Source organism: Mixophyes fleayi, chromosome 1 (assembly GCF_038048845.1).
Source record: "Mixophyes fleayi isolate aMixFle1 chromosome 1, aMixFle1.hap1, whole genome shotgun sequence".
In the NCBI taxonomy this organism is placed as follows: domain Eukaryota; kingdom Metazoa; phylum Chordata; class Amphibia; order Anura; family Limnodynastidae; genus Mixophyes; species Mixophyes fleayi.
This window is the reverse complement of record NC_134402.1, coordinates 399,235,484-399,307,572: the sequence shown is the minus strand read 5'-3', so window position 1 is coordinate 399,307,572 and position 72,089 is coordinate 399,235,484.

Genomic DNA, 72,089 nt, shown 5'->3' with positions numbered 1-72,089 from the left:
ATCTAAGGGGAGGGGTGGACAGACAGAGAGACGCAGGGGAGAGAGGGAGAGTAGGGGGACAGAGGCAGAAGATAAGGTAGGAAGTTAAGTGGGAGACAGAAAGGCTTTAAGAAAAAGGTGGGTTTTTAGGGCCCGTTTGAAGCTGGACAGATTAGGGGAAGTTCTGATGGAGGGAGGGAGCTTGTTCCAGTGGAGGGGGGCAGCGCGGGCGAAGTTTTGGATACGCGCGTGGGAGGAGGTTATAAGGGGGGAAGAGAGGCGATGGTCAGAGGCAGAACGGAGAGGGCGGGATGGAGCATGAATAGAGAGGAGGGTGGAGATGTAGGGCGCAGTGGAGTTGGTGAGGGCCTTGTAGGTGAGTGTGAGGAGCTTAAAGAGGATTCTGAAGGGGAATGGGAGCCAGTGAAGGGCTAGGTAAAGGGGGGAGACAAAAGAGGAGCGGCGAGAGAGGAAAATAAGCCTAGCTGCAGCGTTAAGGACGGATCGAAGGGGATCGAGATGAGAGTGGGGGAGGCCAGTGAGGAGGAGGTTGCAGTAGTCCAGGCGGGAGATGATCAGAGAGTGGATAAGGCATTTGGTGGCATCTTGGGAGAGGAAGGGCCGGATGCGAGCGATGTTGCGCAGCTGGAAGCAGCAGGATTTAGCAAGAGAGAGGATGTGGGGGCCAAAGGAGAGAGAGGAGTCGAGGATGACACCAAGGCAGTGAAGTTGGGGGACAGGGGAGATAGAGGTGTTGTCGACAGTGATGGAGAGGTCAGAAGGGGATGGGGTATGAGAGGGAGGAAAAACTATGAGCTCAGTTTTGGCAAGGTTAAGTTTGAGGAATTGAGAGGACATCCAGGAGGAGATGGCAGAGAGGCAGGCGGACACCCTAGAGAGGAGGGAGGGAGAGAGATCAGGAGAGGAGAGGTATAGTTGAGTGTCGTCAGCGTAAAGGTGGTAGCTGAAGCCGAAGGAGCTGATGAGTTCACCCAGGGAGGAGGTGCATAGAGAGAAGAGTAAGGGTCCCAGAACAGAGCCCTGAGGGACCCCGACTGGAAGGGTGGATGGGGGGGAGAGAGACCCAGAGGTGGTGACAGAGAAGGAACGGTGAGTAAGGTAAGAGGTGAACCAGGACAGGACTGGGCCGGAGAGGCCGAAAGACTGGAGGGTGTGAAGGAGGAGGGGGTGGTCAACGGTGTCAAAGGCTGCAGAGAGGTCAAGGAGGATGAGAAGGGAGAAGTGGCCCCTGGCTTTTGCAGAGAGGAGGTCATTGGTGACTTTAGCCAGGGCAGTTTCAGTGGAGTGGAGGGGGCGGAAACCAGACTGGAGAGGATCAAGGAGGGAGTATTCAGAAAGGTAGGAGGTGAGACGGCTGCAGACGAGCCTCTCGAGAATTTTGGAGGCAAAAGGGAGAAGAGATATGGGGCGATAGTTCGAGAGAGAAGTGGGGTCGAGATTAGGTTTCTTAAGAATGGGGGATACGAGAGCATGTTTGAAGGAGGAGGGGAAGATGCCAGTGGAGAGGGAGAGATTAAAGAGGTGAGCGAGGTGGGAGCAGGTGGTAGGGGAAAGGGAGCGAAGAAGGTGGGAGGGGATGGGATCCAGGGGGCAGGTAGTGGGGGGGAGGATAAAATGAGAGAGTGGACTTCCTCGCCGATGGTGGGACGGAAGGAGTGGAGGGGAAGGTGGTTGGGGGGGAGGACAGAAGAGTGGGAGGGGTGGAAGAGAGAGTGGAGGAGGAGATTTCAAGTCGGATGGCCTCGATTTTAGAGGAGAAGAAGGAGGCGAAATCAGAGGCAGTCAGGGAGGAGGGGGTGGGGGAGGGGAGAAGGGCCAAGAGAGTGCTAAAGGTGGCAAAGAGGCGGCGGGGGTTAGAGGACTGGGAAGAGATGAGGGATTTAAAGAAAGATTGTTTAGCGAGTGAGAGGGCAGAGCTGTAGGATGAAAGGATGAATTTAAAGTGGAGGAAGTCAGCCAGGGAGCGGGATTTTCTCCAGTGACGTTCGGCAGAACGGGAGCATTTTTGGAGGAAGCGGGTAAATTTGGAGTGCCAGGGTTGGGGTTTGGAGCAGCGGGGGTGGACGGAGTGGGCAGGGGCGACCGCGTCCAGAGCGGAGGTGAGGGTGTGATTGTAGAGGGAGACCGCCTGGTTGGGGCAGGCCTGGGAGGAAAGGGGAGAAAGGAGGGTATCGAGAGAGGAGGACAGAGAGGCAGGGTCAAGAGCATCGAGGTTGCGTATGGACAGAGTAGGTTTGGGCAGGGGGAGGGGAGCAGGAGAAGAGGAGAGAGAGAAGGAGAGAAGATGGTGGTCAGATAGAGGAAAGGGAGAGATGGAGAAGTCGGAGAGATTACATAGGTAGGAGAAGACAAGATCAAGGGAGTGACCAAGGCAGTGGGTAGAGGAGGAGGTCCATTGGGTGAGACCAAGGGAGGAAGAGAGGGTGAGCAGTTTGCTGGAAGCAGGGTAGGTGGGGTTGTCGATGGGGATATTAAAGTCACCGAGAATGATCGAGGGGAGATCGGAGGAGAGGTAGTGAGGAAGCCAGCTAGCAAAGTTGTCAAGGAAGAGGGAGGTGGGGCCAGGGGGGCGGTAGATGACAGTGACGCGGAGATGGATGGGGTAGAAGAGGCGGATGGAGTGAGCTTCAAAAGAGGAGAAGGAGAGGGAGGGTTCAGGGGGAATGACACGAAAAGTACAGGTGGAGGAGAGGAGGAGGCCAACTCCACCGCCAGGGCGGGCACCAGGCCTGGCGGAGTGGGTGAAGGAGAGGCCACCATAGGAGAGGGCAGCGGGGGAAGTAGTATCAGAATCAGAGAGCCAGGTTTCAGTAACGGCAAGAAGGTTAAAGGAGTTGGATAGAAAGAGGTCGTGGATAGCAGTCAGCTTGTTGCGGACGGATCTGGCATTCCAGAGGGCACAGAAGAAAGGGGGAGAGGAGAGGGGGGAAATGGGGATGAGGTTAGCAAGATGAGCAGCGTGCGGGGGATGGCGGGGAGGAACGGGAGAGGTAGGGCGGGGGGAGAGTATGGGTATGGAGTGAGAGCGGGGAGGCATAGTAGGGAGAGAGAGTAACAGAACAGTGAGATAGTGGGGACAGTGAAAAACAGGTAAGAACAAAGGCAGGAAGACAATGAAAAGGTGGAAGATAATAACGAATTAGGGCGTGGAGGGCATGGAACAACAGTACAGTGAGATAATAAGGACAATGAAGACAGGTAAGAATGATAGCAGAACAGTAAGATAGTAAGGACAGCGGATAACAGGTAAGAATAAGCAGGGAGACAATAGCAAGATGGAGGACAATAACCAATTAGGGCATGGAAGGCAAAGAATAATACAAGGAGAGGTAATAAGGACAATGGAAATAGGCAAGAATAATAACAGGTAAAACTAGTTGCTGGTAAATATAAAATCAGGAAAAACAAGATAAAGGCATATAAATAGTAGAATAGTAACAGGTAAAAAGTAGAAACTTGTAAATGTACAATCAGGAAAAACAAAATAATGGCATATAAAATAATGTTTTATATGCAGTTGATGATGTTAAGCTAGGGATTCAGCAGGAGAAGGGTTAACTGACAAGTCGGGTCGATACACAGTAGATCAGTTGATGCAGGTAAGCCAGGGATTCAGCGGGAGAAGGGTTAATTGACAAGCCGGGTCGGTACACAGTAGATCAGTTGATGCAGATAAGCCAGAGATTCAGCAGAAGAAGGGTTAATTGACAAGCCAGGTCGGTACACAGTAGATCAGTTGATGCAGATAAGCCAGGGATTCAGCAGGAGAAGGGTTAATTGACAAGCCGGGTCGGTACACAGTAGATCAGTTGGTACAGATAAGCCAGGGATTCAGCAGGAGAAGGGTTAATTGACAAGCCGGGTCGGTAAACAGTAGACCAGTTGATACAGATAAGCCAGGGACTCAGTAGGAGAAGGGTTAATTGACAAGCCGGGTCGTACACAGTAGATCAGTTGATGTAGATAAGCCAGGGATTCAGCAGGAGAAGGGTTAACTGACAAGCCGGGTCGGTACACAATAGATCAGTTGGTGCAGATAAGCCAGGGATTCAGCAGGAGAAGGGTTAATTGACAAGCCGGGTCGGTAAACAGTAGACCAGTTGATACAGATAAGCCAGGGACTCAGTAGGAGAAGGGTTAATTGACAAGCCGGGTCGGTACACAGTAGATCAGTTGATGTAGATAAGCCAGGGATTCAGCAGGAGAAGGGTTAACTGACAAGCCGGGTCGGTACACAATAGATCAGTTGGTGCAGATAAGCCAGGGATTCAGCAGGAGAAGGGTTAATTGACAAGCCGGGTCGGTACACAGTAGATCAGTTGATACAGACAAGACAGGGACCCAGCAGGAGAAGGGCTAACTGACAAGCCGGGTCGGTACACAGTAGATCAGTTGATGTAGATAAGCCAGGGATTCAGCAGGAGAAGGGTTAATTGACAAGCCGGGTCGGTACACAGTAGATCAGTTGGTGCAGATAAGCCAGGGATTCAGCAGGAGAAGGGTTAATTGATAAGCCGGGTCGGTAAACAGTAGACCAGTTGATACAGATAAGCCAGGGACTCAGTAGGAGAAGGGTTAATTGACAAGCCGGGTCGGTACACAGTAGATCAGTTGATGCAGATAAGCCAGAGATTCAGCAGAAGAAGGGTTAATTGACAAGCCGGGTCGGTACACAGTAGATCAGTTGATGCAGATAAGCCAGGGATTCAGCAGGAGAAGGGTTAATTGACAAGCCGGGTCGGTACACAGTAGATCAGTTGGTGCAGATAAGCCAGGGATTCAGCAGGAGAAGGGTTAATTGACAAGCCGGGTCGGTACACAGTAGACCAGTTGATACAGATAAGCCAGGGACTCAGTAGGAGAAGGGTTAATTGACAAGCCGGGTCGGTACACAGTAGATCAGTTGATGTAGATAAGCCAGGGATTCAGCAGGAGAAGGGTTAACTGACAAGCCGGGTCGGTACACAATAGATCAGTTGGTGCAGATAAGCCAGGGATTCAGCAGGAGAAGGGTTAATTGACAAGCCGGGTCGGTACACAGTAGATCAGTTGATACAGATAAGCCAGGGACTCAGCAGGAAAAGGGTTAATTGACAAGCCGGGTCGGTACACAGTAGATCAGTTGATGTAGATAAGCCAGGGATTCAGCAGGAAAAGGGTTAACTGAAAAGCCGGGTCGGTACACAGTAGATCATTTGATGCAGATAAGCCAGGGATTCAGCAGGAGAAGGGTTAACTGACAAGCCGGGTCGGTACACAGTAGATCAGTTGATGCAGATAAGCCAGAGATTCAGCAGAAGAAGGGTTAATTGACAAGCCGGGTCGGTACACAGTAGATCAGTTGATGCAGATAAGCCAGGGATTCAGCAGGAGAAGGGTTAATTGACAAGCCGGGTCGGTACACAGTAGATCAGTTGGTGCAGATAAGCCAGGGATTCAGCAGGAGAAGGGTTAATTGACAAGCCGGGTCGGTACACAGTAGACCAGTTGATACAGATAAGCCAGGGACTCAGTAGGAGAAGGGTTAATTGACAAGCCGGGTCGGTACACAGTAGATCAGTTGATGTAGATAAGCCAGGGATTCAGCAGGAGAAGGGTTAACTGACAAGCCGGGTCGGTACACAATAGATCAGTTGGTGCAGATAAGCCAGGGATTCAGCAGGAGAAGGGTTAATTGACAAGCCGGGTCGGTACACAGTAGATCAGTTGATACAGATAAGCCAGGGACTCAGCAGGAAAAGGGTTAATTGACAAGCCGGGTCGGTACACAGTAGATCAGTTGATGTAGATAAGCCAGGGATTCAGCAGGAAAAGGGTTAACTGAAAAGCCGGGTCGGTACACAGTAGATCATTTGATGCAGATAAGCCAGGGATTCAGCAGGAGAAGGGTTAACTGACAAGCCGGGTCGGTATACAGTAGATCAGTTGGTGCAGATAAGCCAGGTATTCAGCAGGAGAAGGGTTAATTGACAAGCCGGGTCGGTACACAGTAGACCAGTTGATACAGATAAGCCAGGGACTCAGCAGGAGAAGGGTTAATTGACAAGCCGGGTCGGTACACAGTAGATCAGTTGATGTAGATAAGCCAGGGATTCAGCAGGAGAAGGGTTAACTGACAAGCCGGGTCGGTACACAATAGATCAGTTGGTGCAGATAAGCCAGGGATTCAGCAGGAGAAGGGTTAATTGACAAGCCGGGTCGGTACACAGTAGATCAGTTGATACAGACAAGCCAGGGACCCAGCAGGAGAAGGGCTAACTGACAAGCCGGGTCGGTACACAGTAGATCAGTTGATGTAGATAAGCCAGGGATTCAGCAGGAGAAGGGTTAATTGACAAGCCGGGTCGGTACACAGTAGATCAGTTGGTGCAGATAAGCCAGGGATTCAGCAGGAGAAGGGTTAATTGACAAGCCGGGTCGGTAAACAGTAGACCAGTTGATACAGATAAGCCAGGGACTCAGTAGGAGAAGGGTTAATTGACAAGCCGGGTCGGTACACAGTAGATCAGTTGATGTAGATAAGCCAGGGATTCAGCAGGAGAAGGGTTAACTGACAAGCCGGGTCGGTACACAGTAGATCAGTTGATGTAGATAAGCCAGGGATTCAGCAGGAGAAGGGTTAACTGAAAAGCCGGGTCGGTACACAGTAGATCAGTTGATGCAGATAAGCCAGGGATTCAGCAGGAGAAGGGTTAACTAACAAGCCGGGTCGGTATACAGTAGATCAGTTGGTGCAGATAAGCCAGGGATTCAGCAGGAGAAGGGTTCATTGACAAGCCGGGTCGGTACACAGTAGACCAGTTGATACAGATAAGCCAGGGACTCAGCAGGAGAAGGGTTAATTGACAAGCCGGGTCGGTACACAGTAGATCAGTTGATGTAGATAAGCCAGGGACTCAGCAGGAGAAGGGTTAATTGACAAGCCGGGTCGGTACACAGTAGACCAGTTGATACAGATAAGCCAGGGACTCAGTAGGAGAAGGGTTAATTGACAAGCCGGGTCGGTACACAGTAGATCAGTTGATGTAGATAAGCCAGGGATTCAGCAGGAGAAGGGTTAACTGACAAGCCGGGTCGGTACACAATAGATCAGTTGGTGCAGATAAGCCAGGGATTCAGCAGGAGAAGGGTTAATTGACAAGCCGGGTCGGTACACAGTAGATCAGTTGATACAGATAAGCCAGGGACTCAGCAGGAAAAGGGTTAATTGACAAGCCGGGTCGGTACACAGTAGATCAGTTGATGTAGATAAGCCAGGGATTCAGCAGGAAAAGGGTTAACTGAAAAGCCGGGTCGGTACACAGTAGATCATTTGATGCAGATAAGCCAGGGATTCAGCAGGAGAAGGGTTAACTGACAAGCCGGGTCGGTATACAGTAGATCAGTTGGTGCAGATAAGCCAGGTATTCAGCAGGAGAAGGGTTAATTGACAAGCCGGGTCGGTACACAGTAGACCAGTTGATACAGATAAGCCAGGGACTCAGCAGGAGAAGGGTTAATTGACAAGCCGGGTCGGTACACAGTAGATCAGTTGATGTAGATAAGCCAGGGATTCAGCAGGAGAAGGGTTAACTGACAAGCCGGGTCGGTACACAATAGATCAGTTGGTGCAGATAAGCCAGGGATTCAGCAGGAGAAGGGTTAATTGACAAGCCGGGTCGGTACACAGTAGATCAGTTGATACAGACAAGCCAGGGACCCAGCAGGAGAAGGGCTAACTGACAAGCCGGGTCGGTACACAGTAGATCAGTTGATGTAGATAAGCCAGGGATTCAGCAGGAGAAGGGTTAATTGACAAGCCGGGTCGGTACACAGTAGATCAGTTGGTGCAGATAAGCCAGGGATTCAGCAGGAGAAGGGTTAATTGACAAGCCGGGTCGGTAAACAGTAGACCAGTTGATACAGATAAGCCAGGGACTCAGTAGGAGAAGGGTTAATTGACAAGCCGGGTCGGTACACAGTAGATCAGTTGATGTAGATAAGCCAGGGATTCAGCAGGAGAAGGGTTAACTGACAAGCCGGGTCGGTACACAGTAGATCAGTTGATGTAGATAAGCCAGGGATTCAGCAGGAGAAGGGTTAACTGAAAAGCCGGGTCGGTACACAGTAGATCAGTTGATGCAGATAAGCCAGGGATTCAGCAGGAGAAGGGTTAACTAACAAGCCGGGTCGGTATACAGTAGATCAGTTGGTGCAGATAAGCCAGGGATTCAGCAGGAGAAGGGTTCATTGACAAGCCGGGTCGGTACACAGTAGACCAGTTGATACAGATAAGCCAGGGACTCAGCAGGAGAAGGGTTAATTGACAAGCCGGGTCGGTACACAGTAGATCAGTTGATGTAGATAAGCCAGGGACTCAGCAGGAGAAGGGTTAACTGACAAGCCGGGTCGGTACACAATAGATCAGTTGGTGCAGATAAGCCAGGGATTCAGCAGGAGAAGGGTTAATTGACAAGCCGGGTCGGTACACAGTAGATCAGTTGATACAGACAAGCCAGGGACCCAGCAGGAGAAGGGCTAACTGACAAGCCGGGTCGGTACACAGTAGATCAGTTGATGCAGACAAGCCAGGGATTCAGCAGGAGAAGGGTTAACTGACAAGCCGGGTCGGCACACAGTAGATCAGTTGATGCAGACAAGCCAGGGATTCAGCAGGAGAAGGGTTAACTGACAAGCCGGGTCGGCACACAGTAGATCAGTTGATGCAGATAAGCCAGTGATTCAGCAGGAGAAGGGTTAACTGACAAGCCGGGTCGGTACACAATAGATCAGCCGATGCAGACAAGCCAGGGATTCAGCAGGAGAAGGGTTAATTGACAAGCCGGGTCGGTACACAGTAGATCAGTTGATGCAGATAAACCAGTGATTCAGCAGGAGAAGGGCCAACTGACAAACCGGGGTTCGGTACACAGTAGGTCAGTTGATGCAGATAAGCCAGGGATAGATGGTATGGCCTTGTCTTTGGAGTGATGATGACACTCCTTTGTACCCCCACAATAATTTCCCACTGTCTTCACAAGTTTTTAGATGTTTTATAATTGTGGACAGATAATTATGTGGGAGGAAAGACACAGAGCTGATCTAACGTGCAGCCTTCTCCAACTGCCGCCCGCATGCCAATGTACTTTTCTTAATGTATAAATCAAACTTTTGGATATTCTTTTACACAATGTACTAGAGGAAAGGGTCTGTTTTTAAAACACAACCCCTACCCTTGTTTTAATGGTTGGTTAAATATAATGTTGGAGCATGTACCTAACAGGTACCTTTTGATATAAGGTCTCTTGCTCCAGGGGATTAGGCATATGCAATACACCACAGCTGTCTTATATACCTTTGATCACCCGTTTGAAACTACTAGTGAAAACAGCTAATAATGGTCAGTTGTTGAGAAGGTGGGGGCTGACAGTATGCAAAAACTGTACAGGTCTGACTGGCTGTGGTTTGAGACCACTCCCATGGTAAGCCATAAATGATGCTGTACTGAGTGGGTTTTAAAAAGAAAGCAGAAGTTATTGAAAGAGGCGCTTCTAAAGTATGTCTTTTCACATTTCCTGCCTCTGTGCACACCAAGCTTAGTAGGCATCTCCATGGAGCTGGGGGCATCTCCAAGGAGGCACCTTGATGTGCAATAGACACACCATCAATATGCACTGCTAAAAAAGCAAGATGTTTTGCATTGCTCATCATATATTGTGACATAGGGTAACTAGAAAACATTAAAGAGGAGGAGATTTAGTCCAGTAAATATGAAAAGTTAGCAATATGGATCAACAAGACAGGCAGATGAAACCTTCACATTCTTCTTCTTTTTTTTTTTTTAGTTTCTCTTTACGTCTCTCTGACACGGGTCCTGCAGATATAGAACATTTTAGCGCATTAATCTCAGTAGAGCTGCAGCTTCTCAATATTTAGAGGCATATTCAATTAGGTTTCCGGTCCACTGTAACGGGCCGTGAAGGCAATCCATGGTACAGCAATAACGTGAATTTTCGTGCACACCCCATAGAGTTGCGATGGAAAATCTGCGTTATTGCGGTACCGCATTACCGTCAATACTGCGCGCTTTTCTGTTACCGCGGACCGGAAACCTAATTGAATATGCCCCTTGGAGCCTTAAAACTAAAACATTAAACTTTTGTTAATTTAGGATTCACAGTTTTATTTGGATTTCATGCCTTCATTGTTTTCAATAGTGTTTATTTTGTATGTTGCGGTGGGTGAAAGTAAGATTATGAATTTAAAAAAAATTGATACATCGTAAAGATTGTTTTTCCTGGTTTATGCAAGATATTTCTTTGTATATTTGGCTACAACTGTTTAGTAGGTAACATTTCCCTTCCCCTTAGATCATTCATTTGTAACTTCAGAAGTAATGCAATTTATTGCCCCTGTGCTGACAAAAGATCAATGAAAGAAAACAGATCAGCTATAATCCTTGGCTGAACAACATATACATGTTTTGAGAAATTATGATCAAACTGGCTTGAAATTATAACTCATTATATCACATTACTCTAAAGTGAACAGTGGGAAGAGAATTGTTGTCAATTCAGCATTTTGCATTATAACTTTACTTTTTCTTTTTAACACATGAATTAAAGTTGTCTGTGACTAAGGCTAACCGGTTGTTAATGCAGAATGTGCATATTTTATATTCTACACAATGGTTAGGTATGAAGAGCTGCAACAAAGGCCAAGTCATAATTATTTATGTACATGTTCCAATGGGCCCTGGCAGCCAATAATGGGGCTTGTAGTTCCTCTAGCACCAGCAATCCCAAGCAGACAATGGATGCCAAGGCTTGATGTGACCTATAGTTCCACAATAGTATGCATTTGTAATCTATTTTTGACATATCACTATTACCCTTGCCACCACAGCCCCATTCATAAAAATATACCTGTTCACAGGCATTTTTGCATGTACTTTCATATAATATTTTTTCTTGCCACTAAATCAGATGTCAGTATGAAATGTCTAAAAATTCTGAAACATATCGCTTACAATGTGAGAGTTCTGAGGATTTACATTCTGGTTTTATGTTTTATGTTGGTTTTTGTTTTACTCTAGGTAAAACAAAATCACTCTATATAAGTAAACCAGAGTGAGAGCAGAAACCTCTTTCATCTAGAGTTTATAAGGATGCTGGCCTTTTTGCTCATAGCATTTGCTTGCTTGCCTAAATATATTACTGTTTAACAAAAGAATAGCAGATTTCATGGTCCTATCAAAATTTTTCTAAAACAATAGCTTCTATCCTTTTATTCCCTCTACCTATGTCAGAAAATAAGTTTTCTTTATACATAAGCAGAAAATAAGCTTTCAGTACACTATTTCAATAAAGGGTAAATTAAAAGGCACTGTTGAAATATATTATTGGTATGATTTAAATAACAGTTGCTTGCAATATATTTGAAAACAGAAATTGCATATGCTTCCTGAAGGAGTTCAGAAGTATCAATGTAAGGACTGGCAACTATCTATTCAAATTCCCCATGGCTCAATTAATCTGAATGTTAAATGTTTAGAAAATTAAATAACCAGCTCCTTCTGTTATCTCTTAGTTTGTGCCACATTCATTAAATCTGGCAGCTTCAGAGGGCAAACGTGTTGGAGCAGGCATGAATTAAGTCCAAGTGCAATTCTAAATAAATAGTTTTAGGGCCATTTAATCTTAAAATTTTATGACACATTGCAGACCACCCCTAACTATACTGCACAGACCCTTCAAGCACATCCCACAGGACCCTCAGACACACTGTGCAGACTCATTGGTTACATTGTAATACTTGGTCTAATTAGCACTGTAGTCTGTTCTCTCACACTAACTTCTCAAGTGAATTCACCCAGACTGGATTATATTAAATTAAATTAAATTAAAAAGTTTAGCAGTTAAACAAAAGCAGCCTTCTACCTGTTAGACTGACGGTCTGTTCACAAACTTACAGAACTAGCTGGCGGAGGTCTTCACCTTTAGAAGCCGCCTTTTCCATAAAGCTTTATATGCTCACCAGTACTCAGATACCCCCAAGACTTAACTCCAGACGTAGAGCTAGTTTGTAATACAGAACCGTAGCGGCAGGCCAGAAGACAAAGTAGATGGCAACGGATCGTCAGACGTAAGCGGAGGTCAAAGGTCACTAGCAAGCAGAATGGTCACATAACACACCAAAGGTCAGGGTCACAGGCAACAGAACGGGGTCCAATGTACAGGCCAAAGGGTCAGGGTCACAGGCAAGCAGGCAGAGTCCGAGTTACAGGCAGGGGTCATACACAGAAGTCAATCCAAAAAGCTATCACCAGACACAGCACAGGAGCAGGTTAGCTAACAGGAAAACTGGACGCTATAACCGGCAGTGAGGCTAAGCCCTCCCTGCCTTAAATAGTGGCATTGACCAATCAGGGCTTTGCCCTGTAATAGACCACAGGAGCAGGTAATTGAACACTTAGTTAATTAATCAGCCCACAGGCTGTACCTGTTTCAGCGCATGCACCCAGCTGCTCTGTAATGCCGGGGCGCGCTGATTAGAACACTCGGCGTCCGGCCGTTGCCTTGGCAACGGTTGGGGCCGAGAAACAGGAAGTGATGTCCCGGTCGTCATGGAGACAGCCGGGATGCCAGCACTGGGAGGAAGGGAGTCGCAGCGGTGTCCGCGGCCATGGCGGCTTTTGACACTACCTTGCTTTTATGGATCACCTAGTGAGCGGGAAAGATGTCTTTTGCTGCCAGGCTACACCCAAAAACTACTGCAATATGAGATGCTTAGTAAACATTTCTAAAATTGTGAGGATTTACTAGCATCATCATCATCATTGTTTATTAATAGGACACCACAAAACTCTGCAGCACCAGACAGTCAGGATGATAAATCTTACAAAATATAAATACGCATGAAAAAATATCATGAGAGCATGCAATCTTGACAAAAGAGGTGCATATCTGAGGCAAAGGGTAGAGAGGGAGGGACCTGCTTGTGGGACCTTACAATCTAGAGAAAGAGGCCAATAGCAGCTAGTAGGACTAAGAGTGGAGAGGAAACTACAGCTATTAGGACACCAACACATTACAGGGGTAGGATTGGCCATAGTGCAGAGGTGGGTTTTGAAAGAGTGCGTGCAAGATTGAAGTTTTAAGGTTAGTCTGGTCAGGAGGACATGGTGTTCCATGACTGGGAAGCAGCAGGGGAGAAGTCATGGAGGTGGGATTGAGAAGTTGGTAGGAATCGCTGGTTATTATAGGAAATTTGTTCCCCAATATAGTACTCTGGCCAAACCTTAGACCGAACTGACCAAAAAGAAATATGCTTCTTAGGTTGCATGGTCCCCTGAGTGTGAGAGTGCATTTGTGTCCCTGATGAGAGTAGAGGCATTAGAGGTAGCTGAATCAGGCAGTAAAAGGCAGTGGAGGGAGGCAGTGTGAGTTGGGAGATCACTAAGCAGGAGTAACATAGGAGTATATGGTTACACAGAACATTCACAAAACAGGAAAGGTTATTAGTGAACCATGGCGAATAACAGAAAATGTGCACCTGGGAGAGGGGGTGTGAGTAAGGAGTTATAATGGGCTGAAGGTGATGTCACAAAGAGCATCAAAAATAAATGTAAGGCATTAATGTTAGTGCATTGCAAACAGTTCAGTAGTGAGGTTCGAGGCAGTACACAAAGCAGGTGCATGGGGTGGAGGTGAACAGGAACTCACAGGAGAAGGTTACATTTTGTCCTTTTGTAGCAGTCTTTCCAGGTGGAATATAGCACTATGACAGAAAGTACATACATACTATAACAAGATCATACCTTCCAACTGTCCTGATTTATGAGGTCTGGCCATGCTGACAGTCAGAAACTTTGCCCCAACTGCTATGAATGTGGGGAGGCATTCCTGCCACTACTGCGTGTGTCAATGCAAGGGTCTTTTTATGGAAGGGTAGGTGGGGGCAGCTTAGTGCTTTGTGGAGGTGTGACCATGCCTCTAATGGGGTGTGACCATGTCCATTTTTGATGTGCCAGCCTAATGTGTGCACAGCATCATGCACAAGTTGTCACAATTTGTATCTGGACAATATTGGGAGACATAAGATTATTTTTATAGACTCACCCCTTAACAGTCATAAAAGAGTAATAGAAAGTAAAAAAAGTAAATATATATAGTTAGAGACAATGGCATAATAATAGAAGTATCAGGGTAATGATTAAACAGGCTGCGCTTGTGCTTTCTCATGTCTGGGGGCTCTGGTTAGTGCTGTTAATGCAAAAGGATATAGAACACAACACAATTCTTTATTTAACATTTAGATATCCATTTTATATCATCATTCATTTTGAAAAATGTTATTTTAATGTTTACTAATCTGTGATTATTACAGTTAGAATATAAATACAAAATTACATTTTGCTGAAGTGTTTGGGCAAATCATATAAAGAAATTGAATTTTCTGCAGGCAAGGAAACAAATCATTAAAGTTTCTGCTGGGTTAATGAAAGTTTTGAAATGCAGGACTGTTGATTTCAGCAGATTATCAAACTGATTTACAGACAATTCTAATTAAAAATGTAAACTAAGATGTCAGCACAGCGGTGTTCTGCAAGGAATGGCACAATTCTCCAAGGGCAATATTCCTACAACCAATGGAAGTGTAAGCCGGGGAAAACTCACAGGGAGTTCTTTTTACAGAAAATCATTACAAGGCAGAGATTGTTATTTATAGTTTATTAAAATGAAACTGCAGAGAAAAAATAAAGTTAATCAAACATGCAGAGACACCTTGTTGCATTCACCGATATAAATGAAATACTAACTGAGCAGAGCCATATTTCTAACAAAAAAGTGCATCAAGGAGAAAACAAATTACTGCCTCTGCTGTTTTAAGGTACAAGTCGACTTTAATAATTAGCAGTGACTGAAAGAAGCATGACATGTAACCAGGGGCAGGATGGGCTGGGGGGCAGGGGGGGCATCCCATAGTGGGCTACCTTGGGCTGGGCCACCTGCATCTCTTTTACTTTGTTGAGCCACGGGCTAAAATTTGCCAGCCTTCCCCTGCATGTAACAATGTTTCAAGCTGTGCAACAACATGCTGGATTCCCCAGGTATACAAGTAATTGGGTTTCACCTTGGCTCTCTGTGCCCTGATTACACCGCTGTAGAAGAGTGGAAAACGCTATAACAAGCCAATAATCCTATCAAAGCAGCTAAAGTGGGGAACTGCTTGTGATTGGCTGAGAGTGTAGTGATCTCTCCTGTAATTTAAGTTCAGGTTCAATCAGTAGTGGAGCTTTGTAAACAGCAGTTACATTATTTCCACTTTAATTAAATTTTAGATTAAAATGGCTATTGGACAATTAGAGGAAAGAAGATTATGAAGTAATCATTTGTAAAAATCAAGGGTTTTGGAGTGTGTTTATTTCGTTAAACATGTTTTTTTAACCCTTAAGTAAAGAAGTATTAAGAAGAAACATTTATAAACTATGGTGGAATTCAATGAATCACAATAGCCACTGGCAGCCATGGACATGCTGGTGCTTATAATTCCACCAGCATAAAGTGAATGGTTGTCAGGGAGTGCTGGGACATGTAGTTTATAATAGCTGGGGCCAGTGGGGTTCCTATTTTTTAATAACTTTAATATAATTAAACTCACAAATCATAACCCATTTAATTATTCAGTAATTAAATTAATTTACTAACCCTTTTAATCAAATAAACAATAATAAAAAAAATCACCTCTACTATACTTTACCAGGATTCCTTAATTGTAACCATTCCTGCCCATTTCCCCTGGCATGCATGCATCATATTATAAGTATAATTGGTATATAATACTAATATAATAAACACAATTCACTGCCACATCATCTATCTGGGCGTTATTAACTTGTTTTTCAACGTGTACATTTGTATTTACAATTTTATAAACACTGCTCCCCTTCTTTACTTCTTTTGTATAGTTGAGCATTCTTTATTGATGTTTCATAATATATAATCACTGTGGGGTAGTCCATTATGGTATATCTTCTATTCCTGTACTTCTTTTTTCTTTGTCATTTTTTCTTTTCTTTGACATTTATTCTACAATTGTTTATTATTTTGTAATTAAACATATTCTAGTTGATTGTCCACAATTAATTGACTACTTAATTAAATTCATGTTTATTACATTTAAACCAGCATAAATCAATTGCTTATTTACTCAATGTGGTATTATGAGTGTGTTTAACCTCTCCAATATTCTTACATTGCTTTGTATTCTGCATAACAAACATATAAATCTTCAATCCACTATGACGTGATGATTGTGCTCCAACGAGTGGTTTATTGTAGGATAAATAGGACAGAAGCAGTCCTTTTTTTATTGCATTTACCAACATGCCTAACAATGATCCTAATAATATAAGACTGATAGGAACAATATAAGGTATCACTGCAATTATCAGGCCACATACATTGTAATAGCAGTCAAATTGTCAATTTCACTACTGATATATCAGCATCTACAATAAAGCGGAAGTAACCAGTGTCTCATGTATATCAGTTCATGAAGAGCCTCAGTGATGGATCCTTTTCCTAGTAAATTAAAAAAATGGAAAGTGAAAGTTTAAATACAGTCATTAGAGGACCAAAGCATTTAAATTATAAGTTTCTTTGTACATAAGTGCTGTTGATAACATTCACAAAACTGTAGATGTGACTGAGAAAATATATTTACTTGTGTGCAAAAAGCTTCTTGGGATGGATTAATTCAGGTTACGCATTCTGAATGCAAATGTATTCTGCGCACGTATTTATGAGTTGCACATTCCCGAATTGATCAACGAAGGGATCTCAAGATACATAGCAAGATGAATTTGTTCCGTTTACGTCACATAAAAGTGATGCGGCGCAGTCCTGCATCCGATCACGAATTTGAACCATTTAGCAGAGTTGAGTTGAGTTTATTTTTCAATAAGTAGCTTTAAGGTTACTTTGCAGTAGAGTTCTTAGGTAAATACAACATTATTTACCTTATTTAAGGTTTTGGTTTTACAGTATATATACAGAATGTTGTATTTACTGAAGAACGCTCTTGCAAAGTAAACTGATGGCTATTTATTATTAAATAAACACAACACACTCAACTCAATGCAACACAACTCAACTATTTATTTATTTCAATATAGACTAATGTAAAGTAATATACATTTTAAATAATATAAATAATGCATATACAAAGAGCTTAATTTGCAGGGGAACTTATTTTGCATCATCTACCAGGGTTTTGGTTTTATTTGAATCACACAATGTATTACAGATTACAGAACCTTCATGTAGGTGACCAATAATGTGTGTGTAATTTATGGCATTAAAAATGATGCTTACACTTGTGCCTGTGTTTTATTTACATGTTTCTTTGGGGCACTATAGATCCCAGCATGGCCTTGCACCCATGGAGTATGCTTGCTCTTGTAGCACTAGTGCTACTTAATGGCAGCCTGGCCACCGTGTGACCTGTAGTGCACCAGGGCTAAGATACTTTTATTTTATATTATTAGTATTAATATTATTATTATTATTATTATTAATAATAATATTATTATTATTATTATTATTTCAAATATCATTATTATTTTATTTTATTTTTAAAAAAATTCACACTCACACCAATGTTTGGAAAAATTCTTTTTTTTAATAAATAAACAAACAAGTCTTTTATAATGGTTTATAATGAGAGAGTTATATGCAGGTGTATGGTCTGCTGTGGCATTAGGTGTTGAAAGTGTCCAGCTGTGTTTATCCAGTGCTGTCAACATCGGCGGGGTCTTAGACTAAACCCTGAGCTGGTGCAAGCTTTATGTGTGCATTGCTGCTTGTGGCAGACTATGAATCTGTTGTATTCGCAGGTTAATTCCCACTTCTTTAGGGTTGTGCGCTCATCACATGCCCCTTTTCCCTTCAAAAGTAGTAATCTGTCTTAAGTGCCACTAGCGATTGCTTTCGGATGGGCTGGACGCTGTTTTGCGCCTTAGTTCTCTTAAAGGTCAGGCTGGGACTTAAACAAAATATTTCATATGTTTTACATTAAATCAGTTTGTAATTTAGGCTAAATAGCACTCTGAGGGGGGCATTCAATTGTTGGCGGGATTGCCGAAAATCCCGCGGCCCGCGCAGGATTACCGTAATAACAGGAAAAACCGTTAATACGGTAATTTACTCGCTGAAATTTAGCGAGAGATTACCGTATTAACGGTAATAATTTTTGAGCACGGGATTTTCGGCGGTCCCGCCGTCAATTGAATATGCCCCTGTGAATGACAAATAATATTAAATAGTCTAGTTAGGTATTCCACTGCAGAACAAATTATCAATCTGAGAAACTTACATAAGCAGAGACAAGAAGATCAGGAGGTAAATGTATCTAGCTGAGAGTTTTTCGGCGAGTTTGAAAAGTGGAGATGTTGCCTATAGCAACCAATCCTATACTAGCTATCATTTTGTAGAATGTACTAAATAAATGATAGCTAGAATCGAATTGGTATTTGAAACCCGCTGAAATACTCTCAACTTGATACATTTACCCCCAGATGAGAGCAGTTCAACAGATGGATCTTGCCTTTGGCAGAACCAGTAGTGGGCTTGGCAGCTGGACAGGGTTGCATATGCTCCCTCCCTTTGCCACTCCTATATTGGAGCCCAAGCATTTTAAAGGGAATTATACTAGTGAAGAAGTGTTTATTTATATTGTGGAGCTATCCTACTCAATGGAGAATATATGGTATGTTCTTCTCAGTTACAGCTGACATTGATGAATGAAAACTGAACAGTTTTTTTGTCAGTATTCTCTAGGGGTGTGCACCGGCCACTTTCAGTGTTTTGGGTTTTGGGTTTTGGGTTCTGATTAGCTTAAGGTTTTGGGTTCTGATTTGTTTTGCCAAAACACCTGACGAAAGGTTTTGGTTCTGATTTAGGGTTTTGGATTCTGATTTATTTTTAAAAAAGCATAAAAAGCACTAAAATCCTGTTTTTTTGTTTTTTTACACCCCTACGCTATTATTAACCTCAATAACATTCAATAACAATCATTTCCACTAATTTCCAGTCTATTCTGAACACCTCACACCTCACAATATTGTTTTTAGTCCAAAACGTTGCACCGAGGTAGCTTTCTGGACTGCGTAGTGGAGTATTTCTCCCCTGCAGGAACAGTGAACGTAGTTTAATATCTGATACTAAGATTTCTGGATTGCGTAGTGGAGTGGCCCCGGTACCCAATTTGGTACCGGGGCCACAATACCTCCTCCAACTGGTCTCAATTCCACTGCACATATGGCTGCTCCTCCATCCTCTGCAGCATATAGAGGGTGGAGTTCTAGCGTGTCAATACCTCTTGTTTTCGATCATGACAATGCATTTTAATTATTTTTGGATTTGGCCCCAACACTGAATGTAGTTTAATATCTGATACGCAGCTATCTGGACTGCGTAGTGGAGTGGCCCCGGTACTCAATTTGGTACCGGGGCCACAATACCTCCTCTAACTGGTCTGAATTCCACTGCACAGATGTCTGCTCCTACCTCCTCCAACTGGTCTAAATTCCACTGCACAGATGGCGGACACCGGATGGACGTCTAACACCAACATAGCTGTTAAGGCCGCAGTTCCTCTTTTTTGGGACTGCACAAACAATTAACGTAGTAGTAGAAATGGCAGTTCCTCTTTTTTGGAACTATAAAAACAAAGAACATAGTAATAGAAATGGCAGTTCCTCTTTTTTGGAACTACAGAAACAAAGAACGTAGTAATAGAAATGGCAGTTCCTCTTTTTTGGAACTATAAAAACAAAGAACATAGTAATAGAAATGGCAGTTCCTCTTTTTTGGAACTACAGAAACAAAGAACGTAGTAATAGAAATGGCAGTTCCTATTTTTTGGAACTACACAAACAATGACAGTATTAATAGAACTGGCAGTTCCTATTTTTTGGGAACTACAGAAACAATGAACATAGTAATAGAACTGGCAGTTCCTATTTTTTGGAACTACAGAAAGAATGACCGTAGTAATAGAACTGGCAGTTCCTATTTTTTGGAACTACACAAACAATGACCGTAGTAATAGAACTGGCAGTTCCTATTTTTTGTAACTACAGAAATAATGAACGTAGTAATAGAAATGGCAGTTCCTCTTTTTGGGAACTACACAAGCAATGACCGTAGTAATAGAACTGGCAGTTCCTATTTTTTGGAACTACAGAAATAATGAATGTAGTAATAGAAATGGCAGTTCCTCTTTTTGGGAACTACACAAACAATGACCGTAGTAATAGAACTGGCAGTTCCTATTTTTTGGAACTACAGAAATAATGAACGTAGTAATAGAAATGGCAGTTCCTCTTTTTGGGAACTACAGAAACAATGACCGTAGTAATAGAACTGGCAGTTCCTATTTTTTGGAACTACAGAAAGAATGAACGTAGTAATAGAACTGGCAGTTCCTATTTTTTGGAACTACAGAAATAATTAACGTAGTAATAGAACTGGCAGTTCCTATTTTTTGGAACTACAGAAATAATGAACGTAGTAATAGAAATGGCAGGTCCTCTTTTTTTGGACTGCAAGAATATATTGCTCTATAGTATTTTTTATATTTTTTCAATTATTTTTTTAATCTTTTGTTTTTTTTTATATTTTTTAGAGATTTTTTTTTTTAAAAGATTTTTGGCTGATTAACAAATTGCTATGGACTTATCAGAAACAAATACAGGGCAAAAGCACCACTGGACTCAGCAGCACAGACACTGGCCAAAGCACCACTGGAATCAGCAGGACAGAGCACTGGAAAAAGTACTACTGCACTCAGCAGGACAAAGCACCACTAGACTAAATAAATCAGCAGGACAGAGCACTGGACAAAGTACTACTGCACTCAGCAGGACAAAGCACCACTTGACTAAATAAATCAGCAGGACAGAGCACTGGACAAAGTACTAATGCACTCAGCAGGACAAAACACCACTTTAGTAAAGTTATCAGCAGGACAGAGCACATCAACCTCCCTCTTCACTAACCACAGGGAGAATGAAGATGGCGGCCGCGAGCGGGGCATTTATGAGATCCGAGTCTTGCGAGATCCGACGTCATAGCCTCGGTTTGGCTTCATTTGACGCCCGGAAGTTCCCGAACAGTGCTCGGATCCCGTCAGATCCGCACTGTTCGGGTGGGCTCGGATTAGCGAAATCCGAGCCCGCTCACCTCTAGTATTCTCATGTGAGAGAAGGAGATGCAGACAATATAATGCAATGGTACCCATTACTTAGAGGAACCATTGTTTTACCAGACTCCTGATCAGCAATTGTTGCAGTTGCAGTTTACTATATAGCAGTAGCTAATCGATAAGTGTTGATCAGATTTAAGTTTAAGCCCTGTGACATTTGTAATAAGCAATTGCGGAAAAAAAAAATGTGTAATGGTGCTTTTTACTAACCTGCAAAACCCTGATATAAAATAAAATAATTGTATATGTAAATAAACAAACACTCAATAAAATAATCAGTGTGGGATCAGACACAGACTCGTTACTGCTGCCTCACTAAATGCATTGAGGACAGAATATTAATACAATACCCTTCCTCTTCTGAGTAGGAAATCAGACCCAACTGAATTGATGTGGCCTGGGCAAGTTCCAGCCCCATATTGGTTGGTAGGAGGAACGGAATTGGTGATAGTCAGCATATCGATGCTGACTACACTGACAAGACTTTCCCCGACATGTTCAGTCCAGATGGCTGCTTCCCGACGAGGATCCATGACGACTCTTCTGTGCACCGACTTCAAGCAATCTCGATGAAGGAAGACGCCGGCGTGACTACATGACGTCACTGACATAGGCGACGCTGTTATCGCTGGTCTTAAGGGGGTAATGTAAGTATGCTCTCATGTACAGTGTAGAACCCTTTCTAAAGCTACATTGTACATGAGCGCATACTTACATTACCCGGTGCACAGAAGAGTCATCATGGATCCTTGTCAGGAAGCAGCCGTCTGGACTGAACATGTCAGGGAAAGTCTTGTCGATGTAGTCAGCACCATTATGCCGTACCCCACCCAAAGGTATAGCCCGCAAACTAGTGCTGGGGGCTCTAAACTAGGTATTACAAATATTGAGTCAGAATCCTGTGATATTTTCTACTAATTCCCTGAGCTGTGACAAGTTGGCAAAAGTGAACAAACTCCAGTCTCCTGCTGGAACTCTAGAATAGATCCTCAGTGTTATATGCCACCAGTAATTATATTGACTTGCTCATTCTAGAGCATGAGTAACGCAAGGGCAGGGCTGGCAAATTTTAGCACGAAGGACAAGACTCTACTCAGCATCCTATTAGGAACATTTTAAAGGAAATAAAATACATATGGCACAGTGACACACTTTAATGTAGCTCACTATAGGACAGAATGCCCACCTGCCCCCCAGCCCCTGGGTAGTGCACTGCAGTTAATAAAAGTCACAAGCATAGCGCTGGTGGCTTTTTACTGGAGTAAATGTAGGTCACAGACTTGAGTGTTATATGTCTCCTCAAGGGTTCTTCCCATCACCATGATTTTGGACCATGGTGATGGTAAGCATGGAGTACCCGAATAATGCCACATCCATCTTTAAACACTTTTTGATCCCCTTCTTTTCCTCTTTTGTATAGGACCAGAGTTATTATTTCAAATAAATGTATTATTTTAAATGGTGTGTTTGTGTTTTATTGCTGGCACTTGTGGTTCACCAAGTGCCAGCATGCTCTCACAGCCATGGATATGCTGGTGCTTGTAGTACTCTGAGAGCATTTAAATTATTCTATTGTATGCACAGAGCTTAAAAAGCACCTTTTGCACTTACAAGTCAGATTTATGTCCTTCTCTACATGGTCCCCTTAGTGAGGAGGACCTACTATAAAGGGAATGTTGTCCAAGAGTGGAAAACCACCTTAATTTATAATAATAGTATATTTATAGTGTTGAATCTTGGTGTCAGCTTCCTCATTTCATTCTCTGAAGTCTGTCTCATAAATAAATTAAGCTACCTCTATAGTATGTCATACTTGCCAACTCTCCCGGAATGTCCGGGAGACTCCCGCATTTTGTGAGAGTCTCCCGGACTCCCGGGCGAGTGTGGCAATCTCCCGAATTCTGCCCACTTCACTAGGAAGTGCCCCACTTCCTAGTGAAGTGGGCAGAATTAGATCCCAAACGCCGCGATTCCCGGTGAATCGCGGCGTTTGGCCCCGCCCCCGCTGTCAAATGACGCAATTTGCGTCATGACGTCACAGGGGGCGGGGCCGAAATGACGCGATTTCGGCCACCCCGCCCCTTCACGCCCCCCTCCACTGGCTGGCTCCCGGAAGGGAGCTGAAGAAAGTAGGTAAGTATGTAGTATGTTCATATTATTCCTGCAAGTGCATGCAAAGCCATACATCTGTAAATAAAATATTTAGCAGGCTTATATTAAACAAAGTTATTATGCAAATAGCAGCTGTTTTCTTTTTCCTTTAATTTAGTACACCTAAGCCATATGTAATAAAGAACAGCGCACATAAATGCATTGCTAACTAAATAGGGCCTACATTATGTGGTTGATTTTTACTCTCAACAATTAAAATCTCAGGAGATTTGTCATATACTTTTATGTTAGTTTGCCAATCAATGAACTGAGATTGCTATCTTTAAAATCTCATTACATAGGTCAAATTATTATTTTGTGCCCTGAATTCTGTAAAAAAATCAGTTTATCGCTCATCCCTGAAGTTTAGGAGGAGACTTTAATGATGTCCTAGCTCCTAGCATAGACTGACCTGCCCTCCCAGATGCCCCCTGGTGGTAGTCTCTTCGCCGAGGCTGATAAATCCGACACTGAGGATACCTACAAAAGAAAACCGATTTGAGAAGAAAATGACAAGAAATATACACAGACTTACCTGATCAGCGACTGTCCACATATCCAATCCTAGTAAAACACTGATGGGAGCTTCTTCCGAATGCACAGGTGTCCGCCAGTAGGGTTTGACGTCAGTGCACCCTCAATGAATTTTTATTTAAAGCGGCAATGTCGGGACCTCTCTCTTAACAGTTAACCTGCATGGTCCCGACATTGCAGCTTTGGAATTTTTTTCTTTTTTTGCCAAATTTATCCATGATTTGATTTAGGAGCTTCTGCATTATTACTTCTTTTCGGTGATTAACTTTTCAGTATTTTCTCTTTTGACAATCATAGTCATACTGGTCCAGGATTCTCACCATCATCTCCATTTCTTTTGGGCTCATTGGCTTTGCTCTTTTGATGACTGTTAATTTTTTCTCCTCTTCATCTCCATCCCCCTCCACTCCTTCATTACTGTTAATTGTCTCCCGCACCTGTCCGCCATCTGCCATCTTTCTTGTACCGCCACCGCAAGACTGGCTCCTCTCTAATTTTATAGACTCAGACATGGACGTTCGCAGTTGGTATGCTAGGTACAGGTACAGAATGGAGAATTGTGGGTGAACGTTCATTTGTGTATAATGATATTGTGTTTGCTGATATGTCAGAATAATCTACTCATAACTTTCCGCAGAATACGAAGGGATACTACAAATGTTTTACCTGCTGTCATTGCTATTGCAGCAAGCTACGTACTTTACAGCACAAGAATTTCTGTAATGTGTGTGTGTATATATATATATATATATATATATATGTTACGGTGAAACACCGAAATTGGAGAATGTCGACTTTCACCAGTGAATGTCAACATTCACATAGTCGCTTGGTGTATGTCCGAAATATTTGTTAAATATCCTTATTTCTGACTTACACCGGTGAATGTCGAAATTCACAATGCACTAATGGTGAATGTTGAACATGTTCGAGATTCATATTTCTTTCTCCGTAGTTCAGTCGCGATAAATTTTCGCCTCTCTTTTTGAGAGGAATGATTAGGAACTTTAATTCACAGTACATTTAAAATAAGATACGAAAATAATAGAAGGTAAAAACTTACTCAATTATACAGTACATTCAAAATGTTCAGAAAGTATTTTCGAGTACTTTTCTTGAGAAAAATAAAAACAATTGTCTTCTCGTTTACTCGCAATTAATGCATTTAACTTTTCAAGAAAAAGATCACAATCCACTCCAGTATCCATTCTGTATAAATTAGGGTATCGGAAAAAATGAAGAAAACGATGCTCTCCCCAATAAATCTTGCATAAGACTGACGAAGCTCACTCATTCCACCAGAACACGGGATTTGACAGGAAACAACCTGTCGCCTATATGTCGGCTCCTCCCTTTTCGTCCTTCACCAGAGCATGTCTGTGATTGTCGACATACACCAGTGAGGGTCCGAATGTACAAGAATGTAATGAAATATTCGATCTTTCACCGACGTATTTGGTGTTTGTTGACATTCACTGGTGAAAGTCGACATTCTCCGATTTCGGTCTTTCACGGTAACATATACACACACACAGTATATTTTTACATTTGTGTTAGAAAATATATTGCCATCACATCTGACCGACATGTGGAGCTCATGAAGGACTTCATTGAGGGCTACAGATTCCATCCATGCCTGTGGTAAACTAAATAAAACTAAATAGGCAGAATACTCAAATAGTCAAAGGAGGAGTGTGGCTATAGGAGAATTGTGAAAGCATGCCTTCCACATTACCCCAAAGCAAATGTAGAATGGGCAAAGGGAAAGATACAGAACCTGAGGACTGAATTAAAAAAATTTTAAAAAAAATAGAGGCCTCAAAAAAATCTGGGCAGCAGCTGAGGATGTGTATGTTCCAAAGTTGTGGTAGTTTGACCTCCTTTGCTTCACCTGTGATGAGAAAATTGCTAGACCGTCCACCTACAAGATGGAGACAGACAGCAGTTCCCCATCTGAAGTACTGCAAGCAGATGACATACCGCCCATTGGAACAGTAAGTGGAACATACAACATTGTAAATGCTTACATTTTTTATTTCTTAAATGAACCTCACAATACAGTTTGCAAGCATACAATGCTATTGCCCATACATTACACAATGTCATTCTGCCATGGTGCAGCACCCTCACCATTAAAATATTGTAAATAGGCCTCCCTGTTTAATTTTCAGTGGCGCACGCAGGGGGGGGGGTTTCTGAGTCTCTAGAAACCCCCCCCCCTGCGCTAACTAAGTGGCCACTGTCCTATACAGCAGCCGCGGCGCTGTCAAAGAAGCGTCCAGAGCGGTGCTGTATTGTATACAGCACCACCGCAGATGCTTCTTAGATAGCGCCGCGGCTGCTGTATAGGACTGCGCTGGCGAAACTGAGCTGCTGTGCATGCGCGGGCGCATGCGCAGCAGCTCTCTCTCGTGGAATTTATTTTTTTTGTCGGTCGGCAGGGAGAAACCCTCCCCCCCTCGACAATCCTCCGTGCGCCCCTGATTTTGCCATGTGATTACCATGGGGAGAACTTCATTGCAGATCCAGAGAATGAAAGGTCTCCCTTCACACTAAAGGTAATTTTAAGGGCCTATTTATCATTTTTCTTTTTCATTAAAATCCTCTGAAATCTGCTGTTTCCTGGGAATAGCCGCATTATGAAGGATCGTATCAATTTACAATAGGGCATACCAGTAGATATCTGCTATGGTCCCAGTCTCTTTGAACATAAAAGCAGTCCACATAGGTTTCTATGGGGACTGCTATTTTGCGTGATTTAACAAGTTCTGAAAAGAACATGTGCCCGATGGCGTTAGCCATTGAAGCCTATGGGCAGAGAATTGCGGTAGAGGGAACTTTGGATTCCTCACCGCATCTTAACTGCTCTCCCCTCTGGGTTACTATTGCAAAGGGGGCCACTTTGTGATAGTGACCATGGAGGAGATAGGAGACAGGTAAACTGTGTGTTCGCCAGGACAGCCATTTATTGTGACTGCTGGCTGTTCTGGCAGAACACTTTTCATAAATGGTGACGATCTTTCATTCTTTAATTCCGATAAAGAATGAAAATGATCATGTAAAAAAATGCGGTGATCGTTAAATATGCTGCTCTAGATACTTACCTGTGACCCCCCCCCCCACACACACACACACACAACATCTTCTCGGGCATCACACTGGCATGAGTACATACTTTAGTTTACATATTCTGTTCCATGTAACAATCCGCTTAACGGTTGAGAGTTGTACAAAAACAAGAAAATAAATAAATAAATAATTAAATAAATATAAAAGAAAAAAGAAAAAAATAAGAAAGGGGACTGGGTGGGCGAGGGAAACTTCACTCTTGGTAAGCTCAATACTTTTGCTTTAATATAAACAACCTTGGCGTTTCTGCTACTTCGGGCCAATTTCTGCCCTCTGTTACCCTTATGTCAATTTCCCCATAAATTGCGAATACCAAGCCTTACCAGCCTTCCAGCATAGGTTAAGTCTCTTACTAAATCTAAGTTTTCTCTATTTCATTTTTAAACATAAAGTTATATTAACAAAAAAGTTTTAAAAGGTTCTTTTTATAACCAGTACATAAAAAAATATTTTATTAGTGAAGCTGTAGTGGATTGATATGCAGCCCAGTTTGCAAAATCAACCAATAATTTAAAAGTTTCCCTACTACCAGGACCAAAACAAATTGAGAAAATTGACAGCAATTTAATGCTCATTGTAATGAACTGTACATGCAAAGGTTCTTTAAAATTGGTTTAGCAAAAATAAATGAGAAAGATTGGTACCAGACGTTGCAGGCATGGTGTGGCAGAGTTGTAACCTGTACCAATATATCGCCTGGGAAAATTCACTTAGGCTATTTAAGCCTCATACTATCATATTCATATCATAAACAAACAACCTGTAAGTAAAGACACTGTAGTGATGATTTATCAAAGGGGAAAAAAGCTGTCAAAACTGAAGTATGTCCTCGCAACAAGACCTTTTTCATTTCACTTTGTACATCAAATGGTGACACTGGTGATAAAATCTATTAAACATGCTTTATTCATTAAATACATTATTGTTTAATGAAGATTTAAAAAATTCTGTAACAATTTTTTAATAACTTATTATAAGTAATTAGCTTAACTAAGTTCTTTGTGCATGCGCACCTCTACAAAGACTGTCACGTCAAATTATTAAATGAATCATTACTGCTTCATGCCAGTATCGTAATACTCAGTTGTCCCAGTGAAAAGTTTTTCATATTGCAGCAATAACTGATTGCCATGGTAAACAGTGTTAAAAAATATCCTACTTATCACCGGGATCAGTGACCTATTGATAAATAGGGCTCTCCATCATCATCACCATTTATTTATATAGCGCTACTAATTCCGCAGCGCTGTACAGAGAACTCACTCACATCAGTCCCTGCCCCATTGGAGCTTACAGTCTATATACTCTAACACACACACAGACAGAGGGAGAGAGACTAGGGTCAATTTGATAGCAGCCAATTAACCTACTAGTATGTTTTAGGAGTGTGGGAGGAAACCGGAGCACCCGGAGGAAACCCACGCAAACACGGGGAGAACATACAAACTCCACACAGATAAGGCCATGGTCGGGAATTGAACTCATGACCCCAGTGCTGTGAGGCAGAAGTGCTAACCACGTAGCCACCGTGCTGCCCTCTCTATGACTTCTTATGATCTATTATAGCCACATAAGTTTATTGAAAATATCATTTAACAATGAAATAAGCATCCTAAAATACATACAACTGGATGCTTTCATTGGATAAATGCTAAAAATGAAAATAAAAAAACATGCTCTCCCTTCAATTAGAAACAATTAACTTAGGGTGAAAAGCTCAGTAGCTCATACTTGGTCTCCCTTGGCTGTGGAGGTCTGAGTAATAAGGGAGAGTTATTCCCATGTTGTAACGAGAGCTATATTTTATGTTAGACCAGACCTACTTCATTTCAATCATAACTTTTTTATTTATTAAGAACAACATTTTTTTAACTTTCAAGTAATATGATGTTTCATTCACATACAAGTATTTTCATTTCTTCAGAGTTATATATTGACCTCTGTCATATCTGATCTTCACAAATGTACTTTGATATGTATATTTCAGCAGGTGTGACCTTATCTTCACAAGATCAATAGGCTGACTGGAGCCAGTGAGCATAGTATGGTATTAATAAATGTAATCTGCCACTGTATCTTGCAATGCTAACAGCAAATCCTTTATGTGACATTAAAAAATAAAATAAAGCACTATGTAAATGTGTAGAAATAAGTTGCATTCTTTTTTTTTACCATGCTTTTCCTCTGAATCAATATGCAAATTCATATTTAATAAATTCAATAAAGTATGTGTGTGAAGTGGAAGAAACGGGTGAAGTGGGACTTAGCTTATGATATTTATCATATTTTGTAGTGAATTGTGAACTGTATTTACTCAGAAAACCATTAAAAGATGTCTCACTACATGCTGCTGTGATGATACCAGGATGTTAGGGTAGGAACCCAGAAGAAAGTCCTGGTATATAGGGGTTCAGGATCACACAGGCAAAGAAAAGGTGTGGATACAATGATATCTTTATTACAGTTAACTTCAAACAATAGCTTATATATATCAAACAATAATTTAAACAACACCCAGTGTTCACCACACTTCAACCATCACCCAGTAACAACCCAGTGTTCAATAACCCCAAATTGGCTATAACGAAAATAGGTTTTTCTTTACCAGTCCCTGTTTTAACCCCTTCCAGTCATTTGTGATGTCAGAGGGGCTCAAGCTGCTTTCAGCTTCCTGTCTGTAAGAGGGGGATGATGCCTTGGTCAGGAAACAGTACATTTACCATGTTGTAATCCGATATGATGTTCAGATGAATACATGTAACTCACCTGGCTTTATTTAAGAATAATATGGTTAACTTAAGTCCATCTTATAGGTTTTTATACTCTCTTAGATTATGTAACAAATGAGGTTTATAAATTAAAGCAACCCAATGTTCAACTAAGCACAAGCAACTTTCATTCTAAGTGCTTAAAATGACAGATGGGGAAAATGATGGCTGTCAGACCCACCGTGTCACAGCTGCCATAATTCTGTCGATATCGTCCCCACATTACAGTCATTGACTGAGGAATGTTACTTACACATCTTTATTAATTTTCCATTTTTACATCTATTTCTCCTTAAATAAAGGACATGAACAGATAATTATGATAGAATGTCCTTGGTCATCATCCTGTACAGTATGCTGTCAAGCACTAATCAACAGAGTCCATAATTTCTTGATCCACTTAGAAAAGACTGAGAGATAGATTTATCAGTACTTCTAAAAAGGAAAACTTTTTATATAAATGGCAAAAGGATTAAAAAAGATAATATAGGACCACTAAGAAGTGAGATGGGTGAATTGATAAATGATACTAAGGAAAAAGCAGAGATATTAAACACGTTCTTTTCTTCAGTATTTACCAGAGAGGAACAAATGGCAGGAGTAATACATAAAAATGGAAATGAAACCATGCCATTAATTAATACTTGGTTGTCAGAGGAAGAAGTCCAAAGGCGACTGAAGAATATTAAGATAAATAAAGCTCCAGGTCCAGATGGCATACACCCAAGGGTCCTTATGGAATTAAACTCGGAAATAGCTAGACCGCTATTCTTAATTTTCAGAGATTCAATCTCATCAGGCTCAGTACCAATGGATTGGAGAATAGCAGATGTGGTGCCGTTGTTTAAAAAGGGGACGAGATCACAACCAGAGAATTATAGACCTGTAAGCCTGACATCAATAGTGGGGAAACTACTGGAAGGTATTTTAAGGGACAGTATTCAGGATTACTTGGTACGCAATAAAATTATTAGTGGGAATCAACATGGATTTGTGAGGGATAGGTCATGTCAAACTAATCTAATTAGTTTCTACGAGGAAGTTAGTGGGAACTTAGACCAGGGCAGGACAGTAGATGTGGTCTACTTAGATTTTGCAAAGGCCTTTGATACAGTGCCACACAAGAGGTTGGTTTACAAAATAAGGGAACTGGGTCTAGAAATCAAAATTTGTACTTGGATCGAAAACTGGTTAGAGAATAGGGAACAGAGAGTTGTGATAAATGGAACATTTTCTAATTGGTCAAAGGTCTTAAGTGGAGTTCCTCAAGGTTCCGTGCTGGGACCACTCCTTTTTAATATATTTATTAATGACCTTGGTGATGGTTTAGAGAGTAAAGTTTCTATTTTTGCAGATGACACTAAACTCTGTAAGGTAATAAAATCAGAGCAAGATGTAGCTTCTCTACAGAGAGACTTAAATAAACTGGAGGATTGGGCGGCTAAATGGAATATGAGGTTTAACACAGATAAATGTAAGGTTATGCATTCAGGGATCAAAAACAAGAACGCAATCTATAAATTAAATGGAATTAATTTGGGAGAATCTATAATGGAAAAGGATTTGGGAGTGCTCGTAGACAGTAGACTTAGCAATAGTGCTCAATGTCAAGCAGCAGCTGCAAGGGCAAACAAAGTATTGGCATGCATAAAAAGGGGCATAGATGCAAGGGAAGACAGTGTAATTTTGCCACTGTATAAATCATTGGTAAGACCTCATCTTGAATATGCAGTACAGTTCTGGGCACCACTCTATAAAAAAGATAATTTGGAACTAGAAAGGGTTCAGAAAAGGGCGACAAAATTGATAAAGGGTATGGAGTCATTAAGTTATGAGGAAAGGTTAGCCAGTTTAGGCATGTTTACTTTAGAAAAGAGGCGTCTAAGGGGAGATATGATTACTATGTACAAATACATTAGGGGTCAATACAGAGAGCTTTCATGGGAACTTTTTACCCCAAGGACCATACACAGGACACGTGGTCATCCCCTAAGGTTAGAGGAGAGGAAATTTCACAACCAGCAAAGGAAGGGGTTCTTTACAGTAAGGGCAGTCAAGATATGGAATTCATTGCCAGGGAAGGTTGTGATGGCAGATTCAATAGATATGTTTAAGAAAGGGTTAGACAAATTTTTAGCGGAAAGGTGTATCCAGGGATACGACCGTTAATTTAAAATAAAGGATAGTAGTGGATATAGGGTAAAAATTGGATTGCAATATTGAGTCTGGGGGGGATTTTCAAAATTGAAACAGATGGGCGGTTGCCTACTCTGGATTAATTACAAATATAAGTGCAGGATCGCAGGAGATCCAAAATAGGTTGAACTTGATGGACTGGTGTCTTTTTTCAACCTCATCAACTATGTAACTATGTAACTGTCAAGCACTAATCAACAGAGTCCATAATTTCTTGATCCACTTAGAAAAGACTGAGAGATAGATTTATCAGTACTTCTAAAAAGGAAAACTGTGTTATTGCCCATGACAACCAATCAGATTTTAGCTAACAATTTATAGCTGTGTACTAAATGATAGAGCAATTCTGATTGGTTTCTATGGGCGACATCTTTACTTTTCTTTTTTAGAAGGCTTTATAAATCTGTCCTTGAGATTGCAGAATGGATGCATATAGTGTCTTAGTGATGCAAACGTAATAATAATATATGTTTAATCTTCCGTAAAAAATGACAGTTTCTGTATGAATTGGGAGTTGTGATGTGATTGCCTATAATCAGTGAGTTTCGGTGTCACCCCCTCAGCGTTCATTACGAAAATATGCATCATAAGGAATAATGCACTTTTTGCTGTAATTGATTTCTGAAGTCATCTCTGATTTCAGTGAGCTGTACAAAAGCAATTGCTTACAGCCTTGTGTCTTTATGTGGTCAAGTAAATCCTCAGTGACTTCTAGAATTTATATTATTTATAGTAGATGGATATATTATCCTATATATATCAATTATTTTTAAAAATCTTTAACAAATGCTGTTCTAATGGAATTTTATTTTATAGCAGCACATTTTTTATATTTGTGGACATAATTTACTGTTCATTTATTAAAGCTGACAGTTTTTGTTATAAGTAAGTGTAAGCATAATAAAAATAAGCACATACTGTACACAAGCTTGAATGATTTTCAAAGATTGCTATTGATTTTTCTGTTGTTTCATTGTTAACTCAGTTTTCCTGTAGTACTAGGTAAATGTAGAAATCTTCAGCTGAGAAGGTTAGAAATAGATAAGCAAAATTTCACAGCATAACAGGTCGCTTTTGGTTCACCAGTCTGCGCAATGGCATTCTGATTGATGACCACCAGGGGCAGGCTGGGCAGGAGGGCATCTGCCTGGGCTCGTTCACTGGGCCATCTGCATTTTTTCCCTTTAAAATGTGCCAGCCCTCCTCTGATGACCACATCCCTCGTTTTTCATTAGATGGCATCAATTCATTCTGCTCTTTGGTGTGGTTGGGGTAGGAATGGGATTCACAAGCAGAGCAAAAATGATAGAGGGAAGTCTACGTAGCACATTTAAGGTCAAAATCTGCTGGAGAAACATGCAAAATTCAAAGCTGGATTTCCAATTTTTTTTACGTTGCTTACGTCTAACTATAATTTTATATATTCAATTTTATGAAAGTCAAAAATGTTTTGGAATAATTTACTGTATAACATTCTGTAAGTACGGCATACATATTAAGATAGTATTGTACATAGGCATGAACTAGTTTCAGATTGCAGATTTGACATATTATTTCCACTGGCTGACCTGCTTCTGTCATTACTTCAGTGAATCATAATTTAATAATAATAAATAATGGAAAAAAATTAAAAGGACAATCCTACATGCTTTAATGGTTTTGGTAAGCACTGTTTGGCAATGCACAAGCATTGAACTTCTTTCCTATGAGCGCTAACAATGATAGAGCTGGTATTATGTTGTACTATGTTGCTAAGAGTTACATTTTGGCAGTTATTAGCCATGGATGATTTAGAGTTGATGCAGTGTGCTCTCTGTGGTAAGATAATTGTAAAGAAAGTGTGGCTATGCAAAATAATGGTTGTGGAATTAATTGTGCATGTATTTTATACAAAGCATATTTATGTGCACGGGACACTATAACATACATATCACATCATACGTAATAATGACCAAATTTTCCAAAGCCACCAAAAGCTCAACATCCAATATGGAGCTCATCAACTTTTCCTTCTGTTGCTACCCCTTCTGTAGTCTCCGTTCTGGGATGACATCACACTCTGCCCTGTTCACCAAGCTTGCTGCCTTGGTGTCATCCTTGACTCAGCTCCCAGCTTCAGTCCCCGCATCCAGTCCCTTTTGCTGTCTTGTGTCCTTCTCCTTTGAAACATTGACAGAATATGTTCTTTTTTCACTTAGGATATTACCAAAAGCCTAATCTATTCTATCATTATCTCCCATCTTAACTACTATAACGTACAGCATTTGAACCTCCCCTCACCCATCTTTCTCTTTTACAATGTGTCCTAAATGTTGCAGTGAGACTGGTCTTGTTCTCTTGCCATGCCCTATGTGTTGCACCAGTATGCAAATCCCTACAGTGTCTCAAAGTTTCCCCAGAATTCAATTAAAGCTTCTCACCCTCACCTTCAAAACCCTCATCAACTTCTCCCCATCATATATCTCTGTCTTCATCACAAGATGTATTCCCTCTTTCACTCTTCGATCTGTCTATGTCCTACAACTCTCTTCCTCTCTGATAACCACCCCTCACTCCCGCCTTCAAGAATTCCCATACCGCTATTCACTTGTGGAACTCTCCAACTCCCTTAACAAGACTGTCCCCCAACCTTCAATCCATTAAGCACTCTATAAAAACCCACCTCTTCACTATAGCCTGTCCTACCACCCACCTACTTGCTCTGCATGTTCTACCACTTCCAGTCCAATGTCCACTCTAAATCCCATTAACTCCTATAGTTTTTTTCTCTGGCCTGTAAGTGCTCACAAGCGGGACACTCTCTAACCTCTGCCTCATGACTGCAGCTCCTTCGTCAACCTCATCTGTACTTGTTCTGTTTTATGTACGATTTGTATTTTGTATGATTTGTAACTCTGAATGTCAAGTGCTGCAAAGTTATGGGGCACATACCAAATAAACATTGATAGGAATGTGATCATTCTTTATTATCCAACAATTCCATCTTATCTACCAAATGGTAGTCACCATAGCCACCAAGCATGACCTCTGCATGCATTAATTTGAATGGGATTATATTCATATACAGTTGGGTCCTGGCATGTGCGAGGGTGTCACTCACCGGACCGTGAGTGCCTCTATGCTGGTGCGTGGCTCCCTAGCCTTCCTGCCGGCACCTATCTTGAACCGCGGCCGTCCGCCATCCTGATGGACTGCGCATGCGCAGCACCCAAGAACTCTTTTGACTGTTGCTTTTAATCTAATTGGTTGATCAGGCAACTCTCCCTATTTAAGGCACCTGTGCTCATTACCTCATTGCCTGATCTTGAGTCTCATTCCCTGTGAGTCTCTGAAGGTGTCTCCTGTGTTCTACTAGTGTCTTCAGTTTCCTGCTGATTCCTGTTCTACTCATTGCTGGTCTCCATACCCGCTACTGTCTCCTGTGTACTACTAGTGTCTTCAGTTCCTGTGGATTCCCTGTGCTACTCATCGCTGGTTTCCATACCTGCTACAGTCTCCTGTTTCCTGCCTGTGTCCTCAGCTGGACTCTAATTACCGGATCTACTCACCTGTGGTTCCTCCACTCGTCTCTGCCGTTCAGCGTCTCTGCAGTCCCTGCATCTTCCTGTGGACAGACTGTTCTACTGAATAGCGGTATGCCTATCTGTTATTGACTTTCCACGTTTACTCTGCATATCCGCTAGGACAAGTTTCCACTCTCAGCAGCGGTATCCATACCCGCTATAGACTGTTATTGTTACGCTGCATATCTGTTTGGAATTAACCGTACTACTCAGTCGTTATATGCATAATTGTGATTGACTATCCTTTATTGGCCTGCATATCTGTGCTGAGCAAGTCTCTACCAAGCAGCGCCATATACCGTTATAGACTTTGCTGGATACGCTGCATATCTGTTGGGATCAAGTTCCTCTGTGCTCTCAGTGTCTGCATCCTATTATCTTTTGTATGCTTCCACTCATCGACACCTGTACACATCCTCACCTATTAAGCAGTGGTACAACTTGCTGTACGCAGACCACTGACTTCCCCGCTACCTACCTGCACCTGGACAAGTCTTCTCACCATAAGAAGTGGTACAACTTGCCTTACGCAGACCACTGACTTCCCCGCTACCTACCTGCACCTGGACAAGTCTTCTCACCATAAGCATTGGTACAACTTGCTGTACGCAGACCACTGACTTCCCCGCTACCTACCTGCACCTGGACAAGTCTTCTCACCATAGCAGTGGTACAACTTGCTGTACGCAGACCACTGACTTCCCTACTACCACCACGCATCTGCTCACGTCCATCCTGATCTCCTTGTTCAAATCTGCCTTTCCACAATATCAGCTAGTCGCTGATTCACTGACCAAGATTGCTGCAAGTCACTGATTTTCCTATTCTGTATTGGCATTCTCTCTCCATATGCTGTGATATATGTTCCGCTAGTCACCCTGCTACCAGAGGACCGTTGTGTTAACTTCACTACTCTGGTAAGCCCAGTCATCTGGTGAATTCCTGGGCAAGACTCCTAGTGCCCGTGACAGAGGGGATGTGCATACCCTCGAACTGCTTGGACAGTAGTGAGTGGAGGTACACAATTTCTTCCCCGTGTGCAGCTCTGTGCATCTGTAGCTCGAGCCTCCAGGGGATGATACATTTGAGTAACCCCAGAGCCTGGGGCTCCCATGGTTTGGTTTCACCCCTGACACTGTAAAAACCCCTGGCTGTGGTGGCCTCTACCCCAGTCCTCCCCTTCTGGTCCCCTAAGCATAGCGTCCAAATCCCTCCCAAACTCTTATCCAAAAATCAGGGAATTACTGAATTATCTCACATTAAATGATAATCATATGTAGTACATTGTGACACATATATACATTCATAACTATTTATCTAAATGATTGAGTGGTGCAGTGACCGAGGGACGACGCCATTCAGCACGCTGTACGGGAGCAAGAGAACCCTCAGGACATGGGACCAACAACAGGTGTCACAGTATGATGCACATATTGCATATTCTCTAAACGACACACGACAGGTCTTAATAGGACAGCGCAGACTATTTCAACTTGGACTAGGGTCCGCAAATTCACTTGAAGCTATTAAACGCTCGCTTACCTGATCCACACATTTTGAGACATAGGGTGGTGACATGGCTACATAGGCTATTACATCCCTTACGATGGATAGGTTTGTAGAGACTCACAAGGCCTGCCTCAATTGGCTGCCAGGTTTTTTGTTTTGTAGCAGCCAACATAGAAATTGGGCCCATGATAGGCTGGAACATGCTTCATTATCTCCATATGATAAGCAACATTTTTCTCTATGATGATGAATTAGTATGGCATCAATGGGATGACTGCTTTCGTGTGCGGTATCGTGGTCAATCCCGCTTACCACTGGGTTTTCCAGAAAAGGGAATATTTTTTGACTTGGCGAGATAAACGGAGTCACATTGGGACAACATTTTTCACACATAGAAAACTTGGCATGTCTCGCCATGGGCAAACGGGGTTTCGTGTTTAATACATCTGATTACAACTATATACCTTCATGCCATCATCACCAAAGGGTTTGCTTTTGTAATTGAATATTTCATATGAAGCTGCTTACGCTTACATTATTTACTCTATTGTTAATTAATAAGTACTTTTCTTTATGTATTTCATTGCTAACACTTGCACTCATGGCTACATCTTGACAAGTTTATATTTACTTTTACACGGCATTCTATTAAATTAATGCATATAGACGGGGTGTGAATATTGATTTACCTGAGGAGTACTTGATACAAGTTTACTTTGTCCTGTTCTGTCAGCTTTTGGTTTGCCCTGACAATAGCATATAGCAAGAAACGCAAGCTGCCATGTCTGCTGGGGATCTAAGGTCCTCCAATTGTGTGTCCAGATTAGAGAGCACTAATTATGTGTTAGGATTGATCAAAGTTATAGATTACCAATTTGGTTTAAAATATGGATGCAACCCTTGAGGGACACCTAGGCTCCACCCTTGTATCACTAGTGAATCCAAGCTCCCTGTCTGACAGCTCATGCATTTGTACTTTTCAGTATATTTATTATTGTGGTGGGTACCCTGGTGATGTTACACAATTTTTAGGTAGTATTGGTATGGGACACAATAATCTAGGGAAGGCTGGTTTATCATAATTTACCCGCCGCTCAGTGATTCGCTAATTTCAGGGTCTACCTAATATACGAGGCTGAGACTATTCTGGGGGCTATATATATGTAGAATTTATCATTAACTCTAAAAGTCAGGGAGTGTAATCTGTAACTCCATTTAAGGGCTTTCCAATTCAGATAACCTGTTGGCCCCGTCTAATTTTATCTATATTACCTATTTGTCTGTTTTTTTTAATTTGTGTCACCCAATCAGAGGATTCGCGGTTACAATAATTTGGTAATTCTGGAGCATATCTGACAGCTCTTTTTTCAGTATTACTGGGGAGTTTTCCATTATAATTATCCTATAATTCCTATTTTAACGACATTTTATACCATACTATTTTTGACAAAGTCATAAGAATGTGATCAGTCCCAAGTTCAGTTCCTGTCTCACTACACTTTACACATTTTGAATAATTTCGATGAAACACTAGCTTCATAGGGATACAATATGTATATCTTTTTTTGAACGCAATGCCTAGTGGTTTTCACTATATGTAAATTTTAATAAGATCTCTCAGGCTCTTTCATGTTCGTGTAAGGGTTGTTACCTACACTGAGTTTTAACCTGAGGCCATATAAGAACACATTTTTAGACTATTTAGTTCTATAACAAAAAGATCATTTCTGAGTTTAGTTTTTTTTACACTACACTTTACACAGTTTTGATAAATTTGGCTGAAACACTGTTTTAGGTGCACCACAAGGCAAAAATTGAACTTCTCGTATGATTTTGTGCCTATATACCATTATAGGTGGTAGCATCTCCCTGTAACTATGTCTAATTATGAAACAACATGGAAAGAAATTTGCAGAATGGGTATCAACGACAGCAATTGTGCAAGATGTATCTGTGGCAGAGATACTCTCTGTTTTACTAAATTCTGAGGTCGGAGAAGTACCATTTGGGTAACATACATTGGGTCACCATTGCTTCCCATGCAGACCTGACCATATTTCAGGTTGCTTGTGAGTATGTAGCCCTTAGATGCAGGGTTTATACTTTAATTTTGATTTGGTACAATTTTTGAGTGGTCCACTGCTTTTAGCAGCTTGAGTCTGAAACACTACAGCACCCATTCATTTAGGATTTGGGTGTCTACAGTGGGCCTTCCATTGCAGCAATAAAACATTTAAGGAGATGGAAAACTACAGGATATATATCAGACCTACTATAAGGTAATATGCTCTACCACTACCTTCAGTAATCCAAGGCTTTGCTGCTTGTCTGTTTAGGGAGGGCATGAAGGGATTTTTATTATTATTTCCTCGGGTAAATTCCTGATTAGCTACATGCCTCCAAGGTTTTATGTTTTATTTTTACCTTTATATGGGTTACCGCATGCCAAAATAAAAAACTAAATGAAAGAATTACGGCTGATGGCCATTGTTGTTGGGACACTCAGGGGTATTAGTAATAAATGAATGGGCTCCCTTCTTTATACAAGATGGGGTTCACCTTATTGAAGAAGGTGACTGTTCATGAACAGATTTATTGGAGGGTAGGATGTTTTGCTTAGGTCTTTTGGTACCAGGCTCTTTGTCCATTAAAGGACCACAGTGTTGGCAGGAAAATTGTGATCAGCGACTAAAACATATGTCATTATCACTGATTGGCCGCAGGTCACTGCTCCCTTCAAGGTAAAGGTGGGTCTTGGCCCTTTTGTGTGGAGGATCCCTGGATCTGTTTTGTGTGGGCACATCACTTTGAGTCAAGAAGGGATGTGGTGACTCTGATACCAGCATTGGCCATTCATTGAGGGTTGATACCCTTGGTTTGGTGGATTCGGGGCCATTTGCCCATCCACTCATTTGGTTCAGTATTTAGTTGTTTTAGCTGTCTGACAATTTCCGTCCTCCGCCACCAGTTTATTCTAATTAAACTATGACCTAGTTCTTGCCAAATCTACACCTGTATCTTAGTCGTTATTTATGATCTACAGTACTAAGTTTTAACATGTTGGAAGGTTTATTGTACAGTGTAAAGAAGCATCAACAATATGCAGTTTAAACCTCATTCAGAAAATACAATACAGAAAAAAAGTGTACCTCCCCCATTGGCAGCTAGAACCAGTGCTCTAGCCTGTTCTGGTTACCACTAATGCAGCGGGACATTTGGCCCCTTGCAAAATCGCCATTCAACATCAGGTTATGTCTACATGGACTCATAATGTGATACCAGTCCCACCTGCTTAGCACAGGGCAAAGATTCCTAGGAAAATTGTGTCTGCTAAAAGATGTGTGGGCCTCTCTCAGTACAAACCAGACCAGTGCTGAATAGCACTAGGGCTCCTCCTTGCATTCCTGGGCAGATGGTACTAGGGTAATGGTTTGAAATGTTTAAATTATTAGATATGCCTGGGAAATTACAAGTCCTAGAGCAAGTCCTGGCTACTTAGACATACTCACACATGTAAAACACCTCTGTATCTCATTACAATATTCACACACTGCATCTGTACATTCTCCTGTACACCTAATCACTGGTGAAAGTGGGGCTGGGGCGCAGGAGGCATCTGCCCCCCAGGCCGCTGCGCAAGCGGCCATCTTGCTCCACAAACCTATGAACCCTCAGGAGACCTAGGTGCACTTACTTAGATGGAGAACATCACATGTCCAGAGCTGCATTCGCACTACATTTTGAAATTCATAAATGACTTTTAATAGCTTCTAAAGAGGTTACCAAAGACTCTATATAAAAATGCTTCTTAAGGTTTGTATGGATAATGGTTAATTAATGCATATAATTATTTCATGTTTAACTTTGCATTAGGGAAGAGGAAATGTGAATATCATATTGATTTCTGAGAGCAGAAGCTTTATGTATATTGATTTTCTTTGCAAAATGTAATTAAATAAATATATTCGATGTTTTAAAGTTCTCTTAATCTAATTTATGTGTTTAAACTACAGTTACCTTTAAATGATTGTACTGTACCACAAGAAATGGATGTCTCATCAAATTTTAACTAACGTAATAATCTTTTGAATGGGCATGTATTCTAATAATGAACAATGAATTCACTTATGAAAATTAGCCACTCTAAATAATTTATAATTGAACTACTATACACAGTAAATAATTCACTTTGCTCAATCTTTTGTTCTAGAAATCTGGAGCAATTTCTTGTTCATGAGACCTTGCTCATTTCCTTGATCTATCTACCATGCTCAGTTCCTTGTTCCAGGTACTGTGCTCAATTTCCTTTTGCAGGGGCTGTACTCAGATTCTTTGTTCCAGAGACTGAGCTCAAATCTGTATACAGAGACCTTTTTATTGAGAGCATCAGTATCCTTGCTTCCAGCTTGCAATTTTGTGCTCTGGTCACCTTGCTGACATCCGACACCCCAGAGACTACTACCAGTGTTTCATCCAGTGTTCCAGTAATCCTCTCTTCCTTTGGACATCCTGCACTCCAAAGACTACTACCAGTACTTCATCCAGTCTTCTGGTAACCTTGTCATTACTGTGCCGTCTTGCACTCCAGAGACTACTACCAGTGTTTCATACAGTGTTCCAGAGATTCTGCTGCTGGTGTTTATCAGGACTTGTTACCGTTATTTCTTGTTGTGTTCTTGACAACTACTATTCCCAATATCAAGACCTACTTCTCCAATATGTTACTACATAACTGATCTTTTTTGACCTTGCGTACTGTCTACTGTTTTTTTTTATTATCATTTTGATTTTTCTCTCAAGCCCTTGGGTGTATAAATGTGTGTGTTATTACTTTAATAAAGTTGAAACACCATTTGTGACAGCAGTATCCCACAGCATTGTTAAAGTATCATTGTATTCTGCGAATTCAGTGGTATGCCAGGGTATAGTAGCACAAATCACTATTTTTAAATGAAAAACATAATTATTTAATCATTAAAGAAGTATTAGAGGCAGTCCATTTATCTTGTCGAATTGCATCCCCTGTATATGCTGATAGTGGTATCTTTGGATTATGCTTAGATAGGGTTACACTGAAATTGGTCATCAAGTGACACAACATGCCATTTTTGGGTGGAAAACCAAATGATTTGCTAACTAAAGACAGAGTAAGTGCATTTAGAGAATATTTTGGGTTTTCATCCCATATTTAGTCGTGATATAGATATGGGTATGGATTCTGCTCAGTCACAAAGTTACATTTTTTGCATGAAAAAAATGATAGAATTACGAATGAATCACTTCATAACCAGATTGTTTCCCCTCCTAAAATAAATGTAAATGGGTCTCAGCCTAGACTGTTTTTAGTGTCATTATACCCAATGGTGTTTTTACTTGTTGCAATACGATGGCACCTTTCTGAACACTACTTGTTTTACTGTTTCATTTCTATCTGTAGACTTACATGCACTAATGTACTAGGAAAAACACAACAGAAAATATTTGAAATGCTTTACTACAGTTAAAGATACAAAGAAAACACCAGTGGGTAAGAGGCAGTACTAATTCAAATATAATTTATCACACTTGCTTTTCACCAATGTTCTAAATCAGCGTTGTCCAAACCGCGGGCCGCGGGCCACATGCGGCCCACCCCGCCTGTAAATGTGGCCCACAAGGAGTTTTGGTTGTGGCAAGGGGGCAGCACTGTTAATGAAAAAAAAATCCTGCAAAAAAAAAGAAGAAAATACTTACCTTGCGGTCACGTCAGCTGGCGCTCCGGCTTTCTCCCTGGTCTCCTCCTCCGTGCGGCGCTCCCAGTGAATGTCAGGGGTGACGTCATCACACCCAACATCCATTGCGTAGCGCAGCACAGAGGAGTCACCCGCGCGAACTATCGGCAGCAGTGAAAGATTATCCAGTATCTTATTGTTGTTACTCTGAATTTGGACTTTCTGCACCATGCAATTATGAACTAGCTGTGTTCTCTGTATGTATCTAATATAAATATTAAGAGATGATAATATTTTTAATATTTTAAACCATTTTAAATGTGCAGTAGTGAGTAGGGTGAAAATATCACCCACTGTTACCCTCATCGGAGGCTGCTCCATGAGCCATTTTTCCCGCCACCTTTAAATCTCTGTAGATTTCTATTAGTCCTCCTGATGCTACCTATATCGGTGACCACTTCAAACTGATCAATAAAAAAAATGATTCTTGGGTGCAGAAAGAGAGAGAGTAAAAAAAATGTTTTGGGCATTTAATTCCCCGAACCCCACTAAGGGGCAGATGCAGGTAAGTAAAATTGTAGCTGGTAATGGGACTACTGCTTTAATCATGATTCTGCAACAGGTTTCCTAACTCTTACTAACTTCATTTCCAAGTAAGTTTAATATGTTAACAATGTTTTCTATGTTTTTTTGGATGATCAGCTATCGTTAGTGTATTTTATATGCGGCCCAAACCAACTCGTCGTCTTCCAATGTGGCCCAGGGAAGCTAAAAGGTTGGACACCCCTGTTCTAAATACTATCAAATCAATTAATATAACATTTTAACTTTTTTAAAAAAACATATTTAATAAAATGCAATTGACAATAAATGAAAAAATTCTATATTTATGCCTCTCCTTTCAATATTTAAAGATTACTTACTATAAGTTTATATTTAGCATGTTTTATTGAAAATGGCATACAAGGTATATAAACAGTATACATATGCTGTAAATTGCACAAATAAAATTTCAAAATATTTAAAAAGGTAACACAAAACACTTATAAAAATTATATGAGTAAATGTTTAAAAAAAATGCTAACCACATGAATAAATTGATATTTAGCACATTTTCAAATATCTTTGGGCAAAATCTTCATGAAGAAGTAAAGGCAAAAAAAATATTTTCATTATTTCAAAAAAGGGACAAAATTAAACATTTAATCATTCTTTTATATCCAATATACTAGAGGCCCTCATGTACATGACCCTAACGAAAGAAAAGATTGAAGCAGAGGGTCTAATAAAAAAAAGTCCCAATAGTTGTTGATACATTTCTTGTTTAGTCCTATTTATTTATTTGTTTTACTTCCCTCTTTATTAAGAAAAGATCAAGATATTTTATATCTATCAAACTTGCCATCCTAGAATCTTCAGAGATTAACTTCTCAGGATAACTTTTTTCCCAAAAACTGACTTTTTTTTTTATGACACATTGTTTCATGGCCTTTATTTCTATGAAATTTCAAAACATGACTATTTGATGGCAACTTTAATGAGGTTGAGATAAGAATTAACATTAATTTCCTTAAAATGTGTCCTAGTAGTAATTTTATTATTGATGATACACATCTGTAGATCCAAAAATACAATTTCTGTATTGGAATCAATATGGTTACATTTAAGATGTAAGTCTAAATTGAGACTGAATAAACCTTTCTAAATCATCTTCATTACCATCCCATATGGCCAATATGACATTGATGTATCTCTTCCACAGATTAAGCTGTGAGGAAGACACATTACCCTGGACACCATCAGCCTCCCACCAGCCCACCCATAAACAAATTAGCAAATGTTAGAACAAAATTTACCCATGGCTGTCCCCAACGGCTTGAAGTAATAGGACCCCTCAAATAAAAACAAATTATGGCTGAGAAAAAAATGAAATAAATAAATAGAATAATTTGTTAGGGATGATAGTATACAGTGATTGCCTTCTATAGTTATTAAATAATAATTAGGTGACCGATAATTGGATACTAAGGATATTAACTACAGTGTTTTTTTAAATATGATGGCAATTTAGTGACAATTGGCTATAAAATTGGTCAGTACAATGTAAGTATAGTGAAAGTGAATGATTCTGTCCCCACGAATATGGGGCAGCCAAGGGGCCTAGTATAGGAACTACTGGTTTATCATTTAATAAATACTGATATTGAGGTTTAGTAATTAGATTATTTATCTTCGCTCCAGCTAGCAGTTTTAGCTCTTTCAAGATGTCAGTGGGAACATTTTTCTTTTATAAATACTTTCATCAGATAACAGCCTGAATGTTTTCTTACAATACTGTGTTCTATTTTGTATCACTACACCATCAGTTTTATCTGCTTCATTAATGATTGTATTAGAATTATTTGCCAACTCTTTAAGTGAATGTTTTCTATTAAGACTTACAGGAGCATATTCAATTACGAATTGCGGGCGCAATTGCGTGCGGCTGCGCGTATAATGCATCATTACAGTAGCGCAATATCGCTTCATTACCATCCCTTATGGAATTCCACGATGTTGCGGTGCCGGGACCCGTGCGGCCGCGCGTAATCGCGGCCGCGAATCGTAATTGAATATGCTCCACATGATTTTTTTTTTGTTTAAATCGTCAAGAATCAGGAGGAACCACCATTGAATTCAAATATTTACTTCCACTTGTTCATAAATTTACTATTGGTAATATTGTGTGTGGTTGATGTAAGGATTCATTTTCCTCTAGAGTAGTGATCGGTAATATGTGGGCACCAGGCTCTATGCCGCTGCTCTGACTTATTCACTGATTTGTGCTAAAAAGCAGAGAGTAACACTGAATGTGATAGGATCTGCCAGCTTCTGCATCATGTGACCTCCTCTGTATTAGTCATGTGGAAAAATAAAATAGTATCTATAGCAACTGATTACTGACTCAACTCAGCAGTCTGTTAGGAACATTTTAAAGGAAAAAAATGCAGGTGGCCCAGTGACCCAGCCCAAGGTATCCCGCTATGGGACCGGCCCAGCCTGCCCGTGCTTTGATCCATTTGAGAATTTTGTTATTATTGTTATTTTATGTTTTTGAATAAAATGTTTTTTTGATCTTAGATACATTCATGGTGGTATTTGTATTTTCACTTGGTACAAGTAATATGCATTATTATTATTTTCTTTGCGCTTAATTAAATCTACTGTTTATCATGTATATTTAGTATTGTTCTCTCTTTAAGAGAGTTAGATTATGGGTTTTTTTTCACAAATTCCTGGTTTTATCTAATCTGTACCAGTACATTTCAAATAGGATAGGTCCCAATTATGGACATCATCAAAAGGAGAGAAAATATATTAATACAATGTTTATTATCTATTTTTTCTATATTTATTTTGATACTAATATGTTGTAATAAATGTGTTTTAATTTTTTACACACATATTTGTTGCTGCACATGTGCATATTAAAATAAATAAATCACATGATCGTTTTGGAAGTTAATGTGTGCAGGGTCAGGGTGGGCTGGGGGCCAGGGAGGCATCTGCCCCCCAGGCCGCTCCCATAGTGGGATACCTTGGCCTGGGTCACAGGGAAACCAGCATTTTTTTTTCTTTAAAATGTTCCTAATAGGCTGCTGTGTCATGTCTTGCTCCCCAGGCTAAAATTTGCCAGCCCTCCCCTGGATCAAAGTTCAAACAAATTGGCAAATTGGCTAGACTCAATGAGGTGTTTCTGTAGAGTTATTGCATCTACCCTATAATGCACTTATAAGGGGATTGATCTACATGTAATTCTTCAGTTAAGGCTCCAGTAAATATCAATGAAATATATCGGATGAAATACCATCAGGTAGTTTATAGTCAATAATAAGGATCCACCAACTCCACTGTAATACAGTCAACTGTAGTGAAGGAGTTAAAGTATTACTGGAACATATAGTCACACAGCCCGCTTCATAGGGAAACAGTAACAGGGTTGGACAGGCAAATATAATATGTGTTTATTCACTGTATTTTGCAAAACAACTGATCCAATTACCTTAATCTGGATACACACTTCAGATTTTTCACCCGATTATCATTCTAATCACACGATAATGACTGCTAGGTCCGATATTGCATTAGTGCGTGCGTTCCCACAATCATGTTTTGTCGTACCAAAGAACATCGTATTGTTTAATTTGATTTTATAACCTAACTAAAAATCTCTATAAACAATGGAACGATGTCGGGCAAATTCTGCAGTGTGTATGCACTCACCATCAGCAGTGTAGGCAGCTATCCATAGAGTTTACAGAGTCACGATCTTTTGAGCAGATGGTTATGACAGAGGAAGAGCACAGATCTGAAGGTAAATCGTGTAAAATTGTGTAAGTGTGTACGCATGAATTGTCTTGCTGATTGAAACTTTCAGTCACTGGGAAACTCGCTAAAGATATCGCATTGGGAGAAATTTTCTGAGCGTGCACAAGCTCTACTCATGATATTACTTTATAGCCTTCATTGCCTTACGTGTTTTTGGATGTATTACACTTTTTGTAACTTATTATTAATCCAGCACTATAAAAATGTAATTTATAAGATAACACCTTAGTAATAAAGATTGCATAAATAATCATTTTTACTTTGCACCACTAAATGAATATCTGGATAAATATTACAACAGAGCAACTAGAGTAGTTTGTGATTTTGGCTCCATTTTGGCAGCCAGGTTATCTCAATACGAAAGGCTATAGCTTTCCATTCCAAGCAATAAACTAGCAATGTCAGTTGTAAACTTTAAGTCTGTTCTATGCATTGATTTGTTTGTACCATAATACGTGCTAAATTCTAATTGTACAATATGAAAGGTCGCTGCCGTCACTATGTATCTCCTGCTGCCATTCATTAGTTGTTCTGAGAAACTCTAGTGCTGTGATCTTATCTTAGTTTCATTACAGTGTCATCAGTTGAAACTTCAGTTTAATAAGTGCAGCATATAGATAAAATGATGTAATAATTGTTTATGATCGTAATGTATAATAAATAAAATGTTATATGAAGTTAATCAAAAGCAAAATAGATACGTATTATTGTGTAAGAGTTATTGAGATGACACATAGGGCCATAGGAAAGTAAGGCAAAAAAATTAGTACGTTTTCTCCTGGACAAAACCATGTTACAATACAAGGGGTGCAAATTAGTTTATTATTTTGCACATAAGATAAAAACTGGCTGTTTTTTCATGTAGCACACAAATACTTGGTAGCTTTATTTGGACAATTAAATTTAACGTTAATCTAGGACATGCTCTAATCCAGCTATAGATCTGCCATCACATTTTAAATTTATCTCCCCCTCCAACGCAACATGATTTGCCAAGGTGCAAAGCTACTCATTTTTATTTGCTTTACTTTCCTTAATGAATCATGCTCATATATTCCAGTGTGAGGGGAAAAAAAATGTAAACAAGCAAAATTCCTTTACAATCATCTGTTAATCTAGAGATCTATGAGACACTGCTGAATGACTGTTCTGTAGACAGTAAAGCGTGCGTGGAATGTTAAAATGTGAAAATTATAATGAACCGCTAACAGGACCTTACTGTTCTATCAGTAAAAAAAATTGACAGATGACACTTAATACAATATTTAAATTTTAATTCTTAATTGATTTTTTATAGTCTTAAACGTAATAAGAATAGTTTATATGAGTAGTACCTTTTGGTTTCAAAAATTTACTACAAGCTTCATTGATTATTTAGATGTTAAAGAGAGGGGCCATCTTTATCTTATCTCATCTTTTACTTATGTGTGCGATTTCAGAAATTGTTCCAGTCTGAATATTTCAGTCAAGTCAGAGGGCTAGATTTACTAAGCTGCGGGTTTGAAAAAGTGGAGACGTTGCCTATAGCAACCAATGAGATTCTAGCTGTCGAATGTACTAAATAAATGAAAGCTAGAATCTGATTGGTTGCTATAGGCAACATCCCCACTTTTTCAAACCCGCAGCTTAGTAAATCTAGCCCAGAGTGTTGACATGATATAAGAAGAGGAGAGGTGTATGGAATCATTAAGGTGGCTGGCTAGGAGCTGTGGACTGAATTACTAGGGATTGTGTGGATTGCAGTCTCAGATGACAAACTACTGGGGGATATTGGTAGGGTATACATAATTTTGATATAAAAAAACTGTCCTGTAAAAGCTAAGACTTATCCCTAGCACTGGATGAAGGAGGACTATGTCAGAGATAATCTTCAGTTCTTGTTAAGATTTCTGAGAGAATCGTTCATGCTATTTGCACCCATTATATCCCTACTTTCAATTAAATAGTTTGCTCAGATGCTGTTGCATTCCAATTTTGCCATGTTTGCCGTCCCGCCCTATGTATGGGGTGTTGAAGATAAAAGTCAAGCGCTACCTATTTTCATATTTAGATTCCTATAAATCCTACCCATTTCAATTTAACTTTTATTTGATCCTTGTTTACCCAGGACAGTAAAGGGATATTTGGCTTTCCTCCTATTTTAAGGGTTTTATTTATGGATAATCGCAAAACTATGAGCCTAGGTTACATTGAAAGTAGTTGGTAACACAACTTCTTAGTTAAGTACTTTTGTGCTGTGTAAAAGTTAAGGAAGCAATACCTTCATTAGATATAACGAGTCAAGGCTTATTGCCATACAACTGGCACCATCTATAATATCTGAAATACCGAGCGCAGGCTCATTGCCATGCAGCTGGTACCATATATAATATGGGATATACTGAGCGCAGGCTTATTGCCATGCAGCTGGTATCATGTATAATATGCATATATAATGTGGGATATACCGAGTCAAGGCTTATTGCAATGCAACTGGTATCATGTATAGTATGGGATATATCGAGCGCAGGCTTATTGCCATGCAACTGGAACTATGTATAATATGGGATGTTCTGAGCGCAGACATTTTTTTTTCTCTGGTTTTGTCTAAACAGAAATGCTTTAATGTTTGCTATATCTCCATCCCATGCATCACATTAAAAATCTCTCCTGTAATCAGATAGGTGAGTAACAAATAATCATCTTTATTTTTTAAATTTATTGCTAGTCCTTCCAGTTCAGTTGTCATAAATGACCCTCTATGAGTAACATACAGTATTTATTGTACTGCATACTTATATTTTTCCTGGTTTACCCCAAAGAAGATAATGGACTTCTAAGGATAGCTAAATGTGAGTTAATTACTCTCATGGGGAGATTTTAGTTTTATACTTTTAGTATTTTTAAGAGGCAGCTTCTCCTTTCCGCATTGCACAGTAATGACCCTGATCAACACCAGTGGATAACTTATTATTTCACAAACCAGAATGTGCTGTAACACATGTCTCATTAATATGTATAATTACACTGTCATTCTTTGATTTGTTATCTTATATATTTATACTGTGAAATTTGTAGATTGCCAATTTTATTCAAAACAAGTAAATTAACACAGATAAGTCAGCCCACAATTTGCTTCTAATTACTTATGTTGTAATGACAAATTAATTTATTTTGTGTCACAAAATGCATTTATCTAAGTAAGCAATCATTTTACATCATTAGAAGTAAAAGAGAAAAACAATTTTCTTTTCTTTGGGTAAATGGTATAATACAGAATTCACAATGGAGCTGTTGTTATCAGCACAAAGCACTGCTTTACAGTATCTGAAATTAGGTTTACAGTTCATGTTAGTCTCAATTGGATTAAAGGCACTTTAAATGAAATCCCAATGACATAATTAGTTTTTCTTTGTTACACAGCATGAATGTCTCAAGGTAATATTAGCAGTGCGCTGATGCTCAGTTGAAAAGTAAGACATTAAAGTTTAATACACAATGCCTTACAGGCAATGTACATATACTTTAAGTGACTTTATCCCCTGTTTGATTTAGATCATAAAATAATGTGTTTTACATAGGGAAATCACTTTTTGGTAATCAAGCCTTCAGGGCTAACTGACCCTGTATGCTTGTATAAGGTCTGCATTAAAACTTTCTCACATAAAAGCTGAAAAAAAATTATAATTTTAAAATTTTTCGACATCGTAAGGTGATGTGAGTAACAGTATTTTGACAAAGTGACCAAAAGCGACTAAATGTTTTGCACAGAGAGTTCATTATAAATCAAACATTTTATTCTAAATCGGTCACAAATCCTATCTTTTTTATATTTTGGTTTACCATATAGTGCCTTGTGCAAGTGAAAACAGGGGAGTTCACATGAGAAACAGCATTTTTCATACACTTGTGCCCTCCCTGGACTTGTACTTCCAAGCACATGTGCCCCCTCTGACAGGTGCACCCTCAAAACTGTACCCTCCCCTGACTTAAGAAAACGCAGGAAGAAGTTTCACTTAAAACATGTGCCTGTGCACTGGTGGTACCTAATATAGCCATGTTTAGGCCTGATTAGACCATATGTCATACTTGCCAACTCTCCCTAAATGTCAGGGAGACTCCTGAAATCGAGGTGATCTCCCTTACTCCCTGAAGAGACTGGCATTCTCCTTGATGCTGAGCCAGTATAAGACATGATGGCACTGTTCAGAAATTGTGTCCTATGTCCATGTATTAATGCCTATGGAGGTGGCCATTTTCATGGAGACCAAGATTTAATCAAAGACTGACAGGTAAGACAACATGACTTCAGTAATGGAGACAGAAATGTTAAAGACACTTTAGTCTCTAGAGATTCATTAGCTGCTTTTCTTTAACGCATAGTTGCCTACTATCCCGGAGTGTCCGGGAGACTCACACATTTCTGGGAGGCCTACCGGGCGAGTAGGGCAACCTCCTGGTTCAAACCCCCGCAATACATAAGTGGCGGGGGGGGGAATTAATGACGCAAATATCTTGTAATCTTAGCCCCCCCCTGCTGTAACTGGCCAAACGTGTGACAATCGTTTAGGGGGCGGGGCCAAAAGCATTCATCAAGCCCCGCCCACAGGCTCTCACCTCCCCCGGGATCTCCCTGAAGCCAACGAGGAAAAGTTGGCAAGTATGCCATATGTCGAAAGCATATATGTTACGATTTCCAGTATGGATAAAACAGAAAGCATTGGTAGTGAAAACAAAGTGTCTTTATTATATCAAGGATTGCTCAGGTATTAAATAGGTGCAGTCAATGGTTAAATGTAGATACAGATAACAGGTTATAACACTATAACTGATAATGAGGTTGATCCACCTATATACATTGCATTAGATATCTCTTTATCTAACCGCTGTCGGCATAGTGGTTATTGCTGAATGGTTTTTGATGTTTATTTTTTCACATTTTCTGAACTTTTTCACCATCTTCTCTTGTTTTTAATATTTCGCCAATATACTCTGATAATAAAGGCTAATTGCCCTCTAATAAGTATAGTATAACTCAAAGATATTTCATTAATTTTAATGATAATTAATAAAATTTACATTTCTATACATTTCATTAGACCTGGAGTGCTCTTGCTAATTCCAACTCTTTTCTTTTAGTGTTGTAGTTTGTATTTGTTGGTAGAGCACCCCCTCAATAAGATAAGGGAATGTCCATAATTCAAATATGAATCAATAGAGGTTGGTCCCTCTCCTTGTGCGTTTACACACCTTACTTTAGTACAGATAACAGGTTACCAGGTTTAGCAGAGACTGGTATCCTTGTATACAGATGAGGTACAGGCACAAGGAGATTGAATACCAGGATAGTCAGGAGGCACGAGGCACTGGATTTCAGGCACAAATAGGGAAGTGTAGATGCAGTTTACCAGGTTTACCAGAGACTAGTGTCCAGGTATACAGATGAGGTACAGGCACAAAGAGACTGAATAAAAGGATAGTCAGGAGGCACTAGGCACTGGATGTCAGATACAAATGGGGAATTGCAGATGCATGTTACCAGGTTTAGCCAGGTCACAGGAGGCACCAGAAGATCCTCAGGAGAATCAGGCAAAGGAAGGCCAGAAAAGCCAGGGGGCAGAAACTGGAAGATCCACATTGATACCAGGGAGTAAGCAGGAGCAAGGTCAAATGAATCTGAGGACTTGGGTCACAGCCAAAGGTACAAAACGATGGAACAGGAAGAAGTCAGATACTAAGGAGGACAACAGGCACAATTACAGAGGAGTACTGACAGGGACCAGAAGCAGCAAACAATTGATGAACTGCAAGGAGCAATGTTTGGGGCAGGTATGGAAAGCAGTGGAACAGGTGCAGGTGATGAATCAGGGAAGAAGGTTAACTCCTGCAGGTGAGATGGAAATGTCCAAAGGCAAAATAGTAGCACCTCAGGCAGCATATAGGTACTGCAGACCAGGTACAAATTAGGATCAGATAATACAGATTAGTGTGAATGATGCTTGAAAGAGGCCAATACATTGTTGTGAGCTATATGTGCCAATGTGATCATCGGTCAAACAGATTTTCCAGCCAACTTTCCAACAATGTATTATTATTATTATTATTATTATTATTATTATTATTGTTATTATTATTCAAAATCAACAATAAATTAACAGCTGAAGCTACATAGAACACATTTTTAAAGGAGTACAATTATTTGTAGACTAATGGCCCATTGTAGTGAACACTGCGAATACCTGTGCGCTGAACAGACAGAATGGATGGATGAAAAATAATGGGAATGGGAGAGTTGTCTCTATGTCATTGCTTTAAGCAAGTAAATAACATCAAATTTGTTTCTTGCTGCAGATCCTGACATTTAGTTTCTTCCCTAATTATTGTTTTAAGCTTTATTCTACGTTTACAATGTCAAGTGGTTCAAATTTATATTTCCTGCATCCAAATCTATCATATTATTGTAGAAAACTGGCAAAGAGAGTAACTAAAAACATTACTACAATGGCAGATATTTATATCTATGCATGTTTGTTGTTGATGCTGAAATGCATTAATTATAAAATTGTAATAATTTTGTTATGATCTTCTTTTGTGTAATTCTTTTTAATACCCTGGCTTGTTTCTCTTAGTAGCCACTTAAAGTATATTGCAATAAACATCTTTCTTACCCCCTGATTAAAAAAATGATGAATGCAAAACATTGTCCAATTGATTCACAATCTGTAGGGTTAAACAAATTAGATTTCTGTATCCATCTGTGAATTTTGGCACTAAGTTTTATGGTACACCCAATGACACTCAACTGGACTTTTGATTTGCAATCTGGTATGCTAGCAATTTTGATTATGTGCAGTTACTAAAATAAAGACAAGGGCAAATAATTACATCGACAATGACAGACATAAAACAAAGTGAAAAAAGTAAACAACAATATAAACAACAGTAAAAAGTTACTTTTTTCTAATAAATACTATTTATTTTTATTTTTAATGAAAATATGATTATTAAACACAAAAGACAATGTAAAACCATGTTAGACAGATAGTTAAATAAAGAGAAAAGTTAAAGGGTTATATATACTTATGTAGATCTTGCTGTCATAATTTGCATATAATTTGCATTTCTTGTTTTCTGCCAGCTTGTTTTTGATCATATGTTCTTTACTAAAGTGTTTATGTTTCCTCATGGCTGCTTGTGGCCACCTGAGACTGTCAGGCAATTGGAAGTGTCTCTTCTCTCTTACCGTAATTGGAATCTCTCAGGTAAAGGTCCCCACCAGTCTAACTGTCAATTGTCAGTGATTGTGTTACCTACGCTAGCTTTTCAGTTTCGTAACTTTTACAACTGTGAATTCTTTCTTTAGACATTGGTAACTCCTGGCTCTCACTCCTGGCTTGGATATTGGTGACTTCTGTTTCTGACTATTGTCTTTGGATTTCAACGATATCTGTCTCTGATTGCTTGGCTTGAGTATGGTTGTGTATTATTGTGGGTAACTCTAGATGTAGTGTTACCTTCATTAAACTGTGGGCTTATTAGTGGTGTCTGAACTCACCTGCTTCACACTGAGGGACTTTGGGCCTGTCTCTGGCTACCTCGTATAGTACTGTGCATAATGAACTCTGCTGAACAGAGTGTATAATCTCTGGCTTACTTGCACACCACCTTACTGTACCATTCATCATCTATTCCAAGTGTTTCATGCCATTGACCATCTGTGTCAGTGACTTATCCATACGGTGTCAATTATTATTTGCACCTGGGACTTTCTGTGGTTTAACATCCAAGCAGTATCTTAAACATTCTCATCATTGTGCCAGATTATATCACATTGCTGTGCCAGTTTGCATACCTGTTAAATTCCCATGATATCTGCATTGATTGTCTGTACAATAGACTCTTTCAATAAATATTCTGTTTGGTGAATAATTGCCTCATATATCTTGCCCACCACAACCTAACACTTGCGATGAGTATTTTGCTGACTGGTGGCTGTCATGATAGCAATGGGTATTATACATGAAAAGCAATGGAAATTTCTAAATGATTATAAAGCTTTTCTATGATTGTTTAGTTGTTTAATGAAAAAGGTGAAGTAAACTACTGCTATCCATATTTTATTTCTTAGGAAAAATGATAAGTGATTACTTTGATAAAATAACAAAAGTATCAGCTCACTTATTGTTTCCTTTATGTGTGGATGGATTTGCTTATGGGAGAAGGCAGTCAACATGTTCTCATTGTGAAGCATTCATTTGATTTTTGCTGCAACTGGCGAACCATTGTTTTTACTTAAGCTATATGGATAAGCAAATTGTATTCTATAATTATTATTTCCATGGGTATGTTAACATTTTATAATTCACACCATGGCTGGCCCACTGTCTTTGTGGGGTACAGGGGTATACATGGTCTTTGTATATTTATATATATTTATATATATATTCCATAGACAAAAAACCTTACGGTTTAACATGTCCGATTAAGGTTCCTTACACACCATCTAAAATGTAAGAAAACTATTGAAACTCTTCCACTCAAACTCCAAAAAGCAATGAAATGACAACGATTAAGGCAGAAATCTTAATGGACGTGTTAATTGCGCAATACAGACATGGTTTGCCATCAGATCCTGTGGTTAGCTGCAGATTCAGCACTATCATGAAGTGAGATTACTGTCACTCACAAAATGGTGGAGCTGCTATTTCTCAGATTTGTGTGTTCACTGGAATACACACATACAGCACTATTACATTTTCTTAGTTTAGCTTTATTAAAGTTTAGGGCCTGCGTGTCTTAGAAAGAGACAGTAGAGCTACTTCATAAAAAAGTAGAACTACAAAATAATATTAGAGTTAAATTATATTAAATTGGTGTATAAACTCTGCTTAGTTTGGTTTTCAGTGAGCAATGATTGCCATTACATTCTTTTACAAGCCCTAAGCTAACTTTTAAGGATAGATAAAGCCAACAAGACTTTATCGGGAAATATTTGATCAAACTGCACAATAGTGTACAATAGTGGCTTTTTGTAAAGTAAAAATATTGATAACAACGACAGCGTGGGAAAATCCCCTAATACTATAAATAGACCTAGCGCAATGAGCTAAGCTCAATACATTTCGGAGCTTCTACTGTGTAGAAGCTGTTTGCGGCGGCTCTGCTCTTTTTTTTTTTTTTCTTCACTCAAGAATGAAGAAGTGTAGATCTTACAAATCTGGGGCCCTCCTGACTGAAGACAAGAAGACTTCAAGCAACAAGGGGGCCCCCCTGGCCAAGAAGATCGGAAGATTGCAAGCAACAAGGGGGGCTTTTTGCCCAAGAAGAAAAGAAGACATTAGAAGCAGGGACTTTTGGATACAAGTACTTTTGTGACATTTCAAGCAGGGTCTACAAATACTTTTTGGACTTTTCAAGCCAGACTTTGGATACAAATGTAATTGGGACTTGGTTTACAGCCATTTTAGGATTAAAAGCCGCTGACGACAGATGAAAACATCAGTAGTGAGTATAGAGTATTTATTATTTTCAATAAAAATATGTGGTATAAATGCGGGTGTTTACCGTCTTCATTGTGGGTTTATTATTTTTATTAAATGGATGTGGAATTAACAAGGGTGTGGTGGGTTATTTAACATTTTCTTTTGTGGAACTACAGGTCCCAGACAGCCCTGGTTGTCAGGGCATGTTGGCACTTGTGTTTCTCCAAGTGCCAAAATGCCCTGGCTGCCATGGGTATGCTGGTGCTTGTAGTTATACAAATAGCAGCATGCCCATACTATTTATGGCACCCTAGCTGGCTGGGACTTGTAGTTATACTTTAATCGCTGTTATTAACCTACACCCACTGCCCAGGGGTGTAGGAAGAGCCCTAGTGCTTTCAGCACTGGGCTGGGTGTCCCTAGAGGGAGGGGGGTGCTCATTTTTTCAGCGGGCCCCACTCCCTAGGGAATCCAGCCCAGCGCTGAACAGCCTGGGGTTGGTTTGTCATTATGGCAGGGGGACCCCTGTCGTGTGTCCCCCTGCTATAGTGCCACCAACCCCAGCTGGCTTGCATAGTGCTGGTTCAGTGAAAATCAGGGGGACCCCATGCAAATTTTTTCCCCAATTGTCACGGAACCAGCAGTAGTCTGGCAGCACTAGGGTTAATAATGAATAGAGGGGGAACCCCATGCTTTTTTTTTAAATCACCACAGGAACCTCAGAGCACTTTTGAATTTCCTGTACCCAGCTCAGTGCAGTCAATAAATTAACTGATGTCACTGTAACGGCAGACTCTGGCACCGGTCGGACTGTTAAACCTCCTAATGAAAGCAGTGCAGGGGCTAATAATACCCCCCTAAACTCAGCAAATAAGGTTAATTTCTCCTACTGACAGAAGGAAATTTCTTAGTGAGGGAGGTCAGCCATATTTATACTCTCAAGTGAAGCCACTCTGGGTACACCCAGCACACACCTCTATCTGACATGCGCAATGTTATGAAATCATCTATCTTGGTAGATATTTTAACAAATTGTAAAAAAACCTGTAACTTTCTCAATTTTTTTTTTTTTTAAATTCTTTATTTTGAATGGTCAGAGAACAAAAGGTATATACAATACGAAGTCAAAAGTTTACAAAGTATACATAGAAGGACATTAACATTGTAATGGAGTCTAAAGAAAACGTCTTTCGACAACTTAAGAGACATATTGACCATATTTTCCTTTTTTTTGCTTTTGCATAAATGTAAGAAACAATAATGGAAAAAGTAGAATGGAAGGGGGAGGGGTGGAGGAAAATTAGGAGGGAAGGGGAAGGGAAGACCACAAAGGTTGATGCATGAGTGTAATCGGAAAGAATGTGAGAAAATGAATGTTGGAGGATCAGGAGATGGCGGGACAGAAGCAGAGTCCTGCCCGCCACACATGGGTCACAACGGAGTCGTTAAGGGCCAGAGGGGAACGAGCATTCTGCAAACTGCCAGGGAGCCTACACTTGGTTGAAAGCGTAACCTCTATCATGTAAATAGTACGTAATTTCTTCCATGGCTGCCACGTGCCAGATTTGCTTTTTAAGGGCAGAGAGAGATGGAGAAGAGGTACGTTTCCAATTAAGGGCTATAAGGGATTTAGCGGCTGTGAGGATATGTGCAATCAGTTTTCTAGAAAATTTATCAAGGTCTGGAGGAGGATAACAAAGGAGGAAAATCCAAGGGAGCCTCAAATAGAGTGTTGATAAAGCCATGGATCGCGTCCCAGAAGGGAGTGATAACTGGACAAGTCCACCAGATGTGTAGCATTGATCCCCTGTGGCCACAACCCCACCAACAGTCAGGTGACGAGGAGGGGAACATTGCGTGGAGACGGGTAGGGGTATAATACCAGCGATAATAGATTTTATAGGATGTTTCTTTTAGTTTAGTCGATATGGAGCTTTTAGCTATCCCCAGTCTCATGTCCTCCCAGGCCTCCTCATCTGGGGTGGGGGCCCAGATCCTTCTCCCAGTCAGGTTCATGTGAGAGTTGCGGATGGATAGTGGATTCAAGAAAGATATTATAAAGTTGTGATATCATACCCTTATCCATGGGGTGAAGTTTGCAAAGGTTTTTGAACGGGGTAAGGGGACGTAGTAAATATTTGGGTGATAGGGATCGTAAGAAGTGGGTGATTTAGAAGAACTCGAAAGGGTTAAGCATTCGAGCTGGGGGGCGAGGTTGGAGTTCTGCTAGCGGAAGCCACTGGCCTTGTTTCGAGAAATCTGATGGAAATTTGAGGCCAGCTTGAGTTCAATGGCAGTGTCTCACCCTGGAGAGGCCAGGAGGATATATAGGATTAAACCAAATGGGAGTCAGGGGGGAAAGGGCAGATGTGAGTTTCAATTTGAAGGAGTGAGAATCCCAAATCTTGATATCAAATTTAGTGATAGGAAGTAATTTGGATGGAGGGGGACGGTGTATAGGGGATAGACCCCATAATGAGGTGGAATCAGGGAGAGCTAAATGTGCCGCCTCTAGGTTAAGCCACGAGGTGGAACCCGAGGGGGCGTATGATGCAACAATTTGTGAGAAATGGGAAGCCAGACAATACAACTTAATATCGGGTAGTCCCCTGCCGCCACTAGAGATGGGTTTTTTGAGAATGTTGAGCGAGACCCTTGGGGGCCTGTGATTCCAAATAAAATGTGTCAGAGCTTTCTGGATATTGGATAGGAGGATGGCAGGAACCGCAACTGGTAGAGTTTGGAAGAGATATAACCATTTGGGTATGATATTCATTTTAACTGCTATGATCCTGCCCAGCCACGAGATGATGAGACGATTCCAGGATGCCAAATCAGATTGTGTTTTGGAAAATAGAGGTGGGAAGTTTTCCTGATAGAGGAGGTCATAACGAGAGGTAAGATAGATTCCCAAATATTTTATTTTCCTGGTCTGCCATTTGAATTTGAAAGAGGACCGTAACAATTCGGCCTCCCGAGGGGGGACATGAACCAGCATGGCCTCTGATTTTGTGTAATTTATTTTGTAACTCGATATCTCACTGTAGGTCTGGAGAATCTTGTACAGGTTGGGGAGGGAGATGGCCGGCTGAGAGAGCGATAGCAGGACATCGTCCGCAAAAAGTGAAACTTTAGAGTTGATGTCCCCCACCTGCATGCCTAGTAAAGTGGCAGAGTCTGGAGTAGTCTTGTATTGGGCTTCCAGGGATTGAAGTCTGAGGGATAGATCATTAGTCAAGGTGAAAGTTTCTTTTTTCTTCCTTAAGGCGATGCTGATTAAGTATCCCCTCAGGACTGCCTTATGTGCCGTTTTCTCAAAATTTTAAACCCTCAAAGGCACTCCTGTGCCCTAATAGCTTTCTTACAAAACAAACCCCAAGTCTATAAACGCCCTGTACACCGAGTTATGCTCTCCCAAAAAACCCAGAAAAATGGTGACTTTTGCAAAACAGGAAGTGGAAACAAATATTGAGATTTTGAAGTTTAGATTATTCCTAATTTGTCATTTTTCATTCTATTTTTCTGAAATTTGGCATGCGGCACCTGTGGACAGCTCTCCATTCACATGCCAAATTTCTGCTGAATAGCTTTAATACGTTTTAAAATGTAAACCCTCTCACAGATTTATAATGGAGAAATGTCGTTCATTAGATGCAACCTTAATATAAGTGCATGACTGTGCCCTTTTATATATATATATATATATATATATATATATATATATAAAAGCAAAAATAGAGATATAACTGGCACTGATCACCACAGCAAAACCACTTCAAATAAATGAGGTAGAGGATTATATATATAAAAGATATGCATACAATATATATGAGAATTCAGTCCCAAATCCACAATGCATAAAAACACTTGACTCTTGTGAGAGTGGCAGCCTCGATAGCCTGAAACCAGGTGGTTAATCCGGACGGGATGGAATGCTGTAACAGAAGAACAAGCAGGGCGCCTCTGAGTGTATTATCAATTGTATAGCGTGGAATAGAGCAATAACTTGCGTACCATGAAGTTGTAGATGATAAACTTTACAGAAGATAATGGAGTAATCTGTGCTGTGCCTTTAGTCCTCCAGATCTCCACCGATCCATACAAAATACAGGAAAACAGCAAACATAGTGTAATACAGATATAGTGATATATTCCAATTCTGAAGGGTATTAAAACATGTGCAACACCAATGTCTTCACGATCACAACCTCATCCAGATGGCAAAAATGTATAAGATTGAAAAAAGGAAGGATATTTTGGTATGCATAAAAATTTTTTAATAAAATATAATAAAAGCACTCACATGAGGTATTGGGTAATACACTTGATACAGCTCAACGCGTTTCATCTTGTAACAATCAAGACTTCATCAGGAGCATAAAATGTACCTATAATCCAAATTGTGGTCTTTTATAACGGAGCCGCGCTAATTAGCCCATGCGCGGTGACCGCCACTCACCGCGCATGCGCGAACCTTCAAAATAACTTTATTGTTATTAGAGCCAAAGACAAAATGAACACACAGAAGATGAATTGATGAAATAAGTAAATCTACGGATATATATAATATACCATAGTGATACCGCATCTTCTTACATTGTCTGAGTATTATAAACACTAACATTATTTATAACAAGACACCAGTCTATTAACAAATGCGCGACGTGAGCCCATAGGCGCACATGCGCAGAAGAGCACAACTTTATCAGTCCAAATAGAGGACACAACACGGAAGTGATATAGAGATATATAGATAAATTATAAAAATAAGATATATTATAAAAATAGGATATTTAGGATCCATACAATGAACTAAAGTGATCATTATGAACCACAATCACTATATATCATCTCCTATGATTTAACAAATATATTGAGAATGTGAACCATTATAACAGATGACACTAAATAAAAACCATCTGAATAATCCATCATATGATACCAAACTATTGGTGATGTCCAAACTATTGTCCAAACTATTATCAAGATGTCCAAACTATTATCCAAGATGTCAAGATGTCCAAACTATTATCAAGATGGAATAAATGATGATCATACACAAGGAGGATCCAATGCCCCTGATAAGTGGAGAAAGGTACCCACAAAAAAGGCTGATAATATACACTCTAGCCCAAAAAAGACCAGGCAGGTCCGTTTTGAACCCATACTTAGAAATAGGTTCGCTACACTCTCAGTTTCAGATAGTGAAACTGAAGATTTTTTATCACCGGGCCCTCTAGCTCAAGAGAGATTACGCCGGCGCAAACATCATCTAAAAGAAAATATAAGGGTAGCTTCCCCATTAAAAAGACGATATGTAGACGAAGAGGGAGAAGAGGAGGTATCCAGAAGTCACAGAAGAAGATTTCTGTAGACCTCACGAATGGAATTTTTAATCTGTCGAATCACGAACTAAGTAAACCTGAGATGAGTGTACTCAATAAGGGACTTTCATTTGCCCCTACAAAACATCTTAATAAATTCCAAATGTTTATCGATATACAAAATATGTCCGTAAATTAACATTGAAAAGATATTTTGCTAAACATGATACTGCTTGCTTAAAGAATTATGAATCACCTTCTAAATCAGGCTTGAGATTACCATCTAATTCTATCCGTTAGAATCAAAAAGTAGTCATTTACATATTTTCCAAGATCTTGTTACCCAGGATCTTTGTTATTCTGAGAACACTAATAAGAGCTATGATAATTTGACCCAACTAGAGAAATTGGCTCTAAAAAATTTGCAAACAAATATTAATATAGTCATCAAATCGGCAGATAAGGGGGGAGGAACAGTAATTCTAAATCGATCTGACTATGTAGCAGAAGCGCATAGATTATTAGGTGATCGTTCATCTTATTCATCATTAATGAGTGACCGTACCCATGAGTATATAGATTCCTTACGGGTAATATTGTGTAGAGGACTTTATGATAATATTATAAAAAAGGATGAGTTCCAATTTCTGTATACACCTAATACCGTGATACCTATCATTTACTATCTTCCGAAAGTCCACAAGGACCCAATTAAACCACCGGGCCGCCCCATAATATCCGGCATTAATTCTCTAACTTCGAATGTTTTGAAATATGTGGATTTCTTTTTGAATAAATACGTTATCACTTTAGAATCATATCTTAGGGATACAAATAATGTTCTTCAGATTTTACAGAATTTCAAATGGGAGAGACACTTTTTTTGGGCAACAATTGATGTCCAATCTCTATACACGTCGATTCAGCACGAGAAAGGCATCAGTTCTTGTAGGGAATTTTTGGATAAAGATCTGTCTATTTCAGCTAAACATAAGAATTTTATTTGTGATCTCATTCATTTTATTCTCTCTCATAATTACTTCAGTTTCCTTGAGTCTTTTTACTTACAAACGTGTGGCACGGCCATGGGTACAACATTTGCTCCGAGTTTTGCCAACCTCCATATGGGGAGTTGGGAAAACAAATATATATATCAATGTAGCGCTTATTTAGATAAGATCCAGTTATATAAATGCTACATCGATGACATTTTGATTATCTGGAGTGGAAATTTGGAAGAATTTGAGGAATTTATGGAATATCTTGGCAAGAATGAGTACAATCTTAAGTTCACTTGTAATATCAGTAGAGAGCAGGTTGAATACTTAGACCTAATTCTCACATCAGATAATACCAGGATTGTATTAAAGAATTTTATTAAAAAAGTGGATACAAACAGCTATCTCCACTATAAAAGCTGCCACCAAAAAAAGTGGAAAAATAATATACCTTTTTCACAGTTCAATAGACTTAAATGTAATTGTAGTAACAATTGGGATTTCGAAGAACAGCTCTCAATATATTGCAGTAGATTTAGGGAGAGAGGATATCCCAGTGAATTAATTGAAGAAGCTGTAGACAAAATTAAAGAAAGAAATCGGTCTGAAACTCTCAAATATATAATAAGACAAACAAAAAATGAAATGGTCCCGTTTATAACAGAATTTAACAAAAGTGAGAGTATCATCAGATCAACACTCAATAAGCATTGGGGTATTTTAAAGAGGGACCCGATCCTATCTAGGATTCTCCCGGAGAAACCAATGATAGAGTATAGAAAGAATAGAAATTTAAAGGAACTGTTGGCTCCGAGTTTGTTATCCAATATATCTGTGACTAAAAAACCGGCCACTTTTCTTCCAGATAATGTAGGATCCTTCAAATGTAACCAGTGCAACAATAGGTAAATACCACAATCCAGTTAAAACATATTTTATGAACTTTAACAACAGTAGGAAATACGTTATTAAACAGCGTATGGATTGTCTTACATCTTCTGTTATTTATATGTTGGAGTGTTCCTGCCAGCTAAGATATGTAGGAAAAACTAAACGCCCACTTAAGATCCGTATTCAGGAACACGTCCGTAATATAAAACATAGAATGGAAAGCCACTCTGTTTCTAGACACTTCTCTCAGGCACACAATGGAGACCCTAGTTGCCTTAGATTTTTGGCATTAGAAAAGGTCTCATTGTCAGTCAGGGGAGGTGATCTTCAACAGAAACTATCATGTCGTGAAATGTTCTGGATTTTCGAATTGGGCACACTGATTCCAGCGGGACTTAATGAGAGCTACAAAATAGTTCCCTTTTTGTAGTAACTCATATTTTGCAAGCTAGTCCATTGTTTGTTGCATTTTCTTGTAGATCTGATGTCATTCCTTTATATCCCCTTTCTCGGTACTAATAATACGTTAATTACAATAAATTACAATTTTTAGATGTAATGATGGGGCCCTTTTGATATACACATGTTTTATATTTTATACATAGATACAATTGGGTTAATGTGCCATAGTCCTAGTGACAACTTGGTAATGTATTGAAGTATATAGGTGATTTTGGTTAAATGTAGATATAACCTAGGTGTTAGTTATACTAAAATGTTAGTACTTATTGAATTTATTAAATCTTGATAATAGTTTGGACATCTTGGTGGTATCATATGATGGATTATTCAGATGGTTTTTATTTAGTGTCATCTGTTTTAATGGTTCACATTCTCAATATATTTTTTAAATCATAGGAGATGATATATAGTGATTGTGATTCATAATGATCACTATAGTTCATTGTATGGATCCTAAATATCCTATTTTTATAATATATCTTATTTTTATAATTTATCTATATATCTCTATATCACTTCCGTGTTGTGTCCTCTATTTGGACTGATAAAGTTGTGCTCTTCTGCGCATGTGCGCCTATGGGCTCACATCGCGCATTTGTTAATAGACTGGTGTCTTGTTATAAATAATGTTAGTGTTTATAATACTCAGACAATGTAAGAAGATGCGGTATCACTATGGTATATTATATATATCCGTAGATTTACTTATTTCATCAATTCATCTTCTGTGTGTTCATTTTGTCTTTGGCTCTAATAACAATAAAGTTATTTTGAAGGTTCGCGCATGCGCGGTGAGTGGCGGTCACCGCGCATGGGCTAATTAGCGCGGCTCCGTTATAAAAGACCACAATTTGGATTATAGGTACATTTTATGCTCCTGATGAAGTCTTGATTGTTGCAAGACAAAACGCGTTGAGCTGTATCCAGTGTATTACCCAATACCTCATGTGAGTGCTTTTATTATATTTTATTAAAAAAAATTTATGCATACCAAAATATCCTTCCTTTTTTCAATCTTATGCATTTTTGCCATCTGGATGAGGTTGTGATCGTGAAGACATTGGTGTTGCACATGTTTTAATACCCTTCAGAATTGGAATATATCACTATATCTGTATTACACTATGTTTGCTGTTTTCCTGTATTTTGTATGGATCGGTGGAGATCTGGAGGACTAAAGGCACAGCACAGATTACTCCATTATCTTCTGTAAAGTTTATCATCTACAACTTTATGGTACGCAAGTTATTGCTCTATTCCACGCTATACAATTGATAATACACTCAGAGGCGCCCTGCTTGTTCTTCTGTTACAGCATATATATATATATATATATATATATATATATATATAATGCATTTATTTTTATTTTTTTATATAGCTCTTTTAAAAAAACTAGACAGTGAGAAATATAGCAGCATCCACTGAACAGGAAGATAAAACAAATAAGTAATTTTCTGAGTGAACAGAAATGTTTTCACCATTAAAGTAACGAAGGACAGCGCAGTCCCCCTCTTATAACAACTTATCCAACACAGGTAAATGTTGCATATAAAAAGTCAATCACTTGAATCCAAACTGTCACTTTCTTGGCTCTGCATATATCTGCAAGTGAACTGAAATATTGTTCAGGAGATAGCTGTTCAAATATAATAATGAACCTTTTTGCATTAATTCTTAGCTGTAATGGAACAGATCTTGAAGATTACAAATCTTTTACTACTGCTAAATGTAGGTGAAGAAAAAGAAAAACAACTCTGGAAGCAGGAATACATGCTAGGACAGAAAATGTATCCATTCATTTTATCCAAACTGTGGTAGCTAAGATGTGCGAATGAATAAACTTACAACGTCACTTCCAGAAATAATTCAACCATTGCCTTTTGTTTCTCAGTAAAAGCAACGACTGCTGAACAACAATTGCATTTTGAGACATGCTGTAATACACCTTCACCATCATCATCCTCATTTATTTATATAGCGCCACTAATTCCGCAGCACTGTACAGAGAACTCATTCACATCAGGCCTTGCCCCATTGGAGCTTACAATCTAAATCTCCTAACTTACACACACACAGACCAAGAGAGACTAAGGGCAACTTTAATAGCAGCCCATTAACCTACCAGTGTGTTTTTGGAGTATGGGAGGTAACCCATGCAAACACGGGGTGAATATACAGACTCCACACAGATAAAGCCATAGTCGGGAATCGAACTCATGACCCCAGTGCTGTGAGGCAGAAGTGCTAATCACTAAGCCAACATGCTGCCCCACCCTCTTCCTCTTTGACAAAAAGAAGCTGCAACAATATGATGATCAAGTTCATGAAAAAATTAAATTAGTTCCAGAATGTTGTTGTATGTTTATAGATGATATATACAGTTTCTTATGATCCTAAACACTAAATAAACAGAGACCAGCTCTCAAGACACTGGCCACCTTTTCTAGCATCGGTGACACTGAACAATTAAACAAACAGGTTTTTATACCTGACACGCCTCCAACAGCCCTAGCTTGATGGGCATGTGACACTCCCACCATCCCTTTAAAAGGAAATTCTCATCAGATGCTCTTGTTTAATTGCTCTGACTGCAGACATACCCTAAAAAGAAAAAAGTTCTATCGCACTAGTTTGTCATCTAGAAGTATAACCCCAATGAGTATGTTATCATTTTATTATATTTATATATATCAACCTGGGGGTGCCACCTAAACTTTAAATGTTAACATTTGTAGAGAAAGAAAGAGAGAAAGTTGTATTGTAGGTGCACTAGTACTTTCTAATGATCGTATCTATCTTACAACTGTCTAGTACATGGCCACTCTCCTATTTTTTACTTGATCAGGGGTAAATTTTATTTTATTCCTGAGCATTGGGCTCCTGTTATTTTTCGTTGCAGGATTTTCTTTAGCAATGAAACATGTGGTTAGATAGATAGATAGATAGATAGATAGATAGATAGATAGATAGATAGATAGATAGATAGATAGATAGATAGATAGATATTGGGCTTTACCTCTTTTTAGGTAGACTCTCAGACAATTTTAATTGACATTAACAGTCAGATAATCCACAGATAAAGGTTTTAACCCGGACTGGCTGGCTTTTGTTTGTATCAAAACAAAGTCTGCAGTGCTTTCTGGGCTGTTGGCTGTATAATGATAACTTAAAACAGAGTCTGCTCATCTGAGCTCTAATTAACAGCAAAACAAATCCTAACTACCCTGTGTATCCTAACAACAATGGTCATGAGACAGACTCACAGGTCAGTACACAAATCCTCAACAAACAGTTCCACAGACACACTCTTTTTTACAAGAGACCAGTGTCTGGATCTTTACCTTAATTAATCCCATCTTTTTCTACACATAAAACAATGTCCTGGGAGAAAAATACCTACTTTTTACAGATTTGCAAAAATGTATCTTTCTTTTCATTTGAAAATAACAACTATGTATAATTCTGAAGTGCAAGATACCTAAAGTTGTTAATAAAAATTAATTAAAGTGTTGTATAGTCTGCTTTTTATATTATATTATTAATGCTTTAGTTTTGTGTGAAAGTCATTATTTCATTTTTATTTATTAAGTATATTATATTTTTTTTGCTTGTGGCAAGCATGCTGTATGTTTTACAATCTCACTATGTGTTATTTAATTTACCCCCACAATAATTGAATTCTGTGTTAGCACAGTTATCACATTTATTTGAAAGTGTTGGGCAGATTTATAATAGCACAGTGTCCTTATAAATGGTTAAACAATAAATTTAAGAGTGGATGATGGTGCATTGATTGTTAAAAAGATTTTTAAAAAGATGCCTTGTCATTTAACGTTAGCAGGATATTAGCATGAATCATATCTCAATTCTAAAAATTGCTAATAATACATGGTCTGTAAAGTTTTGCTCTGCTTCATAAAACATAAAATCTATTATATTTTAGTTTTTTTCTTTGTAAATTATAACCTATTTATTGTTTACTGTGATTTGGCCCACTATAAAATAATATATTTGACCTATGAATGCTTATACTAAAGAACAACTATCATTTACAACAAATTCCATTTCACTGTTCATTTGTTTCAAGCAATGAGGTGTGAAACTGATCCATAGATAACTGAAGAAACAGTGGGCCATAGTCTGCTACACTTCATTGCAAAAGGATGGAAAATAATGTTGTGTTCAGAGTTCACATGAGGTATAAATGTCTAATTAGAAAGGATTTCAATCACATTTCAATGTACTGATTGTTCAAATAATATATTTGAATTGAATAAATGTTATCATATCTTTTTTATCCAATTATTTATGAATAGTAGAACATATTTTTTTCCATCTGCTTTTACTGTATATTTGGCTGGAACCGTCCACCAATCATAGTGCAGGGTGCTGTCACATGACCTGTATAGCGTGGTGAGAGACAATGAGAGACTGCAGAAGAGGTAAGTAATTCAATTGGGTTATCAACAGAGATCTGAGGTATAATTTTTTATTGCACATTTAATACCAGTGGGAAATATAATTTATTGTCCACGGATACCACAGAGGATATTAACCTGGGGTGTGTTGTGTCACTGGTTGTGGGACATGTTATATTAATTGTGACAGCTAGCAGCAAGGGTAAGAAGAACTATTGGTATACTGTATGTATTAATTTTACTGGCATTTCTATTCATACTTTGTTGTGTATGATTTTATAATTGTTTTCTCATATTCTGCCAATCGCTATGTGAGCTGACTACAGTGTTTATCTTTTTAATGGCTTGTTAATACTACTATAATTAAACTGCATCAATATATTGTTTTCTTGTTAAGATTCTCCTTGGAAAATTTTGTAGGATGTAGGATTTTGTGTTTATGGTGACGTTAGCTGCTTGATGTGATGAATGAGCCAATGTGCTCTGAGGTGTTTAATTACACAGCTAATAGTGGGTGTAAATGGATTCAGTTAATTTTCAATCTATATTGCATCTATTACTTACCTTGTTACCCATGAAAACCACTAAAATCTTAAAGCAGTTTAATAGCTGCTTTAAGGTTTTAGTGAATGCAAGGGAGAGACAAAACAACGGATTGTGCGGCCTCTACAGGGAATGGAGATGAGGGGCCCGACCATACCCCTCTGAGGCCCCTGCTCACACCCATCAGACCATGTATGCTCAGAAGAGGCCCCTGTTATGCTGCTTTGAGAGCAGATTTGGGGGCCCAGGAGGCAAGAGTGGCATTGTTGGACACCTATCCAAATTTTGATGTGGAATCCAACGATGCAAAGAAGGTGAAAGTAATTCAAGAGGGCGGCTGCCAATGGGACCTCGCAGTGCTCAGTTCCAGGTGGGGAGCCCTGCGTTGAGTGGGTAAGTATGCCGGGACCCGACCGCCGACCCGGCGTGTGATAGTATGGTTTGCAAACCATTCAGTAGAGAGTGTCCAGATATTGTACAAAGCAGGTGCATTAGGTGGAGGGTAACATGAACCCTCAGGAGAATGTTGTATGTTGTCCTCCTGTAGCAGTGTTTCCAGGTAGAGTGTTCTTCTCTTGACTTCCTGTTTAACTCTAAAATAGGCTACATAAATCTGAATACATACTTGTAATAAGCACACACTTAGTAGAAATACACACTAAATACTAGCTATGCAGCCTACACAGACTGGATATGTAAGGGTAAAATAGACATGTGATCAATGACTTGAATCAACCCCCTCCCCCATAATAACCCAAAATACAAAGACCAGTAATAAAATCCTTAAACAAACATGAAGTGCTTATGAATAAGCATGCTTTCCACTTTATAAAAACAGCACATCTAATAGCAGTCTAAATAAATCATGCAGAGGTGGTATAAAATAATTACCATTAATTTAATAAAAACAGCATATCTGATAGCAATCTAGATAACTGTTGCAGATATGGCATAAAATAATTACCATTATAAAAACAGCACATTTGATAGCAGTATGTATACATATTGCAGATATGGCAAACAATAATTACCATTAACTTAATAAAAACAGCACATCTGACAAGCAAAATAGATATCTGATGCAGAGATGATATAAAATAATTATCTGTGGATGAAAGATAAGGAGAAAAAGAGTGGTCTATTCTCCTACCCTCTTGTCTGGTGTAGGAATAAATAAGAGGAACACCTCAGGGCCATATTAAAATGGACCTGATGTCCCAGACCTCCACAATAGGCCTATCAAGATCAGCCTAATATATTTTTTATATTGGACATTGTTTAACAGTTTAAAGATTGAACCTTCCTAAGAAGGATCGGGAGAGCCTCTGTAACAAATTTCAGCTTTAAGCATAGCCAAAGGTGTATACACCAGTGGCTGGTGGCCTCTGTTACAACATAGAGAGTTAACAAGAGGATAAGCCCACTAGTGGTATTTATGCAATATAACAAACAATTAGTAAATTCAGACTAGTATACAAGGACAGTAGCAGTTATGTTCCAGGGACAGGAACTGAAATATGCATGAGGAGCAAATAGGATTCATAGATGAGTCAAGTTTAAAAAGTAACAATCAGGATTCACGGCTGATGTCCGGTTTGCACACATTAGGATAAGCAGCATTCAGTATTTGCAGCCAAATGATGAAACATAGAAAACACAACAAAGTCCAACACTTAAGTGGTGAAATCCCCAGCTACTATCCAATACACAGGAACAATAGTGGCAGTCTACGCTGAAATCTGATATTTCATAGAGATAAGTAATAATCAAATTTACAACTAAAGTCATATTTTTAAGTAGGAAATATTCTGTAGTTATATCCACAGCCAAGGTTTGAATCACGGCAAGTAATGGTCAAAGTCACAGCTGAGGTCTGGTACACAAATGCAGAATAACTAGAAATACTAGACACTGATCTAAGAGACTAAATAATCTGGCGACTTGTGCTTGCGGTAGCCAGATACTTATAGACACAGGAGAATGATCAGCACCTGTAATTACATTCCTCTCTGTTAATTTGTCCCAACATGAAAGCTAGTGTAGCAGTGTATATGACTTATACCTCCTGTACAGTTTTCTGTAGAGACTGATCCTAACCACATAAGTAGCTCCAAGCTGTTGTACACACGCAGGAGCTACTACTGGAACGGTTTGTGACAGTCGCTCTCAGATGGGCCTGATAGTTGAGAGTCATAGTTCTTATTACTTATACGTCTGTGACTGCTCACGGTGAATCACTAGCACCGGTGTGGGAAGTACTGCTCGTAGCATGCTAATAGCTCTTCCCTGCATGCAACGGTGATGTCACACAACACTTCCACCATTCATGGTGTGTCAGAATGTGGGAGAGAAGGAGCAAGCTTTGCATAATACAGGCTTTTTTACTGCACCACTACAAAGACTGACTCTCTGAAAGTATTCATCCAGGAGGACTCACTTTTCGTCCAGATCCAGCTTTTCATTTCTGCAGTCCAGTGCTTTTACAGCTGAATTGTGTGAGCTGACAACTCAGAGTTTCTTAGATAAAATAAGCCAATTAGTTTTATCTTGTACTGTTCCCTTATTTTGATTATGTTCTTTAGACTTAGTCCCACTGTCCCAGCTCAATATTTTGAAGAACTCCAGCAGCCACAGTATAATGAAATAATATGCTTAAAAATGTATTGCAAAGCACACTTATTTGTATTAAAAAGACATATATTATTAATGCTGTTATTTATTTTAAGCACAGTGTCCCTGCAAGGCATTAAGGCACTGATATCTATTTTAAACCCTCTACTTCTAAAAGCAATCAATATGGTAATGATACTA